This window comes from Helianthus annuus, chromosome 1 (assembly GCF_002127325.2).
Source record: "Helianthus annuus cultivar XRQ/B chromosome 1, HanXRQr2.0-SUNRISE, whole genome shotgun sequence".
Taxonomy (NCBI): Eukaryota; Viridiplantae; Streptophyta; class Magnoliopsida; order Asterales; family Asteraceae; genus Helianthus; species Helianthus annuus.
The window spans coordinates 146,836,676-146,907,336 of record NC_035433.2 but is presented as its reverse complement, the minus strand read 5'-3'; the positions used below and the strand labels follow the sequence as shown (position 1 = coordinate 146,907,336).

Genomic DNA, 70,661 nt, shown 5'->3' with positions numbered 1-70,661 from the left:
GGTCCCTGTAGTTTGCATTTTTTAACGTATTCAGTCCCCAACTTTGCCTATAAGTACATGGATGGTCCCTGTGGTTTGCACTTTGTAACGCATTTAGTCCTTAACTTGGACCTACTGAAACCTTTAGATTTGTTAGCTGGGGACTAAATGCGTTACAAAGTGCAAACCACAGGGACCATCCGTGTACTTTAGAAAGCTAAGGACTAAATCTAAAATTTTGGTTAACCACAGGGACCATTCGTGTACTTTACTTTATTAAAATCTAATTATTTAGACTGCAAGTCGCAATAATCCGATAACCAGATTTATAATTCACATTTAAATGGTCCCTCATATCACTTTATTTGTGGAGCAACTAAATTTTCTCTATTCAGGCAAAGGATGGTTGCGTCTCTTCTATCAGCAGGGGCCAACCCGAATCTCGTAACCGATCCCACATCAGAAAACCCGAGCGGATGCACCCCTGCTGACCTTGCATCGAAGAGCGGTTTCGAAGGTTTAGCCGCTTATCTTGCTGAAAAGGCACTCGTGTCACATTTCGAGGCCATGACTTTAGCTGGGAACGTTAGCGGCTCGTTGCAAAGCACAGTCCCTACAAATGACGATAATGCCCCTATGCTCCCGCTGAATCAAGTGACCGAGGAGGAACAGTATTTGAAGGACACACTGGCGGCTTATCGAACGGCTGCTGATGCCGCAGCCCGTATACAGGCTGCATTTAGGGAACAATCATTTAAACTTAGGTCAAAAGAAGTTGAATATTCTAATACTGAAGATGAAGCACGGTGTATTATAGCGGCTATGAAAATTCAACATGCGTTTAGGAACCATGAAACGAAAAAACTAATGGCGGCTGCTGTACGTATACAATACCGGTTTCGTACTTGGAAAATAAGAAAAGATTTCTTGAATAAACGTCGTCACGCCATTAAAATTCAAGTAAGTTCTCTCTCTCTTTTTTTTTTAACTGTTTTTACATCTCCATTTGATAAACTTGTTTACATGTAAACTAGTGCGCTCCGCAGCGGGTTCGAAACATAGATAAAAATAAGCAAAGCGCGAGAGTTAAAGTTGTTTAATGTTTTAGCTAAGGGGCTAAACATGTCATTATTAAAGTTGAGGGACTAAACATGTCATTATTAAAGTTGAGGGACTAAACATGTCATTATTAAAATTTAGGGGCTAAAATTGTTTATTATTAAAGTTGAGGGGCTAAAGTTGTGTTAGTTTAGGGGCTAAACATGTCATTATCAAAGTAGAGAGGCTAAAGTTGTTTGATGTAGTTAAGGGGCTAAACATGGCATTACCAAAGTTGAGGGGCTAAACATGTCACTATTAAAGTTTAGGGGCTAAAGTTGTATATTGTTAAAGTCGAGGGACTAAAGCTTTTAACAGTTAAGGGGCTAAACATGTCATTACCAAAGTTGAGGGGCTAAACATGCCATTAATAAAGTTGAGGGGCTAAAGTTGTTTATCGTTAAAATCGAGGGGCTAACGCTGTTTTAGTTAATGGGCTAAACATGTCCATACCAAAGTTGAGGGGCTAAACATGTCATTATTAAAAGTGAGAGGCTAAACTTGGTTAATGCCAAAGTTGGGGGGCCAAAATAGGTTGATGGGACAAAATAGCATATTTATCCAAACATTAGAAACTGGTTATTGCGAACTTCAAACGGATTATTCGGTGACATTTTTTGTATTTTCTTTAATTCAGGCGATTTTCCGAGGTCACCAAGTCAGAAGACAATACACCAAGATATTATGGTCTGTGGGAGTGGTTGAAAAAGCGATTCTTCGTTGGCGGTTGAAACGAAAAGGTTTGCGAGGTCTTCAAGTGGATAATAAAAGTGATGAAAAAGACGAAAACCAAGAAGATAATGGCGAAGAAGGGTTTTTTCATGCGAGCCGGAAACAAGCTGAAGAACGTGTAGAGAGATCGGTTGTTCGCGTGCAAGCCATGTTTAGATCAAAACGAGCTCAAGAAGATTATAGTAAAATGAAGCTAGAACATATCCAAGCATCGGTATGTATAATCTATCTTTATTATAAGCATTTGATGACGCTAAATGGGCAGGTTGATGATGGGTGTTTTTTTGATGTCCGATTTGAATTTTCGTAATTATTTTTAGAGTTAATTGCCCGGATGGTCCCTGTGGTTTCACATTTTTTCACGTTTAGTCCCCACCTTTTGAAAATAGCAGGTATGCTCCCTATGGTTTGTTTTTTTGTTACTCAGATAGTCCCCTAAGTAGATGTCAGTTAGTTTGGAAATAGCAGGTATGCTCCCTATGGTTTGTCATTTTGTTACCCGGATAGTCCCCTGAGTAAATGTCAGGGGACTATCCGAGTAACAAAATGACAAACCATAGGGAGCATACTTGCTATTTCCAAAAGGTGAGGACTAAATGTGAAAAACCGTGAAACCACAGGGACCATCCAGGCAATTAACTCTTATTTTTAAATATAGTTTAGAAAAAATATCAGTTTTCAAAGTTGTAAATAAATTACCTATTTGGTACCCGTACCGTATCGATTGTACTTATTTGGTACCCGTACGAGTGCTAAAAAAATAAATAAATAAATAAAGTGGTACCAAAGCAGGTACGATACCAAAATATGTGTACCGTACCAATATATTTGGGTACGGTACCAATATATTTGGTACGGTATTTAGTACCCAATTTTGTTCAAATTCGGTACCGGTACTGCACCGATCCCGCCCCTAGTCTGTTTACTTAACCGGCATAAAAGATAACACACAACCCAAATCGACCCATTTATAGGCAAATGGGTCGAAATTGCCACCGTAGCGATATTGACTAGCATAGACCTCAATGCTTCTGTTACCATTTTGTTTTTTTTTTTATTGTTGCAGCTCGAGTATAATGAGAGCCTTGACCCTGCAACTGACATGGAAAAATAGAATGCGAGGCTGTTTGACCGTGTGTGTTCGTATTTGACTTTTTCTCACATCCTGTAAATGAATATATTATGAAGGTATCTTGTCTATAGTTTTATGAGACAGATTGCTTTCCAGTTAGATGGTAAGTGAGAACTAATGAATAATTATCGACGGTAGTCTCCCTTTGGGTCAAACGCCCGTTTCGGGCTGGTTCTGATGCAAATGAGGAGTTTGACTGCTAGAAGTATCGTATTGTGGTTTTAATCTGTGGCGATATTTTATGAACACGAGGGTTGTTTGGTTTGTTTCGTTTAATTTCTTGTTTAAGAGTAGTTTATGTAACTGAATATCAAACATCCATAATTGGAAGTAGAAATATTTAATGGTTGATCCTCATGAGTTCTGGCTACAAATTGTTTACATTGATGTTTTGAGTTGATGAATGGAAGTTATTGTGTTAAATGTGTTTTAAGATGTGTATTTTGGATGGTTTATGAATATATATTTGTACTAAAAAAAGGTGTATTTTTAAAAATTCTCCACAAGTTTAACTAAATCACCAATGGGGTAGGTGGCCACATTGGCAAATGTAGCCATTAGGAACACCTAGGCGGAGGTATTAGGTTCAAGTTTCACACATGACAGGACTAAAGAAATTTACCTTTAAAAAAAGTTTTAACTAAACCGAATAGGAAGTTATTGTGTTAACATCTATATTTTTTATACTTAGGTGTGTGGCTTCGAAATCGAATATTAGGTGGTTGGGGGAAAGACTTGGTGAACCTTGTGACCCAGGTTCGATTCCTGCTCTCCCCATTATTTTTTGCGGCATCCAGGTGAAGGGCGCATTATTTTCTGCGGCATCTAGGTGAAGGTCACATTATTTTCCGCGGCATCCAGGTGAAGGGCAAATACGGATGGCGCCGGTTCGACTTGGATGAGAGGCGATGTTTTACCGATTATTCCACTTCGTGTCTTCGGGCGGGTGGAGGTCGGGTTTTCGCGCATCTGGGAGAGCCAAGGGGCTGGCGGCGGTCGAGTAGTCGACCTTGGCCACAACGCTCGGTGTCACGGTGGTTGACACGTCCTTCCTTGCCGTTAAAAAGAAAAATCTTATTGTGTTAATGCCTACAAAAGTTAGATTCTTTATACTTGATTTATGTTTAACCCTACAAAAGTGGCTTTTTATCTGAAAGTGCAATTAGTATCATTAGCCATCCCTAAGTGAGTGACACCAAATGGAAGCACTTTAGTCCCATTTTTACACACATATACACATATGTATTCTTGCATGTATGTCAACCATGCAAGAATTAACATTTCAAAATTAATATCATCATTTGGATTAAAGTTATTCACCCATGTAACTCGTTTATTTCATATGGCCACATAGTACCCTTGTGGTCCATTTGATCACACGTTACATTTGTGATCTGATCACATACTACCCTTGTGACCATTTACTTTATCTGATCACATGCTGTTATTGTGATCCATTTATTTATCTGACCACATGCTTGTGACCATTTACTTGATTATTTAACCACGCGGTCATAATCATGAACACATGTAATCTTAATTTATTAATTAATCACAAACACCCATATGATCTCAGTTTATTAATCAACCACGGAATCTCATATGGCTATGATTACATACAAACCATGTGATTGGAATGAAACCATCTTGGTGATCCCGTTATTCACCCTTATGGTCTATGCATCCAACTCGACCACGTACAACCCTTGTAGTATACGGTCCCTATCGCCACTTTTAACATACTATGGTTTTTTAATTTGGAAGTCGTGGTGGTTAGTCTTCAACCGAGAACCACCACGACCGATGTCTATTTTAACTTATAACAATCACATATCACCAAACCAATACTTCCAAAGACCATCGGTATGGCCACTACCACCAGCACAATAACTCTCATCTCTCTCAACTTTACATAAAACACATCACCATACACACACAAACATGTTGTTTGTGACTTTAACATGAGACCCAAGGTTTGTATACATACTATTTTTTTACAAAATGTTGATAAGTTTGGTGGATTTGAAGTTTGATTGATGGCAATGCAGGCGACAACAATTTTTGGTGTTGAAATTTCTATACGGCTCGTATAACATAGTTCGGCTAGATGGCATTTTTGAGCCCTTCACTATCAATAACACCCGTTCATAGACTTTATAAAACATACATAAAACGTTTCGTGGAATGGAAGTTGAACCAGAACATCTTTTAATTATACTTCTAAATGGGATTTTATATGCGTAGGTCAAACCGACAACAAATTGACCATTGAACGTACTCAGAACTGGACCCGGTAAAAAAAACTCGGAATTGGTTTTTTTAATACCCGGGTATTCTATACCCAAAACCGAAACCAACCCTACCCGTAGGGTATGCTTTTTGATCTCAACATCTAGAACCGGAACCGATCATACCTGATAAATACCCGAAACCTAACAAGAACCAGAACCAGAACCGACTATACCCGGCTATACCCGATACATGATTCATATTTATCTTTTAAATTTATGTTAGTGCATCTATTTTAATTTTTATACATTATACAATGCATATTTAATGACAATAGAAAAAAAAAGATGAGAAAATAGAGTAATAAAAACGCAACAGAGTATTAAAAAACCTGAAAATATGGAATAGAAAAACCCGAAAATATGGTATTTTAATACTCAATTTCTTAAGAATCGGAACCGAACCTTATCCAGAACCAGGCTCATAGGGTATGGTTTTTTGATCAAATAACGAGAACCAAATCTAAACCGATTATATCAGTTCCAACCCTTGAAACGAGAAAACCAAAATCAGTTTCATAACCAAACCGGTTATTAAAAATTTAAAATACCCAATATGTCCACCTCTACTTTCATTATCCATCAATCCTTTGTGGTGACTGGTGGGTAAATGGATACTAGTGAAGTATTGGGCCGAGCCCAATTTAAGAGGTCCATTTGCAATTTAGGGTTTTTAAATAGAGACAACGACCCATTTCCTTCTTTCTGTCCACCATAAAAACCCTAATCTCTTTCTCCACCAGCAGCAGCAGCCAAACAGGTATCACTCTCACCATTTTTTCTCAATCTAAAACCCTGGTTCCAGCTTCTGATCTGTACATAAGTTGAGTATTATCAATCGATTTGTATGTGTGTTAATTTGTTTTAATTTTTGGTGAAACTAGTGCGTGAGAAATGGCGAAATCGAAGAACCACACCGCACATAACCAGTCTTACAAGGCTCACAGGAACGGCATCAAGAAGCCAAGGAAGCACCGTCACACTTCCACCAAAGGCGTATGTGTTTTTTCTTTTTTTTATTTGCAATTTTTTCTAATTTGGGTTTTTTTAGTTAGGGTTTTGGTTGCCTGTAATTGGTGGTTATTTTGTGCAATCTTTCTAAATTGAAATAGTTTTCTGAGATTTAGATGAAAAGTTAATTGATTCAACCGATTTAATTAGCGAATTTTAATGATTATTTTCAAGATTTTTTTATAGTGATTTTAGGTTTTGATCTATTATTTGTCAATTTATCTGCTTGTTTTGATATGATAATGTCTGAATTTTGTTTATCTTTGTGTTACGGCGACCTAAGGCGCAAACCAAATGGCTTTGTGTGACATAAGGCTCAGGGTGTACAAAAGTCGCAGGTGAGGCGCGCCTTTTAGCCTAAAATTTGACCTGAGACGCAGGTGAGGCCCGCGCCTTTTGTACATGGGGTGTTTCTGTGCAGCTGAGTGTGGTAAAATAGGCTTTTTATGCTGTACATTTCTGTTTTTTCCTTTTAAATCATATTTAAAGCTTAATTTTAGCTAAAATCAAAGGTAGGGGATGCTAAAAACCTATGGGGTATATAAAATTATTTATATAATCACTTTGCGCCTTGTGTACGAAAAGCTTACCGCTTTTACGCTTTGCGCCTAGGTTTTAGACATCGTCGCTTTTGTGCGCTTCCCGCTTTTTTAAACCAAGGTTATGTTCTCATAATTTGGAGAGTTATTGGATTTTATGACCCCCAACTATCGCTTTGACGCCTGTCACCTCCAACTTAACACTTAGTGTGTCCTGTCACCACGTCGTTAACTAATCACTAACTTTTGATCTTGTTACTATACATGACACCCCCGAAAGTATAGTACCAAGATCAAAAGTTAGTGATCCGTTAACGACGTGGTGACAGAACACACTAAGTGTTAAGTTGAGGGGGACGGGCGTCAAAGTGATAGTTGGGGGTGGCAGCGACAAATAGCCGATAGTTAGGGGTAATAAAATCCAATAACCCTAATATGGAGGATATTTGAGATTGTTTGTCTATTTGTTATTTTGTTATGATATGATGCTGGTGAATGCTATTTTCTGCTTGTTTTAATATTGTAATGGGTGAATTCTGTTATCTGTTTTGTTACAATTTGATAATTTTGAGGTTGTTTTAGATTGTGTATCTGTTTTCAATTCAAGGGTGTATGCAGTTGTGTTTGATGTTATATTTATTAAATTTGTGTTTTTTTTTTTTTGATGCAGATGGACCCCAAGTTCTTGAGGAACCAGAGGTATGCAAGGAAGCACAACAAGCAGACTGGTGATTCTGCTCAAGAGGAATAGATGTTTTAGGGTTTTATTATTGTCTTTGTGTTTGAACTTTATTAATCTGAACTACTATATTTTCATTGTGACTTTTGAATCTTGTTAGATTCTATATTTTGATGTTATGGTTATTATTTCTTTTTTACTATGCTATCGCTTATCAATGATGATACTGCTTGATATCAGTTTATTTTTTTATTAGAGTTAATTACTGTTTTCGTCCCTGTGGTTTGTCAAAAATCACTATTTCAGTCCATTAGTTTAAAAATTGTGATTTTAGTCCCTATGGTTTCACTTTCGTAACCATTTCAGTCCACCTCGTAACCATTTCAGTCCCTGTACTTAACAGAATAATGGATTGAAATGGTTACGAAAGTGAAACCACAGGGACTGAAATGGTTACGAAAGTGAAACGACAAGGACTGAAATCGCAATTTTTAAACTAATGGACTGAAATAGTGATTTTTGACAAACCACAGGGACGAAAACAGTAATTAACTCGTTTATTTTTTTATTAGAGTTAATTACTGTTTTCGTCCATGTGGTTTGTCAAAAATTACTATTTCAGTCTATTAGTTTAAAACATGTGATTTCAGTCCCTGTGGTTTCACTTTTGTAACCATTTCATTCCACCTCGTAACCATTTCAGTCCTTGTACTTAATAGAATAATGGATTGATATGGTTATGAAAGTAAAACCATAGGGACTTAAATGGTTACGAAAGTGAAACCACAGGGACTGAAATGGTTACGAAAGTGAAACAACAGGGACTGAAATTGTAATTTTTTAACTAATGGACTGAAATAGTGATTTTTGACAAAACACAGGGGGGCGAAAACAATAATTAACTCTTTTGATTACTTGATAACATCTAGGGAAATTGGATTTTAATAGTGGCATCTTTTGGTAGTTGGCCTATAATAGTTTCACCTTTCAAAATCTCTGTTGGTAGTTCCGCCTTTAAAAAAACTTCTCATCGCACCTCTGTTAAAAATCATCAAGTTTTTTTTTTTCGAAATTTTCAAACTAATGCATAAGGGCTTTAGATCAGAACGAAGATATAAGTTGATTGATGTAAAACAAACCTCGGAATACGGTTGCATTGGCAGCCGCTCTATCCTCTGCCGTAGTGTGTTTTATGGCAAACGGTAGTGTGGTTGTTTTTTTGGTTGTGATCGACTTATTTTTTTATCTCCCAACAGGGATGCTCGTGACTGAGTTATTGGTATTTATTTTTATTTGTGCAGTAATCTATCAATCAATCATACCCAGTAAAATCCCACAAATAGCACAGCAAAGGCTTCAAAATTCATTTTTCATTTCATTGGATTATTTAAGTTTTATTCTACAGTTTTTGGATTTTATCAATTTGAAGTACATGTAATTTGTTTGTTCTAACATGTTATTTGATACAGAGTTCTATTAAACGATTGGGATAAATTTGTAGTAATATTGGAATGGTCTGGTGGTGGTTCCGGTAAGGTCACCAACTCCCCGAAGATAACAAGGGGTTCACGATGGGTGCAAACGTGGGTGACTTGGTTAAGATTTTGGCGCGGAACATGGGTTGAGTCGATTTATTGATCTGTTGAGAACTTTTTTGGTGATAAGTTGTAAAATATTGATTTTCTAAATATATTTGAATATTTCTCTCTGTATACAACAAGGGTCTGAATATTTGAGCTTGTTCGTTATTCATTTGATGAAGACGACAATGAACCACTTCTTGTGTTTGCTCAGACGATATATATCGGAAGCAAGAAGGCATCTTTTGAATTCAGATAAATCGTTTAGCACCGTTAAATTGTTTTATAGTTCACGTTAAAATGTTTTTTTTTATGAGAATATTATGTTCCATTATTCAGACAATAATTGCATGGAGGGATCTTGAGGATTCAAATGAACTTGCTCTTAGCTTTCAAGAGGCTGCAGGCTGCTCACACATATGGTACCGAATATATAGATCTTTTATATATTTATTTTCCTTTTAAGCACTTTTTTATCCATATCGTTATTGTATTAACTGACATTTTATTTTACGCAGGAACAATCGTTGCAATGTGCAGCGAAATCTACATTTTAGTACTATCTCCGGTAAGCAACTATGATTTTATTTTTATTTTTTATCATTCTTCAGTCTCCGAATTTTAATCTTGCTTCAGTAATTGGTGATGAATTTGCAGCATTTATGATTGCTCATCTTCTAATTTGTTTCAATCCTAGTGTGGATGTAATGTAATGGTGTTTGATGTTTTCTTTAATTAAAATTATGTTTTTGATGCAGATGGATCCCAAGTTCTTGAGAAACCAAAGGATGCAACAAAGAGCAACAAGCAGAGTGGTGAAGTGAATCTGCTAAAGAAGAGTAGGGTGGTGTTTGTTTTTTGGCCAGAAGCACTTCTGGCCACTTATGTCTGCGCCGCGCAGACGCGCGCAGACGTTTGGATGTTGCAGCTTGTTTGTTTTCTCGCAGACCTTTCATTAAAAAAGGTCTGCGAGACCTCTTCACCACGCAGACATGTTTCATCCTCTTCCAACATCTTCCAACCTCTTCTCCTCTTCTCCCTCTGCCACCACCACCTCCACCTCCGACACCACCTCCTCCGCCGCCACCACCTCCTCTGCCACCACCACCTCCTCTGCCACCCATCTCTCTATCTCTCTCTTCAGCAGAATCAACCTCCGACACCCATCATCTCTCTCTCTCTTCAGCAGAATCATCTCTCTCTCTCTTCAACACAAATCAACTCCCAACATGTCAAAACCCACCACAGAATCAAGAGAGAGAGAGGGAGCGGCAGGAGAGAGAGGGAAAGAAGAGAGAGAGATCTGTGATGGCGGTGGTGCTATGGCGGTGGTGGAACCCCCAAATCGAACGAACCCCCAAATCGAACGACGGTGGTGCTATAGCAGATCGAACGAACCCCCAGATCTGTGATGGCAGTGGTGCTACGGCAGATGGTTGTGACGGTGGTGGTTGTGACGGTGGTGAGGCAGATGGTGGTGGTGAGGTGGTGATGCAGAGAGAGAGAGAGAACAAGAGGGGTTAGTGTGTGTAAAATGTGTTTGTGTGTGTTTTGAAGATCTTTTGCAGAATAAACAAAACAAACCCTCTTCTCCTTGCAGACTGCAGACCTTTGGTCCACCTCTTCTTCTGCAGATGCCTGCAGGTGTGGTCCGCGGACTGCAGACCTTTTACCTCTTCAAGAGCAAACACCACCTAGATGTTTTGTGGTTGTAAAATCTTTAGTGTTTTTGAGTTTTTGCTATCTTTACTTCTGTATTTTCATTTTCATGTGACTTTTGAATCTTGTATAGATTCTCTATTTAATGTTATGGTTATTATTGTGTTTACTATGCTATCAATGATAGTATTATTTGGGATCATTGTGTGTGTTTGATGCCATGGGCGCAACTTAAGTAGGGCGGGAGGGGGCGGTCGCCCCCCCCCTCCCCCCCCCCCCCCCCCGAACTTTTCGCTCAGTAGTGGAGAGTATGTAGTTTTCGTATAAAATTTTTTGGGTGTATACGTTTTTAACCCCGCGATTTTAGAGAAATTTTTAGGTCCAATGACTTCTGCCCACCCGGTCGGAAATCTCAAGCTTCGCCACTATTTGATGCATATTGTTTTCTAGCAAAGATAATATAGAGTCAATTATAGATGGTTCATGTAATTTGGGTAAATTACGTATTTATCCCAAAACTTAGTTTTTTTATAGATGTGGTCCCGAATGACATTATTTGCTTTCATCATTCTCAACTTAAGGGTTTTAACTTCTAAGTTAAATCCATGTAAGTTTACCATTTTACCCCTAATGTAAAAAAAAGAGTAAATTGCCATTTTGGTCCCTATGGTTTGGGCAGTTTTGCCATTTTAGTCCAAATCTCAAACTTTTTAAATCTGAGTCCCTGTGGTTTGCATTTTGTTGCCATTTTAGTCCAAAACTCAAAAACTCTCATTTTTTACTGTTCCAACATCCCTTTTTTGTCTTTATCTACAAGGGTAGTTTTGTCCATTTAATTTTCATTAAACCAATTTCTTAATTAAAAAACCCCCATAATAAATACCCCTTATCATTCTCGTTCCCAATTACATCATCTTCAACCCTTTTCTCAGATCATCTTCCCCTCTCCCAAAATCATCGCCGACGATCTGCATTCTTGCCAAGACGATTCCGATGGACGACGATGGGGATGATTTTAGCTGCTGTGTTCGAAAAGAAGGTGTCAATTTTGATCCAGAAGTAAAATACGGTACGTATTTGTTGTTGATAAACTAGATTTCAAAACCCCTGTTTCTAATTGAAAGTTTTTTTCTTATTCCACAGCAAATCATCCCGAGTTATTCACCCTGAAAGTGCACCATGGTGGTGATTTCACTGACGAAGATGATTTTGAATACGGCGGGGGTAAGGTAGACTACGTTGATAGTGTGAATTCTGATATCTTTTCATTGATAGTGATGAATGATATGTTGTTAGCATTTGGTTATTCAGAAGAGGATGTTGTGGTTTACCATTTTAGGGTTCCAGGGGAAGATTTAATTTTAGGTTTAAGGCCTCTAGGCACTGATAGTGATGTATTGAGAATGATTAGCTATGTTGAAAAAAAACACAAAGGGCTAGATGTGTATATTCAACATGTTAGCATGTTTTCAAAAAAGGATGTTGAAAAGGAACCTGAATACGTAGAACTTAGTGATGAGGGATGTTATGAGGGTAGTGATCAGCAGGATGAAGATAGTGAAAGTGAAAGTGAGAGTGTTGATGGTAGTTATGAAGGATCCTGTGAAGGTAGTGCAGGTGAGGGTGAAAAGGTAGAAGGTGTAGAGACTATCAAACGTGTAAAGTCATTTCATAGGAAAAGTGTAAAGGCTAAGAATAGGAAAGATAGAACTGATAAGGTGGGTCAGGATGAGGATGATGAAGATCTAGATTACATCTTTGATACAGATAATGTTGTGGAAGATTATACTATTATAGTGTTGATATGAAAGAATATTATTATGCTGAAGTAGATGCTGACATTAGTGAACAATATGAACAACAAATTGATGTAGATGAGGATGATGAACAAGCAACGAATCCACAACATGATGGTTTGTTGCACCGGTGAAAACGACGACCTGGGTTTTGTGTTGTCCATGAGGTTCTCAGTGAGGTTGAGGCTCCACAAGTGCAAACCACCATTGTCGTTGCTTCGATCTCCTGTGGGTTAGGGTTTTTTTTTGGGTTTGATCTCTGGTTAGGGTCTCGCTTGGGAGGTTGAAGATGATGATGTAATTGGTCTCTGATATGGGGTATTTATATTTGGAGGGTTTTTTAATAAAGAAATTGTTTTAATGAAAATTAAATAGACAAAACTACCCCTGCAAATAAAGACAAAAAAAGGATGTTGGAACAGTAAAAAATGAGAGTTTTTTTTTTGAGGTTTGGACTAAAATTGCATCAAAATGCAAACCACAGGGACCCAGATTTAAAATGTTTGAGATTTGGACTAAAATGGCAAAACTGCCCAAACCACAAGGACCAAAATGACAGTTTACTCAAATTAAAAACACTAACCAACTTGCTCACACATCATCACTTAACCATGTCTCAAATAAAAAAGTAATTTTGTAGATTTCACTTCACATGTGTGTTAGTCATGGCCGGCCGCCCTGAAAATTCTTGTATCCTGTTCAGCTTGAAAAAACGTGCCCACGGTCCTTAACGAAATAAATAATTTAAACTAGTTTTTCATACAACCATGAACCGTTAACAAAAATATAGCATTCGATGAACAACTCAATTAACAAAATACAAAATACAGTATTCGAATGAGTGACATAACGTAAAAAACTAATAAACTAATAGCTAACCAATGATTCGTGAAGCCCTCCTTGCATTCTTGATAGCAAATTGGTGAATCAGCTCTTCACAGTTTAAATCATACCTGAATTCGACATAAAAAAAGAATATGAGCCTGAATTTGACGATCGTTTTTGTATAAATTACCAACAATTTAGTCTTCAACAATCATTTGGGTATTGGGCTCACTAACCTAATCCCAACAGGTTAACTAATCTAAACCATATGATTTTTTTTTTTTTTTTTTTTTTTTTTTTTTTGTAATTGGGCCTATGTTATGTTAGTATTTATTTGGATATACCCTATTAATTTTTTTTACATATATAATATTGGATTTTTTAAAATTACATGCCCTACGAACCCGTCCATCTCCAGGTTCGGCCATGGTGCTTGTAATCACAACTTGCAACTAACCTCAAATCGTGGTTGCAAGTCCTGTGTATCTTTTTCCTCATTCTTTGGTGATGCAACATCATGATCAGATTCTTCTTTTGAATGAATCGTGTCAACAATGGCTTCAATCTCTTCTTTAGCATGACGAAAGATGCTAGGACCTTTAAATGTACTGATTGAGATGCCTACATCAATATCCTCCCCTCTTCCATCCGGACTCCCCCTACTGTCTACTGCCATAAACATCCAGGATAAGCCGGTTATAGGAACTTCGAGACAGTTTTTTGAGTGACAACCTTCCATACATAATAAACTAAAACAAGATGACGTTGTTTCCACTATTTCTTCAAACTCTTTCGTTACTCTTTCAAACACATTCGGACCTTTGACATCACTGGTTGTGGTACTTGCATCAATATTATCACGCAATCCATGGATTTCCTTGTTATGTGTTGGTTGTTTCTCGTTTACGCACCATTCATTGTCTTTATCTTTTCCTTTCTTCTTTCCAACATGATTGATGCTTCCACTCCCTACAAATAGCTTTTGCTATGACTTATGAGAGAGATTATACTGGGTAAGTTCGTTATATGTGTATGTTTTAAAATTCAAAAAAAGAAAAAACTTTAGTCTCAAGTTGATCAATCAACACAACTTGTAAAATACCTTTGTTTTATTTACTTGCTTGAATCATGTTATAGGTTATACTTCTTACCAAGGCTTTTCCACAAACACTTGGTAGGGCACTTGGGCTCCAAAGTGTGAATTTGGCAAACCACTTTAATATAATTTAGATCCATTTTATAAATATAGTAAGAGCTATGCAATAACAAACTTTTATATCTGGGATTGGATTGGTGTTCATGTGATTTGGAAAAAGTTTTATGAATGAATAAGCACTTGTATGACCAATCAACTCAAAACAAAGAGACGATTGCATGTAGATCGATCATCTACCGCCGAATACTTGTGGTTTAGGTCTCTGTTCCATCGATTATTAGTGACGATGAAAACGGTTGAGGATAACGGTTCCATAGATTGTTAAAGACAATTTTTATAGAAGTATTTGTCATGTACAATAGTAACTTTAAGGTTGTTAACCCTTACCTGTTTGAGTGAGAGTCAATCCTTGAAGACTTTTACTCATGTGACCATAAAGTGTGAATAATACTAATTGACACGATGGCCAAATGTTACAACTAGTATCCAACAATGTTATAAAATCGAAGAGGTCACTACATCGGCCATTCTCGTGGTTCACTGATTATATAATAAATAATGTAATTATAATAAAAACATATGAAAAACTTAAACATAAGTAAGAAAAAGGAAAGCTTAAACTATAATAATGTATAAGTTTTGGTTACTATCTTTTTTTACATTGAATAATGGGATGAATATTAATTTTAAAATTACATCGAAATCGAAGATAAATGGGCAACAAGCTGCGTCGTCACCCATTTTTGAATAGTAAAACTAAGACTTTTAAAAACTACATTCATAGATCTCAGAATTATAACAGTACTATGCATTACTATCATAGCCTATTAAATGATATTGCTATGTTAAATACAAATAATCATATTGCTATGTTAAATATAAATATCTATATTACAATAGAATTCTTTAGGATTGCTATGTTAAATACAAATATATATATTACAATATAATTCTTCAGGGCAAAATTGATATTCTACTTAATTTTATGTCACCGACTAGGGGCATTGTTGGTATATATGACATAGTCCACAAAATGGTTATAACTACATTATTACTCGTGTTATTAATAACTAGTAATTATACCCCGCGCTTCGCTGCGGGTTTTATCGATTTTGAGGCCAAGAATGTATCTATGTTTGTAGCAGGAATTAATGTGTGATGAAGAACCTGAATCCAAAAGATTTCGATATATTATTGTGTAATCAATAACATTTTTTACACTTCATTTCATTCGACATAACTATTTCAGATGATAAATTTGCAGTTTGCCTCCATCCAAACACTCCCAACTACTAAACAGTTTGCTTGTCCAAGTCATGTGCAAAGCATAGTGTGAACTTGTATCGCCGAATACGATTTGGAAGAAAGAGAGACCTTCACACCACTTTATTACGGATGGCACCTACATTTGGAGCACAAATCAAAAGACCATATTATTCATGTAATAATATATGTTTTAAATCTTATTTAACATAAATTTGAATATAATTTTTAAAATTTATTTGGACAAATGTTTCACTTCACCTTGGTCTAAACACATTACCTAACCCGTCCATTTTGCTACAACTAAAAAAGACATCAAAGTATTGGTAACAAATGATGTAAGGAAACATGCAAAATTAAGGAGCAAAAATATAATAAAAGAGACACATAATTATTAGTCATACCTGATAGCCACCAATTACATGAATGATGAGAAACATGTTAGCCGTAACAATAAGCCATCTTGGGTAGCTGCAAATTGGAAAAAAAACAATAATAAAAATTAATGACATCTGTGTTTTCTATGAGTAGTAGAAAAATCATACAGAGAGCAGAAGTATGGGATTCCACCCCGTAGGTGTTTTCATCAAGAACACACATATTACATATCTATATAGACGTATACTTTGACTTTGATACATGAAAGCTATTTTGACTTTCTCCTCTGCCTAAATCACATAGGGACATACTAAAATCTGTATTAACATGTTTGCAGCTTTTTGAAACTTATTAAGTTCCACCAAGCGTACCCGCAATCCTCGCGGCCAAATGCAGAACCGTACTATAAAATCCCTTTGAATTTTGGCATTTGATAAACCAAAACAGGGAAAATGAAAGAATTAGCTGAACACAAAACGGGCCGAATAGGTGAAGAATCACCGAAAGCGTAACTTTTTTCACACATCCTCCTCCAAGATCCTGTTATTTTACAAAATTTATATAAATGATTACTGAAACCATAGAGCTCATATGACAAAATATAGATTACAAAATTGAGAAAATATTTTGGAAAAATGTTCCGCCTCAACATGATTTGGCCTAACCTGTATTCGATAATGAGTCGTGTTGACTCATTACGCACTCCGCCCTACCCATGTCTCAACCTATAGTAATTATATGGGTGGATTCATTGTTGTAAAAGTCCCGACTAGGCTCCGAGTACTCCCCGAGTACTCGCTACAAGGTAGGTTGCCGAGGCACGCGTACTCTTCTCCCAGGCCAATTACTCCCCGAGTACTCCCGAATACTCCCGAGTACCTCCCGAGTACTCCCGAATCCGACTAGGGAGCGCCTAGCGACTTTTGCAACCATGGGTGGATTAAACTCATACCTCATTGATATATTTGGATAAAAAAACATACATGTGTTCTGAGGATATCAATAGCTAATCATATAAACAACAAAAGTTGAAGTTTCTGTTGTGTTTACGACATCAACTATTTTAAGATATAGTAAGTTCGCAGCAAAATAATGTTTAAGTGTATCAATACTACAGGTCTAAAGCAATAGTATGACCGTCGAATACTGATTGAAGTATGGTCGATCAAAATTCCAATAATCATCAATAACTACAACATACGATACATACATTAATACCAATCAAATTGATGATAAGATTAGGTTATTAGAACCTAAAAAGGAAAAATAAGTAAAATTTACCAATTCAAACCTCAATCTCTGATACATCCTCATTGAGAGAGTAACAAACACCGGTGTTGCTGCTTCCGGAGTCATGGCAACAGCATCGAGTTTCCGATAGATCGCCAAAATACAAAGCAGGGAGCTGCTGAGATCACCAGAATTATGGTCATAGTTGTAGCGGTCCTGAAAACCCTAAACCACCAGAGCCACGCGACAACTTGAGAGCAACGGATTCTGTTGAAATGTTACTGCATGAGATCGATCTACACCCCGTCATACCACCGCCAGATTACAACCACTGTGGCTCCCTAAACTCATTCGGACCTGTTCTTACCTGCGAGCAATGCAAACGAATAGCGGGTGTGTGCGGATCACATCATTCTTGTGGATTTACCCAATTCGGTTGGCTGATTCCGTCCGTCGATCGTCATACATATTCACCTAGGGTTTTGAGAGGCTTTAACGCAGGCGAGGGAAGTGGTGAAGAAATATCGGACGTCGGATCAAAAAGCAACGGCAGAGATCTGAGAACTATTTTATAAAAAAAAAAACAAAGCTGGCCGGGCCAACCACATATCATTACTATTCCCGCCGACATATAACCTTACGTTTGTATGTATTGAAAATATTTTTAGGTAATTCAAAACTTACAAAACCTAAATAATTGATAAACAAACGAAAAACGATTACAACATTGCAAATTATTAGCGCTGTCGTAATGTGCGAGTTCTCCCTACTGTACATCAATATATCATAATTAGTACGGTATATAAGTTGATATTATACCATTTAACATCTATTATGGGTCCACGGTGTTCAAATATAGAGACTAGAACATATTATTAATAAATGTTTCATTTGTCCTATGTTGTCCAAACAAACAAGTTTTTTCATTTCAAACTTTATAAATCAAAATCCAATAAATGTCTTCAACCAATTTTGGTGCGACATGGCCCAATACGTTAAATCACGATCGACTTGGTTTGCTGTTTGCTCGTTCAACCACCAAGTCCAAAAACCATTTAGTACACCAGTTAGCGGTCCAACTTGAACCATTCAATTCCACCACTCCGATGGATGATTTGGGTTTAACAACCATTACTCCAATGCCATTCAGATAATAGTGCAAATCTCATAGTCAAACGTATTCAAGGATGATGAGTGTGTTTGTAACGCGTGAGGGAAATCTCACATTCTAGTAATACCAAGTACATAAAGAATGCCTCAGCCTTGTATCAGTTGTTATAAAGATGCCTCGTATCAGTTGTTATAAAGAATGCTCCGCCTGAAATACGAGGATCAACTATCTTAAAATTTAAATAACTTGAAACTTTAGGGCTACTTTACATAAATCCCCACAATATTTTTTCATTTATTATTATTACTAGGTTATCACCCGGGAGCTTCCCGGGTAGAAAAAATTAATTTATATTAATCAAATTATCTCATTAAATAAAATAAAAAAACATGTTTTCAAAAGTTAGACATATAATGAATCCATACCGATTATTTTTATATCAATTTAAATTACATAAGTTGCAAGCTGAATCATTAAAAAAATATAACGGATGTGTGTTACAAACTTTTCACGTCGCGCATGCCTTGGGAATTTTGTACCTATTACAAAATATTACGGCCACTACATGTATAATTACAATAGATTTTTGTTGATATTCAACGTCGCCTACTTATGATTTTGCCTTCTTGACAACAACTCTTTAACTAACCTGAAAAACGCTGCTAAAGAAAACCCATTTGAGCAAAGGTAAAAACGGGAAAATCATCAATACACAAGCCCAAACAATAAAGGAGGAAATATCGGATTCAAACAATTAAGGAATATTACCTTCCAATGGTTTATTTGTAGTCAGATCATCTGCGAATTCCTACATTGATCATATCGGCGACAACAAACAATCCCAACCAAAAAGGGTAAAAATTATTAACGTTAAAGGTACATGTTAAACAATAACCAGTAACCAATACTATACTGTAGTATAGTTAAGCAAGATTGGTAATGTTCCAAGTTTTTTTATAATACATGATTGTTAATAATACTTAATATTCATACTTTTACAATAGTGGAGATGATTTTCTATGACTAAATAATGTATCTTATGATAACTTTACCAGCGCGCGAAGTAAAAAGAAGGACAAAAAACGTCAAATTAGATTAATGGTTGCATATAAATCAATTTATCCGGCGACAATAGAGTCAGCTTCTATTTTGTTGATGTCCTCATAAATCATAACCATTTGTTTACACAATTACCCTAATGATAACTTTACCTGCATGTAATAGGTAAAGAAAAAAAAGTGATTAAAACCGTCAAAAATAAATTATCTGTTGTGTACAAATAGATTTAACCTTTAGCAATAGATTCGGCTTTTATTGAGTTTATCTCACAAAACAATAAGCATTGTTTACGCCGTCTTCCTCCATCGAGAATCAAGATATTGACATACGATTTGTGAAGATAAATAAGCCGAGTCCGGCGATTGCATGGGTCCCACAAAGCAAGGAGGACCTGAGGAGTCCACTTGGTATGCTGACATGTCATAAGATATTGGATTTAGAACTTGATTTGAAGTTGTGCCTATGGCTTTCAATTAAAACAACACATTATCAGTCAAATGGTGTAAAAAATATTAGCCTAAATAGACACAACTTCAGTTTATCATAGAAGAAACATAGACCAAATTCATAACTCGCTGGCCATTTTCCTCAACATTCAACCCTAAAGCTTTCAATGCCTGAAATGCCTTTCTAAAGTAGGTGCAAACACTCACTATTTCATGTATTTAATTTAGCCATAAACCTCAATATCCAAACCTAAAGCTCCCAATTCCCCAAGCATCTAATAAACATCATCACATACATAAATAATATTACCACTAAAGATGCAATAACTAACCCCTATGACATATATAGTCAATTATCGGTCTGTACATCCAAATTGATGTGCAGTTCAAGAAACCTATAAATTGAAACTGAGTTACTATGTAGTTTTATTTATTTTTAATATCTTAGGAATACAATTCTAAATTCCATATTCTTCCATTGAGGAACTTTAAGAAGACCCGTTTGATCTGTTTAACAATTACCCAATTTAGGCCACCTATAGAAAACCCATTTCACGAGTACCAATACAAGGAAGGGTAGCCATTACATGGCAACCTCATGGGATGCTTCCTACATTGAATAACCTCTGTTGAATGTGGCAATGATTGAAATACAATAAAGTTGCTTCTTTAATGTTAACTTACAAGTTACAATGTTACCAAAAAAATCCAATATATATTCTGCACAAAAACCAACTCAAGGTGCAGCCTTGTGATATTGCAAGAAAACCAAACTAAGTTATATAAAGTGTTGAACCTACAAGATATTTGAACAAAACTCAAAGTTTAAATATTAAAAAATCACATTCAAACAACCATGTAATGTCAAGTTTCACTATACAGATACGAAAAGCAAAAGCATCAATTAATTTTGTATACCTAGTAAGGTCATGATGAATAGAACTGTGTTTTTCGACGTCACAGAGTGGCAATTTGCTAATCCGCTCTTTAGCCATACAACCTCTCTCCTTCGATTTCTTTAAGCAACATGCAAATATGAATCATATAATCTTAACATTCAAATAATCATAAAAGTGAAATGAAAACTGATTGAGGCACTTAAACAACACCCACTTTACCACAGACAGACCACAACCCACAGTTTTAGCACAGAATGTATCAAGTTATAATGCTATTAAAATAAAAAATTCTTATAAAAGTTGATTTAAACAGGAAAGTCGTAAGATAAAGAAAACAATGTGATTGCCAAGTTGGGAACACATGACAGACTGATTTACAGGGGTGGGTTTTACCAGTCGGCTAAGCCCCATTTTACCGAATATGATTAGTTTGTCCCCAAACAATCTGAACATTTACAACATATTCGTAACCACATAATGCGAAACACTCAATACGGCTAAAATCAACTCTCACCTTTGTAATTATCGGACTCTTCTATGGCGTCGGCACGGACAGAACCCTAGAAACCCAAAACCGTTGCCATTTGGTCTTGATTCCATCTGCTACGATAGTTTCTGCATCACTGTTGCCACCAAGGGTCACCGATTTTCAGGCATACAAAGTAGATCCGTTCATTAGAACCATCGCATTTCTCTCTCTCTCTCTCTTTGTCGTTCTCTCCCTTTTGGATTCCCTCTCTATCTCTCAGCTACTCTCTTTGCAGACGGCTTCAATTTTCAGAGAAGTAAAAAGATAAGATAAGCATCGGCAATGGGAAAAAGGAAATGGCAATGGAAAGAGGAGATGAAGCAAGAAACCCTAAAAGTGATCTCACCGTTTGCTTGTTTGAAGAAATGGATGGGATTCAAAATTTGAATCTTTTGGAAGCCAATTGACCGCTAATTTTACTTCATATAGATTCAATCAAGCTGGGAAGAATGCTTCTTAGCTTTGACCCTTCTTATTTTGGATATATGCATCCCTGGGTTGACACGTAAGATGAAGATAAAGGTGAAGGCTTGTATGATTGACAGCTAGGATCAAAAAGTTTTCCTTTATTATAGTAGAGATTATTATTATTATTATTATTATTATTATTATTATTATTATTATTATTATTATTATTATTATTATTATTACTATTATTACTATTATTATTATTATCAGCAAGCAAGCAGAGTCGAGCACGGAAACTTTTTCACAAAAGAGGGAAAATAAAAGCATTCATTCAAGAACAACATACAACATAGAGAGAGAAAAAAAAGAGGGCTTTTCTGCAACGTCAATGGCGATTTAGGGTTTCTTCGTACTCCAATTTCTCTACTTTATTACATTCCTCTATTCTACCTCCACTTTCATCCTTCTTCCTCTTAATCCTCCTCTCAATTTCACATCACAAAACCCTAATTTCACCCCCAATTTACCACGGCTCGTATTGTTCCGACTTGTTCGAGAATTTGCTGACGTAATTGAGTTGTTATGGGAGCACCGGAGAAGCTAGCTGCTTCTAACACCAGTTCGATGCAGGTTCGGTTGTTTAATTTGTTTTCTTTTAGTTTTGTTGGTTATGTTATTGTGTTGAGGCTGTTGTTGTGTTTTGGAGGTGATTTTGGGTTATTGTTTGTTGATTCTGGGGATTTTTTTGGGTGAATTGAGTTAGTTGTTGTGTAAACTAGTTGAATTTGCATTGGGAGGTAGGTAACTTAGGTTGAGTAAGTATTGATGTTAGTAAGACTACTATGGTATAGTTATAGTTTTCATTGTCGCGATTTGTTCGAGTATTTGCTGACGTAATTGAGTATTATGGGAGCACCGGAGAAGCTGGCCGCTTCAAACAACAGTTCGATGCAGGTTTGGTTGTTTAATTTTGTTGTTGATGCTATTGTTTTGATTTGAAGGTAGTAAGTTGTTGTGTATTGTGGAGATATTTGGGTGAATTGATGTAGTTGTTATGTGAAATTAGTTGAATTTGCATTGGGAAGTAGGTAACTTAGGTTGAGTATTTATTGATGTTAGTAAGACTACTATGGTATAGTTATAGTTTTCATTGTTTCGATTTGTTTGAGTATTTGCTGACGTAATTGAGTAATTATGGGAGCACCGGAGAAGCTATCTGCTTCTAACAACAGTTCGATGCAGCTTCGGTTGTTTAATTTTGTTGTTGATGCTATTGTTTTGATTTGAAGGTATTTTAGGTTTGTTATTTGTTGATGTAAGTTGTTGTTGTGTATTGTGGAGATATTTGGGTGAATTGATGTAGTTGTTATGTGAAATTAGTTGAATTTGCACTGGGAAGTAGGTAACTTATGTTGAGTATTTATTGATTTTAGTAAGACTGTTATGGTATAGTTATAGTTTTCATTGTCGTGATTTGTTCGAGTATTTGCTGACGTAATTAACGTAATTGGTTATGTTATTGCGTTGAAGTTTTTGTTGTGTTTTGGAGGTGATTTTGGGTTATTGTTTGTTGATTGTTAAGATATTTGGGTGAATTGAGTTGGTTGTTATGTGAAATTAGTTGTATCTACATTGGGAAGTAGGTTAATTAGGTTGATTATTGATGTTAGTAAGACTAGTATGGTATGGTTATAGTTTTTGTTGTTGCGATTTGTTTGAGAATTTGCTGACGTAATTGAGTTGTGATGGGAGCACCGGAAAAGTTGGCTGCTTCGAACAGTTCGATGCAGGTTCGGTTGTTTAATTTAGTTGTATATTGATCATTGAGGATTATTTGGGTGAATTGAGTTGGTTGTTATGTGAAATTAGTTGAATTTTTATTGTTAGATTTTGTTACTCTAGTTGAAGAAGATTTTTATGACAATTATGAGCTCAATGACAGTCTTGGTTTTTGAGAAGTTTAAGTACAGATTTTGGAGCATATTAGTAGTAAATTTTATGATAATTGTGTTTGTGCCTTATTGCTTAAGTCACAATATTATTGTTATTTAATTAATACATTATTTGTTTCCGCTCCAAATTTAGTAAACGAAAACATCAATTTGATGATGAGAGGTGTATCCATGATCTAAAGTGTTCCTTAGTATAGGGATATGCGTACACGACTATGAAAATTCTAACAGAAGGTATTTTAAGAAAGAAGAATCATTGTACTGAAACGGATAATATTTGAAAAATACGGATGTTGTTTTGCTTATATTGTTATACCTCTAGTTTTTTTTACTGTTCTTTGTGATCGATAATATTAAATGTATTCCATATGCAATTCATACTGACCGTTGAATATCATAAACGATAGCGTGTCAAGGTATACCGACTCAATGATGATGGAAAGTGGGATGATCAAGGGACAGGCCATGTCACCATTGACTATTTTGAGGTCTTTTTTTAAAGTTCATTTTGTACGTCTGACAAAAAAATTATTTCTGAATTTATCTTACGCAATTTTCTCTCTGTCTATACAATAGAGGTCTGAAGATTTGAGCTTGTTTGTCATTGATGAAGAAGACAATGAAACATTGCTTGTGCACCGTATTTGCTCCGATGATATATATCGGAAGCAAGAAGGTATCTTTTTTTAATTCATTAATGCATTTCAAGTAGTTTTCACAGACATTTTTTTATGAGATTATTACATGTCATATTCAGACACAATAATTTCATGGCGGGATGTTGAGTATTCAAGTGAACTAGCTCTTAGCTTTCAAGAGACCACAGGCTGCTCGTACATATGGTACTAAATAAATCGACCTTTTTTATGTGTTTCTTTCGTTATGAGTATTTTTTTATTCATATGATTATTGTATTAGACTATTAGTTAACATTTTGTTTTACACAGGGATAATATATGCAATGTGCAGCGCAATCTGCATTTTAGCACTATCCGCAGTAAGTATTTATGATTTAATCCTTAAAAGAGTATATTACTTATTTGGTCCCTGAGGTTTAGTCATTTTAACCTTTTCGACCCAAAAATGAATCTTTTGACATATCAGACCCTGAGGTTGCATTTTATAACGGTTTTAGCCCCTAACACTAACTATGTTACTTTTTTCTGTTAAGTGTAAGGATATTTTAGTACTTTTACACCTCAAGGGTTGTTTATGTAAACAGTAAATTATACAAGTAGCTCCTTACATTAAAAAAAACTTTGTAAATTGAAATTTACATAAAGAACCCATGAGGTGTAAAAGGACCAAAATACTCTTACACTAACATAAAAAGTAACGAAGTTAGCGTTAGGTGCCAAAATCGTTACAAAATGCAACCTCAGGGTCTGATATGTCCAAAGATTCTTTTTTGGGCTGAAAGGGTTAAACTGACTAAACCTTAGGGGCCATAATAGTATTCTACCCTTTATAAAATGTATTTTAGATATTAATGTTCAAGATGACATGTGAGTTGATTTGTTTTTGTAGATGAGACATATCATGGAACGAACAATGAGTTACGGGAGTTGCCTGCAGTAGAGTTGTCAACACTTCCTAAAATACTTAAGGTTCAGAGTTGACTTTATGTTTTTATTTATTTATTTATTTATTTTTTGTATGGTGTTGATTGGTTTTTGTGTTGCAGGTTGTGGTTGACAGTAGTGTTACAGATCAGTTATGTGTAACGGAGCTCATACTGCATGAGGTGTGCTATTATTATTAGTTATTACACAAAAACAATATAACAATTGTATTGATAAATTTCCATTACAGTTAATAGTAATCTTTATTTATTTATCAATGACGTGAGCAGCAAAATTTCTTTCCGAAATTGATGGATTTGTTTAGAGTATGTGAAGATTTGGAAAACAAGGAAGGCCTTCACATGATATACAAAATTGTCAAAGGGATCAGTTAATACCCGTTCATTTTCAAGAATTAATTTCACATTTTTCGTTTCTAAAGTTAATGAGTTTCTATTTTTCCTTATTGCAGTTCTACTCAACAGTCCGCAAATCTTTGAGAAAATTTTCGGCGACGATTTAATCATGGATATTATTGGATGTCTTGAATGTAAGTTTCTGTTTTAAATTCCTTATGTCTTTCTTTAGAAAGCTGACTTATGGTCAACTGCTTTTTGTTGGGTCTACAGATGACCTAGAAACACCTCATGTCAATCATAGAAACATCCTCAAAGAACACGTTGTCTTCAAGGAGGTATCGGTTCTTACCTTTAACTTATTGAATGTTCTTTTAGTCTTTTTGTAGTTGAATACGTAACTTCAGTGTTCACTCATGTAGGCCATACCAATTAAAGATAACCTAACTTTGTCAAAGATACATCAGACATACAGAATCGGTTATTTGAAGGTTAGAACTGTAATTTGTGCTCCTAGATTACTAGTGGTTCCAGTGTTAAACTATTTTTATGGAATTTTCATGTATGTTATTTTTAGGATGCTGTGCTGCCTAGGGTTTTGGATGAGGCTACGATTGCAAGCCTTAATTCTATGATTCACTCAAATAATGGAATGGTTAGTATGTAATATCTTAGTATTTATTACTATTTGCTATAGGCTTGATTTTTTTTTTTTTTGTATTTATCCAATATCTATTTATCTATTTATTTTGGTCAGGTTGTCACTTTATTGAAAGATGATCCCACATTTATTAAGGAATTGTTTGCGAAGTTAAAATCTCCTACTACGTCCCCTGATTCCAAAAGAAATTCGGTAAGTTTACGCTTCTTGCTGCTTTTTATTATTGAAGTTCTTCAGAAGTTTTATGTTCATTATTGACTGCTCACATGGTTATTCTGACGTTAAGCCGTATTGATCAATTTTAATGTTAGATCGGATAAACCATAAACGTATACTGCTTCTGATTTTCTGATCATATAGAGGTCCGAAAATCAAGTTTAGATAATCTGTCCACACGAGCATCAATAAAACTATTTTGTCGTAGGGTAATTTTGTATTTACCTGTGTATCATTTTAACCTAATTTTAAGGACTTCTACTCTCATTTCACAATTGTGGGTTTTCCACATCGTCCATTTTTAGTTATTGTGCACCTTGTTTATGTGCTGCGTTTTTATGAATTGTTTTCCCTACAAAAATGACTAAAAACAACCTAACGGTGGGCCCCCTTGTTCTTTTATATATATTATATAGATATAGACTACAGACTGATTATTTGTTGAAGTTTTTAAAAAAAGGTGATGATGTGGAGACGGGTTTTTGATGTTTTTGAAGAATGAGTGTTTTTTAGATGTGGCAGCTAACTAGGCATGTTTTGAGTGTTTTTGGTCTTCCTTATTGTGGATGCTCTAATATGTTTATATGTTTAGGACTGTTTCACAAACTGTTACTTTTTAGGTTTAAGTTTTTTTTTTTTTTTTTTTTTTTTTTTTTTTTTTTTTTTGGGGGGGGGGGGGGTAATTTTAGGGTTTAGGTTTTTTTGGGGGTGGGGATTAGGTTTTTTGTAGCGTCGCACATGTGTAATACCAATGAGGTTTATAGCCAAAAAATGTTTAAAAAAATTGGGTGTCTTTTAAGGGTTTTTTTTTTTTTTTTTGGTGGAGTTTTTTAGTTTTCTCATGATCATCCCCTATATCTTGTTCAAAGTTTAGCTATTAGCCTCGGATAATAACACACATCTCAGTAGTAGTAATGAAAACACGTTAATTGTATTTACGGGAGGACCGAGGACGATATACGAGCAATCGATTGCGATCGCGCACAATCAAGAGACTCGCATCTTTAATGTTACATTCACGACTCTTTTTGTCACTGCTATTTGTGACATATGCTTGTCAATGTGTAGGTATTTTTCTTACAAGAGTTTTGTAGCCTAATCAAGAGCTTGCAAATGGTCCAACAACTCCGATTATTTAGGTATGTATATTGTATATTGATTCCCTTTTTATTAAACGTAGCGAATCCTGTTCTTCTAATAAGGGTTTGAGTTTATATGCGTATAGAGATCTAGTGAATGAAGACCTATATGGTGTCATTACCAATATATTACAAAGTGACGATAAGAAGCTTGTACTAACTGGGTAATCAATTTGTGTACAACTCAATGTTATTATTTATTTATTTAATTTATTGTAAGTGGCACGCGAATTAAATTAATACTTTGGTAGATAAAAAATCTTATGGATGCAGGACAGACATCCTCATGTTTTCTGTGAACCAGGATCCAGCCATGTTACGTTCTTATGTTAGTCGGAAAGAAGGTGTCCCGTTACTCGGCCTTCTGGTATGTGAGACAACATGTATGGTATTTTTAGAGGTCGAAAAAATGGGCCGGGCTAGGTTGTGTTGTGTTGACCTAAAACCATTTTTTGTTTCATTTTTAAGTAGTTATTGATTTTTAAGTTTTATTTTAGAGTAAAATGCCATTTTTATCTCTGAGGTTTGGTCAGTTATGTCCAAAGGTTTGTTTTTCCGCATCTGGATTCAAAAAGTTTGAAATCTTGCCATTTTCATCTGGCTCGTTAACTCCATCCATTTTTCTCAGTTAAGTCGGGTATTTCCGGATTTTTTTTGCTAACTTAAGGGCCAATTTGGTCTTTTTCACTTTATGTATTCTGTCTTTATACATAAAGTGAAAAAGACCGAATTGTGTCTTAAGTTAGCAAAAAAGACGGAAATACCCATGGCTTAACGGAGAAAAATAAATGGAGTTAACGGGCCGATGAAAATGGCAAAAATTCAAACCTTTTTGATCCAGATGCGGAAAAACAAACCTTTGGACGAAAGTTGCGAAGTTGGCCAAACCTCAAGGATGAAAATGGCATTTTACTCTTTAAGTTTTATTTTGAATATTAATTTACTCTTTTAAGTTTTATTTTGAATAAGATGATTTAGGGTGTTTTAGGCAATAAAAAACTATGCAGTTAAAGCGGTCCAAAATCGAATAGCGGTCAAGGTCCGCTATATGATATATAGGTTATAGCGGTGATATAGCGGTAATTTTCATACCATGGATAATTTATGTATTTATATATATATATATATATATATATATATATATAGGTAGAGGATCCTGTAAAAAGTGCTCAAAGTGTGAGAAGTGTAAGAAGTGTATTATAACACTATATATAATACTATATAACACCATATAAACACCGTATAACAATATGTAACAACATATAATACCATATTACACTATGTTACACTATATATCATTATATAACAAATATAACACTATACATCTATCATAGACATGCTATCAGACAACCTATAGTGTTATATTTGTTATATAATGATATATTGTGTTACATAGTGTTATTTGGTATTATATGGTGTTACATATTGTTATACGGTGTTTATATGGTGTTATATAGTATTATATATAGTGTTATAATACACTTCTTACACTTCTCACACTTTAGGCCCTTTTTACACTATCCTTACCCTATATATATATATATATATATATATATATAAATATATCTTTGAAAAATATTAATAGTAATATCAAAATCCATAGTAATATCATTCCATTATCAAAAACCTGTTGCAAATCAAATACGAATAGCAACTCTGAAGTATTTAATTTAAGAATTAACACAATCAAACACCGTTACTGCTATAACCACTATAGGCCACCGCTATAGCACTGCTATAGTACCGCTATAGCGGAACCGCTATAGGCCACCGATATTTGGACCGCTACACACCCTGAGGTCCGCTAACCGCTATAGCACCGCTATTGATTGCTTAAAAAATACACTTTAGGAGTTTAGGTGACTTTCAAGTTTCAACCCGTATGACCTTTTTTCTTGTAGTTTGATTGTTATTTACACGGGAATTTTTTTTACAGGTGAAAGGGATGCTTACAGATTTCGGGAATGATATGCATTGCCAGTTTCTTGAAATAATTCGAAGTCTTCTAGATTCGTTTTCTTCAGCTGGACAGGTGGCAGTTATTACGTACTTCATTTCATTTTATATTCTTTCGACTTCTACGGTTCGACTTACATTGTAATAAATTTGTTGCAGAGAGAAGCGATCGTTGAAATCTTCTACGAGAGGCACTTGGACCAATTAATCAATGTTATAACATCATCTTGCAAGAATATAAACAGAAATCATGGATCTCAAACGAGTGCAAAGCCGGAAATACTGTTGAACATATGCGATCTTTTATGCTTCTGCGTTCTTCACCATCCTTATAGAATAAAGTACTCCAATATTCTCTCTATTTGACCCCTAAATAATGAAATGATCACTTAAATCAGAGTAAATTACATTTTATGCCCTCTAAGTTTGAGCCAAATTGCAGGCGCTGTCCTTTAACTAACGAAATTGCACTGGCTGTTATTTATGTTACTGTTTCTCATCAGACGGCGTCCTTTTGCCCTAACCCAGTTAATTTGTTTGTTAACTCTTGACAAGTGCCACTCACGTAAGGGCATAATGGTCATTGTCACTCATTTTGTTGTTAATATATATTATTATTATTTAATTTTGTTTTAGTTATTGAGAGAAAATAACCGTTATGCCCTCATGTGAGTGGCACGTGTTAAAAGGTAATAGAAATAATTAACTAGGTTAGGGAGAAGTGACACCTCCTGATAAAAAAAAACAGTAACATAAAGGACATCCAGTGTAACTTCGTTAGTTAAAAGACAACGCCTGTAATTTGGGTCAAACTTAAAGGACGTAAAATGCACAATACTCTTAAAATCGCTACTGTTTGGCATGTATATGAATGTAACTTTCTTGTTTGGTTTGCAGGTGCAACTTCTTGCTTAACGGTGTTTTAGATAAAGTTTTATATCTGACTCGAAGAAGGGAAAAATATCTTGTAGTTGCAGCTGTTCGGTTTATTCGAACGTTAATCTCACATAATGTAAGTACATGTTTTCTGCATTTGGAATTCCATCGAAATCGACTTCATGACATAATTATAATTTAATCATATTTTACAGGATGAACATCTTGCGAGTTATATTGCTAAAAACAACGTATTTAGACCGATTATTGATGCTTTTGTCAGTAATGGAAATCGCTATAATTTATTGAACTCTGCAGTTCTTGAGCTTTTTGAGCATATCCGTAAGGTATATTCACTTTCTTATTTTTTATTTTATTATTATGTTCTGAATTATTTATATGTACGGCTGCAAACGAACCGAACGAACATGAAGACCTTGTTGGTGTTCGTTTGTGAAGGGAATATATGTGTTCACGGACTATTCATGAACGGAACACTTACCGAACGGTATTTTATGTTCGTGTTCGTTCGTTAAGGAAATAAACGTGTTCGCGCTCGTTTGTTAATTTTAGGCAACGAACGCAAACGAATGTTCATGAACACAAATGGAAACAAACGAACACAAACAAACGTTCATGAACAGAATACATAATAGATTGATACTTATTAAATATGATATTTGTCGGAATTTCGAAGCATTTAAATAAATTATAAAAACTAAAAACAATAAGGAACTATCGAACACGTTACCGAACGTAAATGAATGAATGTGGCCTTTGTTCATGTTTGTTCATTTAACCAAACGAACAAAATTTCTTGTTTGTGTTCGTTCATTTACGAAACGAACGAACACAAACAAACTTCCCACTGAACAGTTCACGAACTGTTCGCTGAACGTTCGGTTCATTTGCAGCCTTATTTATATGGCATATGGTTGGTAAGAAGTGGTTTAAATGTTTAATAACACAATGAACCTCATACAGGAAAATTTGAAGATACTACTAAAGTATTTAGTTGAAACATTTTGGGATCGGTTGGTCAAATTTGACAGCTTACCGTCCATTCAATCTCTCAAAGTTAGATACGATCAGACCCAAAAAGAAGAAGATTCTAGAAGACGTGTAGAAGAACGTGTTTTGGAGAAAGAAGAGGAGGATTATTTTAACAAGGATAGGTAATCTTGCCATTTTATTTTCTAAATCCATTATCTTTAAAAGCGTATGATTTATGCATAGAAGATAGAACCTCTTAAATTACCTTTTATAAACTAGATTGGGAGTAAAATGCCATTTTCGTTCCTAAGGTTTGGTCAGTTTTGCGACTTTCGTCCAAAGGTTTGTTTTTCGCATCTGGATCCAAAAGGATCCAAAGGTTTGAAATCTTGCCATTATCATCCAGCTCGTTAATTCCATCCATTTTTCTTTGTTAAGTCAGGGGTGTTTTCGTCTTTTCTGTTAACTTAAACGGCAATTCGGTCATTTAATCACTTGTACATTATTTATGCTAAATGCTTGTACATAAAGCAAAAAGACCGAATTGCCCTTTAAGTTAATAAAAAAGACGGAAATACCCCTGACTTAATGGAGAAAAATGGATAGACAGAGTTAACGATCCGGATGAAAATAGCAGGATTTCACACCTTTTGGATCCAGATGCGGAAAAACAAACCTTTGGAGGAAAGTCGCAAAACCGGCCAAACCTCAGGGACGAAAATGGCATTTTACTCTTAGATTATTATTGAAATAATCTAGTTTAAAATCATATTTGACATCAATCATTCATATTCATAAGTAAAACGATGGACAAACGACCCGTTTTGATTTATACACAATTACCCCTTTTGACTCAAAGCTATACTGACCTATTTATTTGGCTGAATTTCGGTACGTCGACAGTGACGAAGAAGATTCGGCGTCCGCATCAACACCTCGTACCACACAGATACGCGCTAAACCCGTTTCATCGAGTGGAACCGATGCCAGCTCTCCGTCATTAAGGTATTTAGTTTAATAATTATTAATTAATAGCCTTTAGTTTGACATTATTAGTTTATCTCGGTTAAAATTTGTTTCTATGCTCAAGGGTTGGTGGTGGGCTAGTTGATTACGAAGACGACGACGATGATGAAGACTACAAACCACCACCGAAAAAAGAGTCGGAAAAACTCGAAGAAGACGAAAAAAGTCTAGAATTTAGATTAAAAAGAAAACTTATGGCCGCAAAAGAAGATCCCAACTTGGTTAAAAAACATCGTCTAGTAGGGAAAAACCCTAAATCAAAAGAAAGTTTATTTGCTACATTATGCTCAACTTTAAGTCATGCGGCATTACCGTCTAAAAAACCGACAAGCAGTACACCCGCCATTGATGAAACGACGGGTCATGAAAAGAATGGGGTGGTTAGCCCATCTGAGAATAGTAACCACACAAGTAAAATTCCGGAAGAAAAAGGAGTTACGGGCACTTAGAAGCCAATCTGATGGCCCGACCCGTAGATGTAAGAAACTACGTGGCTCAAGAAGCTCTATGCTGCCACCTGGACAACTTTTATGAGAAACAGTTTCTTAACAAGAATCCGGGTTGGTTACTTATTCTTGATGCTTTTAGCGCATTTGTACAAACCCTCTGTATAAGTTAAAGTTAACTCACAAATTTTGCCTTGATTTTATGGACTCTCTTTAGCTATCTGAACTGTTTTTGTGTTGAGTTTGTGTGTAAAAGGAAGAATGGTGGGTCAAAATGGCAGAATCCTCCCTTTTTGGGAGAGTATATGTTGTACATTGAAGTTCTAAAAGAAAAACTGAGAAAATTCTACTAAGATTTGATTCAGTTATACAAGCCAAAACACTTCTTTTGACCATGAATCTTTGGTGTTTATGTGCATTTGTTGTTTTAAATTGATGATGATAAACCTACTTTGTAGAATTAGTTTTGTTGCAAACGAATCGAGTTTCATTTGTTCTTGAACTCGTTTTGATTTATTAAGAAACTGGAGTACACAAATGAGTTTGAGATATAAATTTAATGCGTTTTGAGTTTATGAAGTCTTGATTCCAACTCTTACGATGTTTGGCTACGTTTGTGTTTCAAGTATTTTTGGGTTGTGTTTTGAGCTGGTGTCAAGTCTTTTGAGTTTACAAGTCTTGATTCAAGCTCTTATGGTGTTTCAAGTCTTTTGCATCAAGCCTTTGACATAAGGCATGTTACACTAAGCAATCAAGACAAAGGTCGATTAGTGCATGTACTCCCTGTCTTTCGGCTATCAACGCCACATGATGCATGATTAACCATTCCCTCTTTTAGCATCTTTTAACGTTATTTTCACGAAATTAGTAAAATAATTTTAAAATTAGTGCACTTTCACTTTTGTCCCCCGAGTGTCGACACATATATACATTATATGCGCGAGCTGAATATGTACGAGCTGAATATGTAGAATAGAAGATCCTTAATTAAAATCGATATTTAAAAAAAAATTATTTGAAGCTCATGTATAGAGAATTAGAGATCGCCCTATATATATATATATATATATATAGAGTGCGGTTAACATACATTACGCGTTATCGTACTTCACGTACGCGACGCTGTAAACCGTCGGATTAGGCAATAATCACGCATGGGACACAAAATAACGCATGGGATCAGATTTTTGGTGATAATCACGCATGAGAAGTGATAATCACGCATGGAAGTATAATCACGCACGTTGAAATGGTCAAAAAAATAATTACGCACGTTATATATCTGGTCGCGTACGTTAATGTAGGTTAAGGCGTTTTGTACATTATACTTTCTCTCTCTCTCTCTCTCTCTATATATATATATATATATATATATATATATATATAGGATAATGCTAGATAAAAAACCCTAAAATTCTTAGAAAACTTTGGAAACCCAAATGGGAAGCCATTTTTACCCAACCTCCCGACATTTTTTTTTTTTGAAAAAAATTACACATGTAATATACATGTTTTAGAGTGTTTTGGGCCAAAAAAAACAAAAAAGCGCCGAAGGGATTTTTTTAAAAAAAATAAACAAATTTCAGCTCCTAACACGTGTTAAGCAAAAAAAACAGAATTTCGCTGAAAATTGCTGAAACTTGTTTTTTTTTTTAAAAAATATCCCTTCGGCGCTTTTTTGATTTTTTTGGCCCAAAAGTCTTAAAAACATGTATATTACATGTGTTATTTTTTTCAAAAAAAAAAAAATGTCGGGAGCTTGGGTTTTCTCGGGTTTTTTATATATATAGGGTTTTCTATCTAGCCCTACCCTATATATATATATATATATATATAGGGAGCCGCTAAAATAGAAACCACCTCCAGTTGTAAGAACCGCGAGAACCACTCTTAACCAATCAAATTATGCCAACTAAAAGGGTATTTTGGTCTTTTACCCCAAATGTCAAATCCCACCTCTCTCTCCATTTAATGCAACCATCTCTCTCCTCCTTTTTATATCTGTCTCTCTCTTCTTTCTTCAATTCTTCAAAATAGAAGAGCTTCTTCATCTCCTCATCTGAAGTAACCCACCACCGTTCACCACCTGCAACCCCTCCCCCTCCGTCAACCACACTTCCGGCACTACCAACCATCGTTCACCACCAACCAACTGTCACAAAACCACCACCACACCTCCGGGACGACCAACCACTGTTCACTGCCACCCCGTTCACCACCAACCACCGCCCAATCCTGGATATGAGAAAGATGACGGCGGCGGTGGGATGCCGGCGGCAGGGATGCCATTGAAGGGTGTTTCTCTCTCTAGTAAGATATGCTCTCTCTCTCACCGAGGATTCAGCTCCGGCAGACCTCCAGTATGTTTTGGGGGTTTTCATTGCACCAAGACCCTCATCTAAAACACTTAAACTTGATTATGATTTAGAAAAAAAAGTGGCCGTCACCCGAATTGGGTGTTTAAAATCTTGCTTCATAACATTGTTCTAAATGGGATTTTTTTTAAATGCAGGTTACTTTAGCACATACAATTGGACATGTGGCAGCTACTATAAGTATGTCAAAAGTTGTCGTGTCATTTACACACATTATCAAAAGTGGTGAACCTGCATTTAGTGCATTTGTTTCAAGGTTTTTTCTTGGTGAAACGTTCCCGACTGGGGTTTATTCGTCACTTTTGCCAATCATTAGAGGTTGTGCACTCTCTGCTTTAACTGAGCTCAACTTCAATATGACGAGTTAGCAATTTATATTAAAGCATACATAAGACTATGGGGTATGGGGCTTGGGTTGGGGGAAAACGCTCAAGCCACCACCCTGGGTGGGCTTGGGTTGGGGTGTGGCCCTTGGGGCTTAGGGTTTGAAGCCGGGTGTGGGGCGGACTTGAGATCCGATGTGGCGGCCTCCTATTCGTTGTCCACCGCCATGTCATAGTGGGTTTGAATTTTAGGTTTTTTTTATATAAATGTTGTGTGAATTTTTTAAATTTTTTGTAATTTTTTTAATAACCTGCAAACCCAAGCAGTGCACCCACGCCCCGCCATACCCCACGAACACGTCACTAGGCGGTGGGGGGTTCGAATTCCACGTGTCAACTCATGCCCCCAACCCAAGCCCCATCATACCCCATGGTCTAAATGTATGCTTAATTCCTTGATTTGAAATTGATTTGAAATTTCTATTAAAGTATACATAAATGCACGCTTAATTCCTTTTTTTTGTGAATGGGTTTGGAACATTCAGATTCAGATGGTAAGTTATCGTCTGTGCTTCCTGTAAGACAACGACTCATATATAGGGGTGCAGAGATGTTTTGTGCTGGAATGGTCAATTGCGATTCATATATAGGGGGGCAGGTTTCAGGCCAGACTCAAGTATGGTTCGAGTTTTTGTTCGGGTCAGCCGTGGGGCGAGTTTCGGGTCAGTGGGTGCAGGTTTGGTTCAACCCGATTCGGAAGCTTCAGGTCGGCGGCTCAGTCAAACCGGGTCAGATTCAGAGTTGTTCGAGTCAAGCTTCGGCTCGGTCTCGGTTCGGGTCTTGCAATTTGTTAGCTAGTTATTATTACATAAGTTTAGATTTTATTTAGTTAACGTGCACCGAGCTTGAACCGATACTTTAGTGGCTTGTTACGTTTGGCATTTTGATAGATATTTTATATATTGTGTTTATATTGTTGAAAATTGTTGAGTTTTGAAAAGATAACGACAACTTGAGTTGTCGGCTTATTCCAAAATAGAGGAAACTCTGTCCGTTTTCTGTAAAAACGTAAAACGTAAATAGTAAATAGTTTAACACAAAACACAATACGTAAAAACGTAAAAAGTTTTACGTAAAATGTAAAACATAAAAAGTTTTACGTAAAATGTAAAACGTAAAAAGTTTAACGTAAACTTTTAAACGTAAAATGTAAACTTTTTAACATACTCTTCTCTGGAATTTGATTAGAAATTTGTTATGTTTTGACATTTTGACGAAAACTATGTATATTGATAATTGTGATTGGTTTATTGTTGTATTAAAAAAAAATCGACACTTAGTTGTCGGGATTGTCCAAAAACAGAGGAAACTCTGCCCCGATTTTCGAAAAATCTGTTACACGTAAACTTAAAACGTAAAACGTAGAAATTTTAACGTAAAACGTAAAACTATAAAATTTTTACGTAAAACGTAAACTTTTATCTAAAAACTTTTTAATGTAAAACGTAAACTTAAATCGTAAAACGTAAACTTTTTAACGTAAAACATAAAACGTAAACGTTTTAACGTAAAACGTAAAACGTAAACGTTTTAACGTAAAACGTAAACGTTTTACGTTTTACGTAAAACGTAAACTTTTTGACATAAAACGTAAAACGTAAACCGTAAACTTTTTAAAGTAAAACGTACAATCTAACCTTTTTAACGTAAAACGTAAAACGAAAACTTTTATGTAAAAACTTATTAACGTAAAACGTAAAAAAAAAATTGATGTACCTTGTAGAACGTAAAACGTAAACTTTAAACGTAAAACGTAAAAATGTAAACTTCAATGTAAAACGTAAAACGACGCGCGACAACGGGGCGTAAAAAATGGTTCTTTAAAAACCAGTTGATAAAACGGCGCGTAAATAAGGGGCGTGAATACGGGGCGTAAAAATGGCTCGTTAAACGTAAAAACGTGAAGCGTAAAAAGTGTTACGTAAATTTTTTCGTAAGTTTTACGTAAAACGTAAAAACTTTTTCGTAAGTTTTACGTAAACTTTTTCGTAAGTTTTTCGTAAATTTTTTTCGTAAATTTTTTTCGTAAGATTTACGTAAACTTTTTCGTAAGTTTTTCGTAAAACGTAAAAAGTTTTACGTTAAACGTAAAACGTAAAAAGTTTAACGTAAAACGTGAAAATTTTAACGTAAAACGTAAAAAGTTTTACGTAAAACGTAAAAAGTTTAAACTTTTAACGTAAAACGTAAAAAGTTTAAACTTTTAACGTAAAACGTAAAAAGTTTTACGTAAAACGTAAAAAGTTTAACGTAAAACGTAAGTGATTTTAGGAACCAACAAAAGTTTAAATTTTTAACGCAAAACATAAAAAGTGTACAAAAAGAGGCGCGTTAAAAAAAGTGAAAAAACGGCGCGTTTAAAACGGCGTGTAAAAAAACGACGCATTAAAAAACGTGGAGAAACGGCCCGTTTTAAAAAAACGACGCTTGAAAAAACGGCACGTAAAAACGCGTAAAAAAAACGGCGCGTTAAAAACTTCGGAAAAACGGCGCGTTAAAAAACTTCAAAAAAACGGCGCATTAAAAAACTTCGGAAAACGGCGCGTTAAAACGGCGTGTAAAAAATTTGGCGCGTAAAAAACGTGGAAAAACGGCGCGTTAAAAAACTTCAGAAAAACGGCGCGTAAAAAACGTGTAAAAAACCGCGCGTTAAAAAAACGCCGATTGAGAAAAACGACGACTTAAAAAAATGGCGCGTTAAAACGGCGCGTAAAAAACGACGCGTAAAAAAGGCATTAAAAAACGGCGCGTTAAAAAAAACGCCGATTGAGAAAAACGACGCCTTTAAAAAACGGCGCGTGAAAAACGGCGCGTGAAAAACGGGGCGTAAAAAACGGCGCGTAAAAAACGGCCTTAAAAAACGGCGCGTTAAAAAACGGCGTTAAAAAACGGCGCGTTGAAAAATCGATGCGTTAAAAACGGCGCGTTTAAAAAAACGCCGATTGAGAACGGCGCGTTAAAAAATGGCGCGTTAAAAACGGCGCGTTAAAAAACGGCGTTAAAAACGGCGCGTTAAAAACGGCGCATTAAAAAACGGCGCGTTAAAATACGGCGCGTTAAAAACGGCGCGTTAGAAACGGCGCGTGAAAAACGGCGCGTAAAAATCGGCGTTAAAAAACAGCGTTAAAACGGCGTGTTACGCTTGAAAAACGACGCGTAAAAAAAACGGCGCGTTAAAAAACCGCGTTAAAAATGGCGCGTCAAAAAAACGTAAAAAGTTTAACGTAAAACTTAAATTGTAAAAAGTATAAAAATCTTTTAAAAAAAATCTGAATTTAAAAATGTTTTTAATAAAGAAATTATGTTTAAAAAATAAAAGTAATAAAAAGTAATTAATGAATAGGACAAAAAAGGTAATTTAAAATTAATATATATAAAAAGACAAAATAGAGTTATTTTACTTAAATACCCTTTTGGATTATAATATTAAAGACATAATAAGACAAAAAGCTTTTAATATTAATTACTTTTAATCACATCCATCCATTTAGTTGATCTAAGGGCCATAAAGTGGTTCTCATGGTTTTTACAACTAGAGGTGGTTTTCATTTTAGCGATCCCCTATATATATATATATATATATATATATATATATATATATATATATATATATATATATATATATATATATATATATATATATATCCCATTAGTGGAGAGTTCAAATGAGAAGAAATTTTTTGTAAGAATAAAAAAGAAGAAATTCCAACCAATAAGAATGCTTCATTTTCATTAATTTAATTTTTGCATTTAATATTAGTGTAAGTGTATATTGGTAAACTTAGATGGATCATTAATTGGTAGTCTTCCTTTTTAATAGCCAACTACATTAAATTTGTAACTTATTTTAAAAAAAAAAACATATTTTTCAAAAAAAGAAAAACTATATATAATTTAAAGTGTAGCATAAATTACGAGATGTGTAGGACGAATTACGAGATGTGTAGGATAAATTTCAATATGTGTAGGATAAATTTCAAAACGTGTAGGATAAATTTTGATGTGTGTAAGCAAAAACTTAAGTGTGGAGGATGATAGTGTTTATGAATAATTAATTAGTCAAAGATAATAATAAATGAGTTGAGAGAAAAACTATTTAATGTTTTACATTTTTACCCTTTGTTCTTTTTCTTCTTAATTTAATTTTTCTTCTCAAATGAACCTTCCCCTATCCCATTAATGATACAACCAATGCAAATGAGCAAAAAGAGCATGGTCTTTTTAATGAGGTATAAATTTCTACGAAAGTGATTATTTTCGGTATTCTCTCACAATACCTCTCTATTGGGGAAAAATGTATTACAAATAAGCGCTGTAGGCTTCAATGTTGCATTATATCGTTAACCCCATTTTTTAATTTAACAAGGTCCAAAAACAACTTATAGACACTATTAATATATCAAAATGCAAGAATGTATGAACGCTAACAAAAAGTTTACCATAAAAGTTGTTGGAATACACTTATGGTGGTTGTATTAGTGTGTTCAATTCACATTCCAGTAGCAAAGTGAAATATAAGCAGCATTGTGATTGTGGCCACCTTTCCCACTATATTTGCTCTATCTAGAAACGTCTCTGAGAATTCACGTACTCTGTTCGAGTTTGAAAAAATGTGTCATTCCGGAATATTTTACTATTATTTAAAAAATCAAATTAGTTTTGTGATCAATAAACCTAATGCCAAGTGCACTAAATTCTAAACCATAAAAAATGATTTGCAAATGGCCTATATTGGAATTAGTATGTGTTTACTATTTAAAAAAATAACATATATATATCGGATTTTTTTAAAAATCGCGTGCCCCTCGAAATCGCGGGCCTTGTGCGGAGGTCCTCCCCACACACCATCAAAGCCGCCACTGGCTCTATCAGTTCAGGCATAAAAAGCAACCAGTTACATTTTATCGATGACACACGATAAAAATGTGATACATATGATACGATAGTACAGTTGCGTACAATGGATATCAAAACAAGCACTTTATTGAATAAGGAAAGAGACACTAGGTAAAGGTAAAGCGGTAATAAGCGGCCACGCATGGTGTCGCGTAACATCTGGCTATATGCATTAACTAATTACTCAGACGACTATAAAAATATATCACAACTCAAACAATGACTAGTTTTATGGATGTCAAACGCCTTCACTCCATAACTCAATCCGTTACTAGGGGTGCAAACGAGCCGAGCTACTCGAGCTCGGCTCGAAAAAATGCTCGAACGAGCCGAGCTTAAACGAGCTCGAGCCTAAAAACAAGCTCGTTTAGTAAACGGGCCCGAGCCTGAGCTTCGCTTATCGAGCTCGAGGCGGCTCGCGAGCCTAATCGAGCTTTTTGTTTATATATTTTTTTATTAATATATTAAACATATATTTATATAATAATAATTACCATTTATATAAATATAAAAAAATAACTAAATTATATGTATAATAATAATTATAATTAATATAAATTAATTAATAAATACTACACGAGTCGAGTCCGAGCCGAGCTCGAGCTTGAAAAATTACATTCGAGCCGAGCTCGAGCTCGAGCTTTCATATGTTAAACGAGCTCGAGCTCGAGCCTGGTCGAGCTCGGGCTCGGCTCGGCTCGGCTCGTTTGCACCCCTATCCGTTACCAATTATACCCAAACATGAACAAAAAATATAATTTGACTTTTTTAGTTACTAACTAACATGTTGTTATGTCACATTTGAGCAGATATAGTGACAAATTGTCAAATCTTTACCGGTCATAAGATGAACTACAGTTTTCTAAAGCAGACCATCACTTCGTGCATAAGGTTTTCCACTTTCCACCCATTTTCATACGTACAAACTTTTCTCATAAAATATTTTTTGTATTCTTTTTAGAATTACTTTTCAAAAAGTACCTTTTGTAAGAGTCGTTTTAGATAAGAGCAACCAGATACATATTTAATATTAATTTAAAGAGTTAACTGCCATTTTCGTAGGGCTGACATATCGTGTATACCCGTACACGATTAGATACGACACGATAAAACACGATACACGAAATCCTATACACGAACACGACACGATAACTTATCGTGTCCTTTTTTTAAAACACGAACACGACACGATATACACGAAAATTACCTGTTAATACCTGTTAACATGAACAAAAGCACGAACACGACATGCTATCTGAGAGTTACAGAGGGAGTTTAGGGTTTTATTTTCTTGAATTGAATGAGGAATGAAAATAGAAAGGAATTAAGGAACCCACACGCACATGACTGATGAGTTTTATTTAACTTAATTTCTTATCGTGCACTAACAAATATTAACAGGTAAACAAGTATTTAACCTGTTTATATACGAAAATTGACAGGTAATCTCATGACTACCTGTTTGGTACACGATACCTGTTAACTTCGTGTAGGTTCGTGTCGTGTATTCGTGTATTCATGTAAAATTGCCAGCTGATTTTCGTTCCTGTGCTTTGGTGAAAAATGACACTTCTGTCCAAAAAAATTTTTGCGTCAGTTCGTCCTCAACATTTTTGAAAAGTGCCACTTCAGTCCAAAAAGATAACACCTTGCGCCAGTTTCGTCCTCAACGTTTTTAACGACACGTTATCTTTTGGCACTGAAGTGACGTTTTAAAAATGTTGAGGACGGAACTGACGCAACACTTTTTTTTCAACTGAAGTGACATTTTCCACCAAACCACAGAGATAAAAATAGCAGTTAATAAATAATATTTCTAGACTGAAAATATATAAAACTTGAGCTCTAATTATTTCTTTTATGTAATGTTCAAAAATTATTTAATTGCATGTCTAGTTGGTGAGCATCAATTAGCAACACAAAACCGTGATCAGCCCCTATGTTCATCAACTTCCTTTTATTTGGTTAACAATATTACGTCATAAATTAATAGTTAAAAAAGTTAAACCTTATCCAAATCAAAATTCATGAGGTTATCAAATCTATTCACATTTCTCTTCATAAAAGTCTTCCTGGTCAAAATACTCGTCCCCCTCCTTCTAGAAGTTCCTACATCTATATATACACACATATACATATCTACATACATGTACACATACACTTTATACACACATTACTTTACACACAAAAAACATTAGGGTTTTATAATGTTTTAACCAAAGTGATATGAGTTTTGTCACACTTTTGAGCACAATCTTACTTGTTCAATCATTTTCCATCTTGTTTCTTCATTGGTTCTACTCAGTTTCTTGAACTTGTCTTCTTATTTTGTGTATTAACATTGGAATAATTAGTTAACTTACATATATCAAAGCAAGCTATAAGTTAATTAGAAGCATGACATCAAAGGGTGCTAGTTATAATTTGATTATGGATCATGAGAAGGAGATGAAGAGGAAGATTTCGAACCGAGAATCAGCCAAGAGGTCTAGAATGAGGAGAGATCAACACATGAAGGAGCTCAATGACCAAATGGTTTATTTTGCGAAAAAGAGAGACGAAATGTTATCGAAAATGGAAGGAGTCGCGCAAGAGTACGCCGCGATGGAGATGGAGAACATGGTTTTGAGATCACAGAAACAAGAGTTGGAGAAAAGATTGGAGTATGCAAAGAGGGTTTGTGGATGGTGTGATGGTGATGGTCATGTGTCAATGTTACCAATGGGTGGTTTTCAAGAGCCATGGCTAAGGCCATGGGACCAACATCAGATTTCTAACTCCTTGTATCCCATGTCATCTACTGGAAATTTCCATCTTTGAACTTTTTTAATGAGTATATCATATCCTTGATGCTATATTAGTGTATCTATAAAATAGGATAATGTTTTGACAAATTTTATGCTTGTAAACCTCTTGATGTCAAAATTTTTAATACTTTGATCATTTTCTAAAACAAGTCTGTTACAGTTAATCAATTTATAATTCAACTTAACACGAATCAGCGAAGTTGTTAATTATTAATCAACCAATTAACAAAAAATTAAGGCTCTCACTATCTGCACACCAAGTCAGGCTATCTGCACAATTAGGGTTTGCATACGCTGCGTATTGGTCAATACGCAGCGTATAGGGTTACCTGAATACGCTGCGTATTGGTCAATACGCAGCGTATATAAGTGGTAGGTGGACGACCAGACAGTCAAACCTAGTACCATGTCAAATCAGTCTTACATAGGGTGCGTATTGATCAATACGCATCGTATTGGTAGACTGATTTGACCTGATACGATGTTGTCCAGGGCACGTGAATAAAGTAATACGGTGAGTAGGGATCAATACGCTGCGTATTGACATGCCAGATGAAAGTCTATTTATCCCTCCATTCATATCTGTTACCCATCACCCGACATATACTTTGCTTTCCTTTTCATCTTCTTCTTCAGTAAATTGTTAGTTTTTGGTTCAACCTTGTTAAAATGTCATCATTTTGGAAGGATAATTATTTCGGTAATCGTTATTCTAACGACACATGGGGATCAAATGCTGCCAATGAGGAGGAGGAGGTTGTGTCTGGAGTCCCTGTTAATCAAGAAACACAGTTGCCAGACTTGAACAAGATTCCCACTCCATCTGTTGATGAACCAAATTACCCGGCGCATCAAGTGTGTCCAGATTACGGATACGGGTATGAATCTCCGTACGCGCAACAAAGTGGATACGGTGTTGAGAATGCACCTGTTGATGAACCATATTACCCGTCGCAGCAATCGTATCCGGGTTATGGGGTATACGGGGATGAAGGTGGATACGGAAGTTACAGTGGATACGGTGGTGATGGTGGATACGGGGGTGAAGGTGGTTACAGTGGATATGGGGGCTACGGTGGATACGATAGATATGGGGGTGACGGTGGTTACAATGGATACGGGGGTGAAGGTGGTTACAGTGTATACGATAGATCTAGGGATGAAGTTGGATACGGTGGATACGAAGAACATGGTGGATATGGTTATGAGTCCCGTAACACATCACTTTATGAACCATCTACCCCGGGCAATCCATTTCAAGTAAATGAGGTATCACATTAAAATAATTATTGTTATTATTATTATAATTATAATTGTTATTATTATTATTATTATTATTGTTAAAAATAATATAATTATAATAATTATTGTTATTGTTATTATTGTTAAATACTTTAATTATAATTATAATTGTAATTATTATTATTATTATTATTATTATTATTATTATTATTATTATTATTATTATTATTATTGTTGTTGTTGTTAAAAATATTATAATTATAATTATTATTATTATTAAAAATTGTATTCTTTTTATAATAATAATCTAGTTAGTCTAATTAACAAAATGGTTAGTTTAAACCCAACTTAGTTAGTTAAATCATAGTTATATCCTAACTAGGTTAGCATTTAATACAAGGGACCACTAACTGAGTTAGAGAACTCAGTTAGTCCAGTTAAGTGCCAAAAACAATATAAAGTCCCTGAAGTTTCAAATTTTACGAAAATAGTCCCTGAAGTTTCAAAAAATTGACAAAACAGTCCCTAAAGTTTTGAAAATTGACAAAAATGGTCCCTGAAGTTTCGAAAATTGACAAAAATGGTCCCTGAACTTTCGAAAATTGACAAAAAGGTCCCTGAACTTTCGAAAATTGCAAAAATGGTCCCTGAACTTTCGAAAATTGACAAAAATGGTCCCTGAAGTTTCGAAAATTGACAAAAATGGTTCCTGAACTTTCGAAAATTGACAAAAATGGTCCCTGAAGTTTCAAAAATTGACAAAAATAGTCCCTGAAGTTTCAAAAATTGACACAAATGGTCCCTATACTGTTCAGTTAAGTATGCTAACTGAGTTAGTGTTTAAAGATGAAATCTTTATATGAAAGTTAACCTTGTTAAATCATTCTGTTAAAATAGTTTCAATAATAACCATATTAGTACCTGAAGTATGAGTTTCGATTATATTATTATTATTATTATTATTATTATTATTGTTATTATTATTATTAATGTCTTTTTGACACAAATGGTCCCTGAAGTTTCGATTATATTATTATTAACGTAACTTTTTTTAGCGTTTCATGTCTCTAACTGATTTGAAGAATTGGGTACAAGAAACGGGAAAGGATAATGGTTACGTAATTGTTACCCGCCGATCAAAAAATATTGGCGGTACTACTGGGATGGTATGGCTTGTGTGCGACCGTAGTGGTGAACACCGTAGTAAAGCAACAGTTAGGAAAGCTGGTAGCAAAAAAATCGGCTGCCCATTTTCATTACTCGCCATCCGGGACGTGATGAACGACACGTGGGAGTTAAAAGTGGACTGTGCGAACCATAACCACGAACCTACGACGAGTCTGTTGGGCCACGCTTTTGTGCGAAGATTTACTAAAGCCGAATACAAGCTAGTGGAGCAGCTAACTGCTCAAAACATGGAGCCACGTATCATATTTCAAACCCTAAGAAAGCAGTTCCCCGACAGCCTGCACGTTCAGAAAGACGTGCAAAATGCGGTACAAAAAATTAGAGCGACAATAATGGACGGAAAGAATCCTATTCAGGCACTGGAAAGCCTGCTGCATGACCGCCGATTCATTTACGACACCCGACAAGATCCCAAAACAGATGTCGTAACAGAGATTTTCTTTGTTCATCCTTATTCAATCACTATGTGGTGTGCATTCCCGCACGTGATGTTGATTGACGCGACCTACAAAACAAACCTCTACAACATGCCATTTGTCCAGGTTGTGGGTATGACGTCGTCTGGGAAGTCTTTTTGTATCGCACATGCCGTTATTTGTAAAGAACGAAGGGGTAACTACGTGTGGGTGCTTGAGCGGATCAAGTCAATATTGCATGAATGTATGATGCCGCGTGTGATAGTCACGGATAGGGAGCTTGCCCTAATAAACGCGTGTTCTAAAGTATTCCCGAACGCAAAAAGGCTTCTGTGCCACTTTCACATCCAACAAAATATAACTAGAAAGTGCAAGTCAGGGTTCGATAAAGAAGATTGGGGGAAATTTATGTCGTACTGGCGGACATTGTGCGAATCTTCATCAGAGGCCATGTACAAGTACAACTTGGAGAAAATGTATAACCGACTCGTGGTTGCCAACCGAGAAAGTAAGTGTTCCTTCAACAAACGACTCACCCAATCTATTATATTTCACACACGCTTTTACATTTCATTATTTTATTTTTACAGGTGTCTATGATTACGTCTACGAAAACTGGCTCAAAGACTATAAAGAAATGTTCGTTTATGCGTGGACCGATAAGTGTCGCAACTTTGGTCAGCGCACCACCAACAGAGTTGAGAGCCAGCACGCAAATTTAAAAAGATACATTACGCGCGGGAGTTCATTGGAGCGAATAGCAAGATGCATCATTGATATAGTTGAAACTCAGTACGATGAAATACAAAAAAGTTTCACTGAGAGCATCGAAAAAACGATGAACCACCACAGACACCGAATGTTGGACAACCTACGTGGAAAGGTTTCCCATGAAGCACTTGATTTGCTGGAAAAAGAGCTACTGAGGAAGATGGATGTGTTGCGGAAACTTAACGCATCATGTGGTTGCCATATGTGGCTTAGCAAAGGATTGCCGTGTGCTTGTAGGCTGGAAAACTACACACGTACAGGTAAAAAATATTAAAACCACAAACCTTTTGTTATTTTGTACGATTTAGCTGTTTCTCACACCGTATTAACTTAACTGTGCAGGGCGTATAATACAACTCGACGAGATAGATGTATTCTGGCGTAAGCTTGACTTGCTCCCTTGTAAACTGGTAGACGAGGAGGTCGATATTGTAGCAGAGCTCAATAATGTGCGGCAACATTTAGAGGCGCAGTCCCCCGTTCAGCAAAAGAGTATGCTTTCAAAGATAAAAGCGGTTTTCACCCCGAAATCGTCAACCAAGAAACCACCGATCGTCCAGCAAAACACTCGCGGTCGGCCTACATCAAAGAAAGTACAAGAAAGGCTAGATGAAGCTGCGAGGTTAGACCAAGCTGCGAGATACAGCTCCTGTGGCGAGGACAGCAACGTAATTACCGCTTCCCCCAAGCATAGGTACGATTTACCCCGACACAGCTCATACGTACCGTCAGAGGGCTCTCGTGGAACTGGTTCGTTTGTGAAGTCTGAAAAACCTAAAATGCAACCAAACAGTTCAACAAGTTCTAAAAAGAAGGAGACGAGGGATGATAAGGTTTTTCCATTAATAAAGGGGGACGAGCACTTGTTATGCATTAAGAGGTTTAAGAATCAAATTCCATCAGAGTTTCGCTCTTACATATCGCGTATACAAGATGTGACCCCAGACGGTCATTGTGGGTACAGGTCTGTGGCTGTCGGGTTAGGTTTTACGGAACACGCATGGCCCAATATTCGAAGAGATTTACTACTGGAGATTGACCATAACAAACCGCGTTGGAAGCATGTATTCGAAACATATAACGAAGGAGACTTTAAACGAATACGTAAGAGCATCGAATGGCATTCAGTGAAAGGGTGCGATCAAAGTCACTGGATGGAAATGCCCCAGGTAGGGCTTCTCATAGCGCAAAGGTATAATATTGTCCTCCACGTGCTAAGCATTGAATGGAGCTCTACCATCTTCCCATTAACGGATGCCCCACTAGATCCACGACCTCAAGCGATAACGCTTATACATGTTCACGGGGGACACTTCATACATGCTAAGTTGGAAGGAGACTACCCCATGCCTTTAGTGAACCCGATGTGGTCGGCACATCGATCAATAACTGCGAAACGGTGGGAAGAAATGTATACACCGCGATTAGAGCACTACTACGAGTTAATGCATCCTAAATCAGACCGAGACAAAGACAGAGAACCGAGTTTAAATGTTATCGAAGATTAAGCGGAAACTTGTATTTTTGTAAATTGTAGAAATTTTTTAATTTATAAAGTTTTTATCATTTTTAATTTTTATAATTCAAATAATATCATTTTTAATTCATTTATAATTTATAATTTATAATTTATAATTTATAATTTATAATTCAAATTTTTATAAACATAATTTTTGGATTATTTTTAGTTTCTCTAAATACAAACCAAGAAAAAAAAAAGGGTCTTCTAAGGTGCGTAGGGATCCCTACGCATCGTATGTTATCCAAATGACAATAAAGCCCCTCTTTTGGCTTCCTTTAGCCTCAGAACAAGGGTAAAAAGGTAAAATGAGGCTAAACAAGGCAGCGTATTGATCAATACGCATCGTAGGTTAAAGGCGGACAATTTTCCCCCCAAATTGAAGTTTGAAAATATAAATATGTTAAATTACGATTTTGCCCTTCTTTTAGGGCTATACGAGGCTAAATATAAGGGCAAAAAGGTCATTTTCGGACCTTTATATACGCTTCGTATGGGTCTCTACGATGCGTATATAATTTTCATCATGATGACCTTTATGCCCTTCTACAGATGCTTCGTATAGGCTAAACAGAAGGGTATAAAGGTCATTGTGATGACCTCTTATATACGTATCGTAGAGATCAATACGAAGCGTATATAGAGGTGGACAATGACCTTTTTGCCCTTATACTAAGCCCCGTATAGCACTGATAGAAGGGCGAAACCGTAATTTCAGACTTGGGCATACGATGCGTATTGATCTCTACGATGCGTATAGGTTCTGATATAAATCAGGAAAACCCCTACGCAGCGTATGTTCTTCCCCAAATTACATACAAAACCTCTACGAACCCCTACGAAGGCGACTACGTATTTCCGACCGTATACACGCGAATTCGAAGTATAAACGAGGTTTATACTCAACCTATTTAAGTAATTTTGATTTTTTTGGTATTTTATCCGTAAATTAGGGCTGTATCATAGGTAAATTAGGGTTTACAGTGAATTAGGGGTGTTTGTTTGATTTGTTTGCTTAGGGTTTACAGTGAATTAGGGGTATTTGTTTGATTTGTTTGATTAGGGTTTACAGTGACCATTTTTGTAAATTTATCAAACCTCAGGGACCATTTTTTGTAAACTTCTCAAACCTCAGGGACCAATTTTGTAAACACATCAAACCTCAGGGACCATTTTTGTAAATTTATCATCCGTAAGGCGCGTATGGGCCTAACGAGCAACGACGGACTTAGTTTCGACGCTCGTTAGGCCCGTACGCGCCTTACGGACGACGTCGACTAAATAATAAAAAAAATATTATTTAGTCGACGTCGTCCGTAAGGCGCGTACGGGCCTAACGAGCGTCGAAACTAAGTCCGTCGTTGCCCGTTAGGCCCGTACGCGCCTTACGGACGACGTCGACTAAATAATAAAAAAAATATTATTTAGTCGACGTCGTCCGTAATTATTTAGTCGACGTCGTCTGTAAGGCGCGTACGGGCCTCACGAGCGTCGAAACTAAGCCCGTCGTTAACGACGGGCTTATTAGTTTCGACGCTCGTTAGGCCCGTACGCGCCTTACGGACGACGTCGACTAAATAATATTTTTTTTATTATTTAGTCGATGTCGTCCGTAAGGCGCGTACGGGCCTAACGAGCATCGAAACTAAGTCGGTCGTTGCCCGTTAGGCCCGTACGCGCCTTACGGATGATAAATTTACAAAAATGGTCCCTGAGGTTTGATGTGTTTACAAAATTGGCCCCTGAGGTTTGATGAATTTACAAAAATGGTCCCTGGTGTTTCCAGGATTTACAAAAATGGTCCCTGGTCAATTTCTGAAACACAAGGGACCATTTTATTAAATCCTGGAAACACCAGGGACCATTTTTGTAAATTCATCAAACCTCAGGGACCAATTTTGTAAACACATCAAACCTCAGGGACCATTTTTTTAAACATAAACTTAAATGGTTTTTTTTTATTATTTAGTCGACGTCGTCCGTAAGGCGCGTACGGGCCTAACGAGCGTCGAAACTAAGCCCGTCGTTGCCCGTTAGGCCCGTACGCGCCTTACGGATGACGTCGACTAAATAATAAAAAAAATATTATTTAGTCGACGTCGTCCGTAAGGCGCGTACGGGGCTAACGAGCGTCGAAACTAAGCCCGTCGTTAAAATTTTAACGACGGGCTTAGTTTCGACGCTCGTTAGGCCCGTACGCGCCTTACGGACGACGTCGACTAAATAATAAAAAAATATTATTTAGTCGACGTCGTCCGTAAGGCGCGTACGGGCCTAACGAGCGTCATTATTTAGTCGACGTCGTCCGTAAGGCGCGTACGGGCCTAACGAGCGTCGAAACTAAGTCCATCGTTGCCCGTTAGGCCCGTACGCGCCTTACGGATGATAAATTTACAAAAATGGTCCCTGAGGTTTGATGTGTTTACAAAATTGGTCCCTGAGGTTTGATAAGTTTACAAAAATGGTCCTTGGTGTTTCCAGGATTTACAAAAATGGTCCCTGGTCAATTTCTGAAACACAAGGGACCATTTTATTAAATCCTGGAAACACCAGGGACCATTTTTGTAAATTCATCAAACCTCAGGGACCAATTTTGTAAACACATCAAACCTCAGGGACCATTTTTTAAACATAAACTTAAATTGTTTTTTTTTATTATTTAGTCGACGTCGTCCGTAAGGCGCGTACGGGCCTAACGAGCGTCGAAACTAAGCCCGTCGTTGCCCGTTAGGCCCGTACGCGCCTTAAGGATGACGTCGACTAAATAATAAAAAAAATATTATTTAGTCGACGTCGTCCGTAAGGCGCGTACGGGCCTAACGAGCGGGACGGGCTTAGTTTCGACGCTCGTTAGGCCCGTACGCGCCTTACGGACGACGTCGACTAAATAATAAAAAAAATATTATATAGTGTACGTCGTCCGTAAGGCGCGTACGGGCCTAACGAGCGTCGAAACTAAGTCCGTCGTTGCCCGTTAGGCCCGTACGCGCCTTACGGATGATAAATTTACAAAAATGGTCCCTGAGGTTTGATGTGTTTACAAAATTGTTTCCTGAGGTTTGATGAATTTACAAAAATGGTCCCGGGTGTTTCCAGGATTTAATAAAATGGTCCCTGGTCAATTTCTGAAACACAAGGGACCCTTTTATTAAATCCTGGAAACACCAGGGACCATTTTTGTAAATTCATCAAACCTCAGGGACCAATTTTGTAAACACATCAAACCTCAGGGACCATTTTTTTAAACATAAACTTAAATTGTTTTTTTTTTTAAAAACAGAAAAATATATATTTTTAAACAGAAAATATATATTTTTATGCTTTCACTTGTCTTTATGCTTTCACTTTGTAAACAGAAAATATATATTTTTAAACAGAAAATATATATTTTTAAACAGAAAATATATATTTTTTTAAACTTAAACTTAAATTGTTTTTTTTTTTAAAAACAGAAAAATGGAGGAAATGGATTTCGAAGTAGATATTCCGGAGCAGCCGCAGCGGAAACGGCGGGCGCGTCCACCGCCAGATCCTCTAGAGAATCACCCGTATTTGGAGTTTCCTCTGGAGTCCGAGGCTGCGCTCCGTTGCGAGAAGCTTCGGAAGATGCATATTGGTGAACACTTTGCGGTTTCGTGGAAAACCCTCCGGAAGCTTGAGGTTGAAGATTGGGTGCGGGGGTTTGTTCCCGTTGATTCACCGTGGGATCGTCTGTTTGAGCTATCGTTTACGCCGACCTACAGGGAGATACTAGTCGAGTTTCTGTCGTCGTTCGAGTTTCATCCTCGTCGGCCAAATGAGGTTGTGGACCCCGCGCAGCCCCCTCCCCCGCCCGAGGTTTCTTTTCGCATGGCTGGCCAGGCGCGCGAAATGTCACTTGCACAGTTTGCGGTGCATAGCGGTTTGTATACGGAGGCTGAGATTGCTACGGATCTTTATACGAAGGTACGTTTAACACAAATTTTGTATTGTTATTATTATTATTTTTAATATATAACATTTAAGATTTAATATTAATTTAACGTTTAATAAACATTCGTGTAAACAGGGGCTCGTAATGATTGATAAACCCACGCTATTAGGGTTTTGGGATCTCATCGCGGACATCCGTCATTGGGACCACCACCAATCCAAGGGGAGGAGTACGCTGATTGAGGATCCGCTCTTCAGGTACGTTAGTTATTAAACAGTTTTTTTTAAACAGATTTTTTTAAAAGAAAATTTCTTTTTTTAATTATTTAGTTGATTTTTGTCAATTTTTGAAACATCAGGGACCATTTTTGTAAAAAATAGAAACTTTAGGGAACAAAGTGTAAATATATCAAACCGTCAGCCGTTTTTGTAAAAAATTGAACGACGTCTAAACCGGCAGCCGTTTGGGGCTTGGTTTGCAGCCGTAAACCGGCGTTTAAACGGCTGCAAACACAGCCCCAAAGGGCAGCGATTTCGCAGCCGTTTGGGGCTGCGTTTGCAGCCGTTTAAACGCCCGGTTACGGCTGCAAATGCCGCCGCAGACGGCAGCGAAAACGCAGCCGTTTAAACGCCCGTTTACGACTGCAAACGCAGCCGCAAACGGCAGCGAAATATCTGCCGTTTGCGGCTGCGTTTGCAGCCGTTTAAACGCCCGTTAGGGACCTACGCGACTTACGGTTCGACTTCGACTAAATAATAAAAAAATATAATTTAACGACGACGATCATAGTTTTGACGCTCGTAAGGCGCGTACGGTCCTAACGAGCGTCGAAACTAAGTTCGTCGTTAAAATATATATATTTTTTTTTATTATTTAGTCGAAGTCGAACCGTAAGGCGCGCAGGTCCCTAACGAACGTCGAAACTAAGTTCGTCGTTTTATATTTTAACGACGAACTTAGTTTCGACGCTCGTTACGGACCTACGCGCCTTACGGATCGACTTCGACTAAATAATAAAAAAAGTATAATTTAACGACGATCTTAGTTTTGACGCTCGTAAAGCGCGTAGGTCCGTTCGAGCGTCGAAACTAAGTTCGTCGTTAAAATATATATTTTTTTATTATTTAGTCGAAGTCGAACCGTAAGGCCCGTAGGTCTCTAACGAGCGTCGAAACTAAGTTCCTCGTTTTATATTTTAACGACGAACTTAGTTTCGACGCTCGTTAGGGACCACTTGTGTCAATTTTTGAAACATCGGGGACCATTTTTGTAAAAAATTGAAACTTCAGGGACCAAAGTGTAAATATATCAAAAAAGGGACCATTTGTGTCAATTTTTGAAACTCCAAGGACCGTTTAAACCAAATTTCTTTTTAAACAGGATTTTTTTTTAAACATATATTTTTTTTAATTTTTTAGTCGAAGTCGAACCGTAACCGGCGTTTGAACGACGTCTAAACCGGCAACCGTTTGGGGCTGCGTTTGCAGCCGTAAACCGGCGTTTAAACGGCTGCAAACACAGCCCCAAAGGGCAGCGATTTCGCAGCCGTTTGGGGCTGCGTTTGCAGCCCTTTAAACGCCCGGTTACGGCTGCAAATGCCGCCGCAGACGGCAGCGAAAACGCAGCCGTGTGCGGCTGCGTTTGCAGCCGTTTAAACGCTCGTTTACGACTGCAAACCCAGCCGCAAACGGCAGCGAAATCGCTGCCGTTTGCGGCTGCGTTTGCAGCCGTTTAAATGCCCGTTAGGGACCTACGCGACTTACGGTTTCCATTTAATCGATGTCGTCTGATTATTATTTACTGACTGGTTTCCATTTATGCAGGTATTTGCACAAGATGATTTCCACTTCGATCACTGCTCGAAACAAAAGCCGGGAGTGGTGTACGAGTGGTGACTTATTCTTTTTGTATTGCCTCTTATACAAGAGGCCGTGCGCTCTCGCCTACGGGTTGGCGCAGTATTTCGCCTCCGCGCATCATCGACAGGAGCGCGGAATGCTATTCGGCGGCGCTTACGTGACCAAGATAGCCCATTCGTTGGGCTATCATCCGGAGAACGACCGCGGCCGTGTAGGCCCGGCGGCACAGCCAAAGCGGATGGGGATGAACACAATAAACGGGATGCATATTACCAAAGACTTTCCATGCGGGAAGCGGTTAAAGAATCTGGACGGCACGCAATACCAGCTTAAGGAACTGCCAGAAGAGTTCCCTCTGATTTATCCCCCGCGGGATCCGGAGCCGCCGGAGCCGCATGACCCGGCCGCCGTTCTTCCGCGGCCACCACAGCCGCGTGGACCACCCGGGGCGCCCCAGTTCCCACGCCATGTTATGCCCGGTCCTGACCCGTCACATGAGCGGCTGCTTCGAAACGTTGAGAGAAACAATTATTTGTTAGAGTGGGTGGCTGCGGCGCTGCAGCAGCAGCGACAGCATGACGGGTTACCTCCACTACCCTTCATTGCGGATGCGGACTGGGATCAGCATCAGCGGCAGCAGCAGCAGCATCAGGAGCAGCAGCAGCAGCATCAGGAGCAGCAGCAGTAGTATTTTATCATTTTGTTATGTATGTACAAACTTTGTAATGTATTTTGTTATGTATATATCAAACTTCGGTGTAAACAGTTTCACATATTTTGAAATGTTATATTTTGAAATTCAGGCAGGTTATAAAAAATTCTGGCAGGTTATTTAAAGTGTTTTGTCGTTACGGACTTAGTTTCGACGCTCGTTAGGCCCGTACGCGCCTTACGGACGACGTCGACTAAATAATAAAAAAAATATTATTTAGTCGACGTCGTCCGTAAGGCGCGTACGGGCCTAACGAGCGTCGAAACTAGGTCCGTCGTTGCCCGTTAGGCCCGTACGCGCCTTACGGACGACGTCGACTAAATAATAAAAAAAATATTATTTAGTCGACGTCGTCCGTAAGGCGCGTACGGGCCTAACGAGCGTCGAAACTAAGTCCGTCGTTGCCCGTTAGGCCCGTACGCGCCGTACGGATCACGTCGACTAAATAATAAAAAAAATATTATTTAGTCGACGTCGTCCGTAAGGCGCGTACGGGCCTAACGAGCGTCGAAACTAAGTCCGTCGTTGCCCGTTAGGCCCGTACGCGCCTTACGGATGACGTCGACTAAATAATAAAAAAAATATTATTTAGTCGACGTCGTCCGTAAGGCGCGTACGGGCCTAACGAGCGTCGAAACTAAGCCCGTCGTTAAAATTTTAACGACGGGCTTAGTTTCGACGCTCGTTAGGCCCGTACGCGCCTTACGGACGACGTCGACTAAATAATAAAAAAAATATTATTTAGTCGACGTCGTCCGTAAGGCGCGTACGGGCCTAACGAGCGTCGAAACTAAGTCCGTCGTTGCCCGTTAGGCCCGTACGCGCCTTACGGATCACGTCGACTAAATAATAAAAAAATATTATTTAGTCGACGTCGTCCGTAAGGCGCGTACGGGCCTAACGAGCGTCGAAACTAAGTCCGTCGTTGCCCGTTAGGCCCGTACGCGCCTTACGGATGACGTCGACTAAATAATAAAAAAAATATTATTTAGTCGACGTCGTCCGTAAGGCGCGTACGGGCCTAACGAGCGTCGAAACTAAGCCCGTCGTTAAAATTTTAACGACGGGCTTAGTTTCGACGCTCGTTAGGCCCGTACGCGCCTTACGGACGACGTCGACTAAATAATAAAAAAAATATTATTTAGTCGACGTCGTCCGTAAGGCGCGTACGGGCCTAACGAGCGTCGAAACTAAGCCCGTCGTTGCCCGTTAGGCCCGTACGCGCCTTAAGGATGACGTCGACTAAATAATAAAAAAAATATTATTTAGTCGACGTCGTCCGTAAGGCGCGTACGGGCCTAACGAGCGTCGAAACTAAGTCTGTCTTATATGTAGTAACTGCGTACAGGCCTAACGAGTGTCTCTGGAATATAACAGGTTCTGTGTGAATTTAAAGTTCAGAAGGCTTTATACGCTGCGTATTGACCAATACGCAGCGTATACGAAGTGTCAGTATACGGTGCGTATAGGTCAATACGCAGCGTATTAGATGTTACTACATATAAGAATTAAGTTCCATGTTCTAACAGCTCCGGAACGGAGGATAAACTGGTTAAGGCGTTACGGTTCTAAATGATAGGTCACGAGTTCGATACATGCTAAGGGCCGGTTCTTTAAAGAAGACCCCCTTTTTATATTGATTTTATATATATTTACACTTTGGTCCCTGGTGTTTCATTTTTTATAAAAATGGTCCCTGAAGTTTCATGAAATTACAAAAATGGTCCCTAATGTTTGATAATTTAGATAAATGGTCCCTGATGTTTCCAGGATTTACAATAATGGTCCCTTATGTTTCAGAAATTGACACAAAATGTTTTCAGGTATGAAGTGTCAAATTTTACTAAGTTTATATACGCTGCGTATTGGCCAATACGCAGCGTATAGAAACCTGGCAAAAATTTGACACTTCAAACCTACCAAAATGACCCCAAATGTGCATCAGTTTTGTATATGCTGCGTATTGGTCAATACGCAGCGTATAAAGCCTTCTGAACTTTAAATTCACACAGAACCTGTTATATTCCAGAGACACTCGGCCTGTACGCAGTTACTACATATAAGACGGACTTAGTTTCGACGCTCGTTAGGCCCGTACGCGCCTTACGGACGACGTCGACTAAATAATATTTTTTTTATTATTTAGTCGACGTCACCGTTTAACGACGGGCTTAGTTTCGACGCTCGTTTAGGCCCGTACGCGCCTTACGGAGGACGTCGACTAAATAATAAAAAAAATATTATTTAGTCGACGTCGTCCGTAAGGCGCGTACGGGCCTAACGGGCGTCGAAACTAAGCCCGTCGTTAAAATTTTAACGACGGGCTTAGTTTCGACGCTCGTTAGGCCCGTACGCGACTTACGGACGACGTCGACTAAATAATAAAAAAAATATTATTTAGTCGACGTCGTCCGTAAGGCGCGTACGGGCCTAACGAGCGTCGAAACTAAGTCCGTCGTTGCCCGTTAGGCCCGTACGCGCCTTACGGATGATAAATTTACAAAAATGGTCCCTGAGGTTTGATGTGTTTACAAAATTAGTCCCTGAGGTTTGATGAATTTACAAAAATGGTCCCTGGTGTTTCCAGGATTTACAAAAATGGTCCCTGGTCAATTTCTGAAACACAAGGGACCATTTTATTAAATCCTGGAAACACCAGGGACCATTTTTGTAAATTCATCAAACCTCAGGGACCATTTTTGTAAATTTATCATCTGTAAGGCGCGTACGGGCCTAACGGGCAACGACGGGCTTAGTTTCGACGCTCGTTAGGCCCGTACGCGCCTTACGGACGACGTCGACTAAATAATATTTTTTTTATTATTTAGTCGACGTCGTCCGTAAGGCGCGTACGGGCCTAACGAGCGTCGAAACTAAGTCCGTCGTTGCCCGTTAGGCCCGTACGCGCCTTACGGATGACGTCGACTAAATAATAAAAAAAATATTATTTAGTCGACGTCGTCCGTAAGGCGCGTACGGGCCTAACGAGCGTCGAAACTAAGCCCGTCGTTAAAATTTTAACGACGGGCTTTGTTTCGACGCTCGTTAGGCCCGTACGCGCCTTACGGACGACGTCGACTAAATAATAAAAAAAATATTATTTAGTCGAGGTCGTCCGTAAGGCGCGTACGGGCCTAACGAGCGTCGAAACTAAGTCCGTCGTTGCCCGTTAGGCCCGTACGCGCCTTACGGATGACGTCGACTAAATAATAAAAAAAAATATTATTTAGTCGACGTCGTCCGTAAGGCGCGTACGGGCCTAACGAGCGTCGAAACTAAGCCCGTCGTTAAAATTTTAACGACGGACTTAGTTTCGACGCTCGTTAGGCCCGTACGCGCCTTACGGACGACGTCGACTAAATAATATTTTTTTTATTATTTAGTCGACGTCGTCCATAAGGCGCGTACGGGCCTAACGAGCGTCGAAACTAAGTCCGTCGTTGCCCGTTAGGCCCGTACGCGCCTTACGGATGATAAATTTACAAAAATGGTCCCTGAGGTTTGATGTGTTTACAAAATTGGTCCCTGAGGTTTGATGAATTTACAAAAAGGTCCCTGGTGTTTCCAGGATTTATAAAAATGGTCCCTTGTGTTTCAGAAATTGACCAGGGACCATTTTTGTAAATCCTGGAAACACCAGGGACCATTTTTGTAAATTCATCAAACCTCAGGGACCAATTTTGTAAACACATCAAACCTCAGGGACCATTTTTGTAAATTTATCATCCGTAAGGTGCGTACGGGCCTAACGGGCAACGACGGGCTTAGTTTCGACGCTCGTTAGGCCCGTACGCGACTTACGGACGACGTCGACTAAATAATAAAAAAAATATTATTTAGTCGACGTCGTCCGTAAGGCGCGTACGGGCCTAACGAGCGTCGAAACTAAGTCTGTTTAACGACGGACTTAGTTTCGACGCTCGTTAGGCCCGTACGCGCCTTACGGACGACGTCGACTAAATAATAAAAAAATATAAGAATTAAGTTCCATGTTCTAACGAGTGTCTCTGGAACATAACAGGTTCTGTGTGAATTTAAAGTTCAGAAGGCTTTATACGCTGCGTATTGACCAATACGCATCGTATACAAACTGTCAGTATACGCTGCGTATAGGTCAATACGCAGCGTATTAGTAGTCACTGCATATAAGAATTAAGTTCCATGTTCTAACAGCTCCGGAACGGAGGATAAACTGGTTAAGGCGTTACGGTTCTAAATGAAAGGTCACGAGTTCGATTCATGCTAAGGGCCGGTTCTTTAAAGAAGACCCCCTTTTATTCTGATTTTATATATATTTACACTTTGGTCCCTGGTGTTTCATTTTTTATAAAAATGGTCCCTGAAGTTTCATAAAATTACAAAAATGGTCCCTGAAGTTTCATAAAATTACAAAAATGGTCCCTGATGTTTGATAATTTAGATAAATGGTCCCTGATGTTTCCAGGATTTACAATAATGGTCCCTTATGTTTCTGAAATTGACACAAAATGTTTCCAGGTATGAAGTGTCAAATTTTACCAAGTTTATATACGCTGCGTATTGGTCAATACGCAGCGTTTAGAAACCTGGCAAAAATTTGACACTTCAAACCTACCAAAATGACCCCAAATGTGCATCAATTTTGTATACGCTGCGTATTGGTCAATACGCAGCGTATAGAGACCTTGTTTTCTGTGCAATGATTGGTAATCAGGCACTGAGATCTATGGTTTATCTATGCTGCGTATTGGTCAATACGCAACGTCTAGGGTTTACCTTATAGGCTGCGTATTGACCAATACGCAGCGTAGATAAACCCTAACTTTTGCTAGGGTTTGGTGTGCCAATAGGCACTTTAGTGTGCCAATAGGCACACTCAAAATTAAATAAGATGTTGTTTCGATAGTTTGCTGGGCTAAAAAAATATTTCAGAAACATTTTTAACGAATAACTGTCATGTTTCAAGAATGTCAGGATCTCTAAACTTTTACTTAGACTTGTTTTTTATCCAAAACATTTTTAACGAATAACTGAAATTAATCAAGTGCAGATACTCTATATATTACCACGGTTTAGATGAAAATAAAGTTGAGAGAAGATTGGATTAAAGATAGTTGTAACCAATAAAAACAAACATATTCGATATCATCTCACTCACAACAAAACTATTAATAGGGTTTAAGGAGGGTGGAATGGAGACACACATTATCTCTATTATCACAGGGATAGAGAGGCTATTCCAGCTAAAACCCCTGACTCCAGAAACCTTTTTTTTTACGTGAATGGCATAGCGAAATAACATAAATTGTAGCAAAGAGAATCATAGCAGCAACCATAAAAATAGTATCAATAATGATACTAGTAAACTATTGGTGACATACAATGATGAGTTAACTATAGTAGCTATAGATAAAAGATCAAAGAGAAGAAAAAGTAGCAAAAACCCATGTGAAAGTACCTGCACTCCTCTAAAAAAAGTCTACATGTTAAGGGAAAGACAAATGCTAAGGCAAACAAAAGTATGGGAAAAGATAAGGTCTCGAAACAAATTTAAGATCGATCTATACACTCATTTAAAAGTCCATAATCTTAACACGACGACTCTAGGAACTCCTATTCCTGATCATGTCACTAAAAAGATGCAAGTCTAGCAAATTCTACCTAATCCACTCATCTCATGTCAGTTTAGATTTGCGCTCCTTATCCCTTCCATTTAAATGGTTTCCACGGTTCTTACTAGGGTCGTCATCTATCTCATCTTCACTTGCTCAATCTCAATTTTCCATTCCTTATCTTATATGAGATACTTGCTACCCCCAATTTCTCCGGAAAACTTTCTTTCTTATCCTATCGATCCATTCTTGTGTGGCCACACATCCACTTTAACGTCCTTTGGATGCTACCTCGAGCTTTTGTACTTTTGTGTTCTTAATGGCCTAACAATATGTTTCGTACAACATGGCCCGTTGAACTATAAGCTACAAAATGTGTCACGCTCTGTTAAAAGGGTCGGGCGCAACACGTTTAACTAAACATGTCATTTTCCAAAATATTAACATAAACATATTTGATAAGCAGGCTACACAACATGACTCCAAGGTAAGCAACTTAATGTGAAAAATGTCATGATGTCTTTAGCCCGATTATTGATACAATTAATAAACATAACTAAAAACAATAAAACACGATCAACATGATATAATATAACTAACCAAAACTAACAATTTATATTTAATTTATTATATAACTATGAAACTACATTGTTTGATAAATGGTTCATAAATGTGTTATGTCAGCTTATTAAACTATTTAATACGACAAGTTAAATGTGTTACGCATGTCATAAATGAGTTAAAAAAATTACACCCGTTTATACGTGTTTTTCTTCGGGTCAATCTGTTTATGACCCGAACATGCTTATCCAAACACTAACTCATTTAACTTAGTGTCAAGTCATATCTTGTTAACGTACTATGTCATAAATTGTCAGCCTAGAGATGCGATCGTCTAATTTTTTGTAAATCATTATTTTCACTCGTATAAATGTTAGTTAAACGTGTTATGCAATAGTAATTTTTTGACATAATTATTGTCTTTAGAAACATTAGTTTTTAATAATCCTTTGGTTCTTTTCAGAAGATTCACTGAATATACAATGTATATCCTATTAGTTATCTAATTTTGTTTAACCTTTCTTCCCAAAATTGATTGACAACAAGGCTAATAAATAACTAGTTCATTTCTGGTATTAAACTAAGAGTCTTCTTGGAGATGGCCATGATAAAGATGGATGACATCGATTTTTGGATTTTAATATAACATCATCTTATTCTTACAAATATATAACCAATATTATATTAAGCAAATTTTCATTTGATAGCAATTTACGTATATCTGTTTTGTTTGGATATAACTACTACACGATTTTTGATTTGAACAAAACCTAACTTTCAGTTCTTTTATAATTTAATAATACTAGAAAAAGTATACAAACAAAAAATATAGGGTAAATTACTTTTTGAGTCCCTGTGTTTTAGTGGTTTTAACTAGTTGAGTCCAAAAGCAAAAAGTTAACGACCTGAGTCCCTATAAGCATTTTCTTTAACCATTTGAGTCATTTTGAGTCCAAATTTTAACCTTTTGAGTCCAAATTTTAACCTTTTGAGTCCAATTTTTTGGACTCAAATCGTTATAAAATAAACAAAATTGGGCTCAAAACGTTATAAAATAAATGGCTGGGGACTCAGGGCGTTAAACTTTTTGATTTTGAACTCAAGTGGTTAAAACCATTAAAACACAGGGACTCAAAAAGTAATTTACTCAAAAATATATAAACATGACTTACAAATACTTTTAATATACTTCTGCTTGTGTATGTCTTCTGCTTCTATCTCTACACATTATGGATGTAGCTATACTCCCTAGGGCGTAGCGCTACTCCCACTCAAATTTGATATTTGGGCGTACTGTATGTGAATTTTAAAGATCCAGGAAAGTTGGCTTTAGAGAGGTTGCAACCCTACTCTTCTGTATGGGTGTTCAAAAATATCCGTATCCGAAAATCCGATCCAAAATATCTGATATTCGAATCCGAAATATCCGAAAAATCGGATATCCGAAATTCGGATATCCGAATTTTTCGGATTCGGATAGTGATTTTCAAAATTTTCGGATATTTCGGATATCCGAAATATCCGAAAATTTAATTTTCATTTTTTTCGGATATCCGAAAATATCCGAAGTATCCGAAAATATCCGAAAAATATCCGAAAATATCCGAAAACTTATATTCGGATATCCGAAACTATCCAAACTATCCGTTTCCGAATATTAAAAAAACAATAAAAAATAAAAATTAAATAAAAAGTTGGATTTTCGGATATTCGATTCACTATCCGAAATTTCGGATATCCGAAATTTCGGATACGGATTCGGATAGTGAAATCTGGTATCCGAAAATTTCGGATATCCGGTTTTGAACACCCCTACTCTCCTGGGCGTAGCCTTACTCCTGAAGACGAACAAAAACGGTTCTGGACGGTTTTTGATGTTTTTTTATGAACTTTTGACCAAGGATTCAAGGAACTCATTATTCAACACAAGGAGGTGCCAAGGGATGACCAAGGAAGAAGAATCTTGAGTGACAAAGCCTTTTTTATCATCCTAATCATCTCTTTCACATACAAACAAAAAATATATAAATATCACTTACAAATACTTGTGATAAAATCAATCACTTTAGGTTTTACTTTTGCGAATTACTTTATCTAAACAACTCAATCAAAGAATCAAGTTTACATTATGTTCATGAATCAAGTGGGTCTAAACACTAACCAAAAGCTCTTCGTGGTTCGACACCCTACTTGCCCTAACTAGATTAAGGTATTTAGGAACACAATTCTCTCTATCTTTGATCGGTACATCAACGTCGATTCAAGTACAGGACCGTTTGGCCCTTGGCAGAGTCTAGCACCCCTGACGAGCCAAAAACCAATTATCATAGTTCAAATTCTCTAGAGCTAGGTTCTAATCTACCTATTGGTAAAAACTAATTGACCATCGGTAACCAATTGACGATGATCATCCGTAATTGTGCAATCAACAAGAACTAAGCGATCACTAGTAGGAACTGAGAGATCAAGAATTAACCATTCATTTAGTTCTTGTTGACGACCAAGTATCAATAGCAACTTAGTTACTCCTAACGTTTCCAACTATTGGTATTTATCATCGCACTGACACATTTTTCATAAACATCATGTCATTTCAACATAACTTTGTGATTCACAACCTATAGAAACACCATCTTTGGTCTATTTCAGGTACAATCTTTATAACGTGATTCAAAAAGATGACAACCTATAGAAACACCATCTTTGGTCTATTTCAGGTACAATCTTTATAACGTGATTCAAAAAGATGATCTAGAAAACTACGTACCTACGGTATAACCTACCATTTGAAGGGTAGGACTAGTTGTTCGTAATTCTTACAATTTGAAGTGTATGGATATATCTAAAAATATGTGAGTTTTTTCCTATAGTGGTGTTGGGGGAGAAACTATTTACCATTTTGGTGTTCTCTTAAAACTATTTACCAAAATAGTGTTTTCATTTACTTTTTACACAATCTTTTATTAAAAAAAGGTATACTTCCTCTCAAATTCTCTGTCCCTGTAGCTAAACTAAATCGCCATCTCATTGAATTGACATTTCCAATCTACCGATCTAATCTACTTCGAACGCGAAACACATATTTCACCTCCACGATTGATCGAAACAATAGTTTGTTAAAGCCAATTGAATAGTTTGTATGTTTACGACATGACTATTTAGTATTTAGTATTTACCATCAATTTGTTCACATGGCTATTTTCCTTTTTTTAATCGATGGACATTTTGTTTTCTTTTTACTTCACAACAGTTTGATTTTTCTTTTTTAACAAAATGCCTTTATTTTTTACATTCATATTTTTTTTGACTTTGAATAGAATGCCATAAAGTTTGAAATGTAGCTAAACTTCTAAAAGAATAAATAATGATCATTAAGAGGGTCGATTTTTTGAACATGTTTTCTTTTAATTTGTTTGACATTGAGATCCATAATGACTCGACTTTAATTGACATTTTTATTATCTTTTGTATATGCCATCTTTAATGTTCGATTATCTTTGTTTTGTTTCGTATTTCATTGTTCAAATTTATTTTTTCTTTATTTAAGCCGATTCATAATTTCTCTATTTGACATCGATTGATCATCGATTGAGAAAAAAATAAATACAATAAGTTGTTAAGAAAATAAAATATAGATAAAAAGCACTTAGTTGATGAAAAATAAAAGGCAAATTAGAAAGAAATAATCCAAACTTTCCCAATTTAGCCAATAATAATCCCAAGTCAGTTATTAGCCGATAATAATCCGAACTGGTCAAGTTTTTTTTGTAAAATAGTCCGCCATTAAAAAAGCTTAACTGAGTTAGGTTTTTTTTTTTCGAATTACAAACCGATGAATTAGGGCTTTAATCAGAATGAGGATACGAGTCAATTGATGTAAAACTTACCTCAAAATACTACCCCCAACCCACGAAAACGGTGCTTCAATTCGGGTGTTTAACTTCCAGTTAACAAAATTAAGCCATTTCGAGCACAATTTTGAGGTAAGTTTTACATCGATCGACTCGTATCCTTGTTCTGATCAAAAGCCCTAAAACATCGGTTTGTAATTCGGAAAAAAAATTTAACTCTGTTAAGCTATTTTAACGGCGGACTATTTTACAGAAAAATGGACGAGTTCGGATTATTATCGGCTAATATCTGACTTGAGATTATTATCCGCCAAAGTTAAAAAGGTGGGATTATTTATTTCTAATTTGCCTAAATAAAATATAATATGTTGGTAAGAAAATAAAATAAAGATAAAAAACAGTTGATGTATTGATGGAAAACAATTAAAATAAATATATGATTAATTAAATAAAAAGAATAAAATTTGAACCATGCTTTTTTAAAATTTTTTAATTTAATAAAAAATAGACAATGAAAAGGTTAATAAAAAGTAATGAAAACATTTAATTCAATAAAGATTAAAATGTCATTTTAGTTTTTGAGTTTTGTCTAAATTGTCATTTTAGTCCAAGTAGTTTTTTTTCTCCTCTGGATCCCTGACTTTTCTTTTTTCTTGCCATTCTGATCATATGGCCTAACTTAGTTTAAAAACCAGGTTATAATCAGGGGTATTTTTGGCATTAAATTATTATAAGGTTTATAAATTATGTTGTAAACTACCCATGGCTATCACTACACAATAGTTATGCCAAAAATAGCCCTGGTTATAACCAGATTTTTAGACTGAGTTAGACAGTGTGATCAAAATGACAAGAAAATGGAAAAGTCAGGGACTCAGAGGAGAAAAAAAAAAACTAATTTGACTAAAATTACAATTTGGACCAAACCTCAGAGACTAAAATGACAATTTACTCTTCAATAAAAAATAAGACAATGAAAAAACTAATAAAAAGTAATGAAAACACTATTTTGGTAAATAGTTTTTAAAAAACACCAAAATGGTAAATAGTTTTCCCTTAACTACTATAAGGAAAAAACTCAAAAATATATATTGATTTGTTGTAGTGAAGAAATTAAAGAAAATGATGAATCCTATAATTAGAAATAACCTTGGCAAACACGTTTTGAATGTGTTAAGTTATATTATTAATCTATTTGAATAGTAAAATAGTGTACAAAACAATCAAGAAAACTTCAAGTCACCAACCTTGACAAAAGAAATCTAGATTTTTTTTTTAACAGCGTATAGTTAGTATGTCACTAACCAGGTTAGTAGTTAGTATATTAGCATTATCAAGTTAGTATTTAAATCCTCTTTTTGAACCCAAAACCTCTAAAAAAAACAAATCTTTTCACCTCACCTTAACCACTAGGCCAAGATATCATTCGCAGAAACCTAGAATTACTAAATACAATTCTTATAAACGTGCAAAACCAAAGACTATTTTAGTTGAATAAATAGATATTTAAAAATGGATATCCAGAAAAATCAAAGAATTATTAATTGAATATGAAAACGTAGTTATCCTTTTTGGCTTATATGTCAAAGTTCATGAATTTAGTTCAATCATGTCACTTTCAATATCCCCCGTCACCAAATGTCGAATTTAATCCTTTTATTTTATTTAGTCCTATCAATTTATGCAAATTATTTTTATTAACTATAATAAATTCTTCAAAACGTATATATCAATAGAAGCAGATTTCCGCATAAAACTGGTTCATAGCTATTTTTATTGACATGACCCATCACAATTACCTAATAAGTAATTCTGTAAAAATTCCTTATTTAATAAGTAATTTTGTAAAAATTTTCTCATTATGTGAACTTATTTGGTTGGTTTGTTGTCTAAATAACACACTAAATTTATTTTTTTGATAGTCCCAACCATGGAGTAGGCCTGCTGTCTTGAAATTCTGGTTTAGGACTGTTAACCATGATTAGTGAAATATTAAGTTCGTAGATGAAAGGTTAGAGAAAGATAAACAATTTTCTTGTATTGATTCAGACAACATAACGTAACAAGCCGACAAATAATAAGCTATCCTAACAACACCGAAATAATATACGTCGTGGAAACCTGGTGGTCTCTCCCACACTCTAAAACCAATGTTTGCAAGTGACACCAAACAACATCTCATGTCACTTGGGAATTCCAAACCACATCCCACTTGGAAATTCCAAACAACATCTCTAATAGTCAAACAATAACCCTTTGTTGTTTGACTATACTTGTCTCACTTGCACATGCACAAAGTCAAACAAAAAACCTTTTCGTTTGACAACTTCAAACGAATGGGTCTAACACATTCGTTTGACCGTTCACTAATTATTACATAATCAGCTTAAAATGTAATCTAGTCTATTCGCACAACAGCGGACACAAAACGGCACGAACACTTCTACCACTAATGTGAGAGTCGTGTGCAGTGGCAGATCTACAATTAGGGATAAGTGATAGAGCTAGAAGAAAAATTCAGAGACATCCCAAATTTTTTTACTGTACATTCATGATAATTATCATGTCATTTCATAGATTTCAATTAGAAGTACTATCGAAGATAACACACGTACGGGAGGCTGGTCGAAGGTCCTCATCACATACACAAGGCTACCTGAAGGCGCACATCGCTCTTGAGGTTTCCCAAAGGTCGTATACAACGATTTAAGTCCCCTGAGGATACCCAAACTTCCCTAATAGTATACAAGACTGCCTAAATATCCTATGCTACAATTACATTCACCACGAAGGTTCTTTTATACTTTCTAATTAAGCTACCCAAGTGTCCTCTACTATATTTAAGCTACCATATGGTCAAAGATCTACTTTTAAGCATACCATTAGCCAAACAATTACATCAAACATTTTAACCAAAAGTTTATATATTTTAAACAACATTAATAGGCCTTTTCTAATCACAATCACATCTACTAATGTCTGCCGCTCGTCTTCTTACCACCATGCTACGAGTTGGAACAAGTTAGTGCCTAGGAAAGTGAACGTACATGTGTCTCTACAAGATTTAATTTGAGCAAAAAGAGTATTGATATTTCGTCTACTATGTGTCCGCTTTGTTCTTTATCGGCGGAGACCGGGGAGCACGTGTTTGGGGATTGTAGAGTTACTGCTATAGTTTGGAGTGGCATTGGGAGATGGCTTGATATTTCTTTTCCGGTTTATATAAATCTTCATTCAATTTGTTTTTGGTTGGATTTGAGTTCGTTGAATAAAGTTAAGATGATAACGATTGAAGCTATTATTTTAGCTCATAGAGTATTTGGAGAGCGCGAAATAATATAATTCATGGCCAACAAAAGGGGGATAAAGTCTTGATGCTTGATTCGATTATCTCTATGTCGTCTTTTTTGGCGTTCTAGTTGATATAGTAAACACAAAATTAGTTGGATCGAGTGGATGAAACATATATTCCCTCCTTTTCATGTAATTAGTTTGTTTTTCTCTTCGGGCTAGTGATTTGCTAGCTGGGCGTATGGTTAATAAAGTTTTCATTAAAAAAGATTATCTTCGCAATAATTATCCTACGAATAATTATAATTTAAATGCTACACTTAAATACCTCTACAAAATAAATACCTCTTTACATATTGAAAAAGGTCAAGGATTTAAAAAAAAAAAGTATTAACAACAAAATTACGCCGTATAACCAAAACATAAAACGATAATATGTTAAAAAGACACTGAAACGTATCAATTTGCAATGGTTTTAGTACTGTCAGTCTGTCAGTGCAAAATTACCGGAAAATATCATAAATAACTCAAGTAAAAATCAAAAACTATATATGAATATAGGTATCGGTATCAAATTATTGTTATAAATTATAAAAAAAAACAAAAAAAGCAAAAAAAAAAAAAAATAATAATAAAAAAATTGCAAGGTTCTCTTTCTATATCATTTCCCCACAAAACTTTGTTTCATTAATCTTACCGGACTTTCTTTGTTCACTTATCAATCAATCGAGATAAGAACAATTAACTTATAGTAAACTATGTCTAGCAATACATTTTAAGGGAAAATTACGAACATAGCCATTGATCACCATGACTTTCGAAAATAGCCACCACATGCGTCCTTGGAGCGGCGCATCATGCGCGATATGCGTCCTTCAAGCACGGGATGCGTCTTTGGAGCGAAACCCAATAAAAAATGGACACGTCGCCACGGGATGCGTCCTTCAAGCACATGATGTGTCCTTCAAGCACGAGATGCGTCATTGGAGCGAGACATCATGCACGGGATGAGTCGGGTAAGTTTCTGAAGCGTCTAGCGAGTTGCAAGTTTCCGACGAGTTTGAAAGATCAAGTTGCAGGTTATGAAATGGACATTAAAGTTGGTTGATCAAATTTTATTCAATCAAAGAGTTGGGTTTCTGGAAACAAAAATTTGCAAATTACATATCATTCAAACTTGCCGGAAAACTGCAACTCGCCGGAAACCTCGCCGAACGCTTCAGAAACTTGCCCGACGCATCCCATGCATGATGCCTCGCTCCAAGGATGCATCCCATGGTCACGTGTCCATTTTTTATTGGGTTTCGCTCCAATATATATACATTTGGTAAACTGACGTATCTATAAAAGACTAAGTGACATGTTGCAAGGTTACGAATTAGGCCGGAAGTGCCCGGTAATGCTTAAGAGGAAATTTGCAACTCCTTGCATATGAAGTCTAGTAGTCTGTTTATTTCATTTTGTAAATTTCGATCCGTCTGTGGATCTTTTGATGCAATCGTCTGTATTATATTTTTGAACATTCGGACATTTATATTTGTAATTGATAAGAAATTAATAGGAAATTGAATTATAAATTTTGGAAGCCATCCTCATTTCATCATTCCATACAATAATATACATTCATGTGTAACTGACAAAACGGTTATGGTGGGAGTTATGTATATGAGTATATCTGATTTTATAACACTCCCCCTCAGATATACATTACTATTCATTATACACAAATTAACAACATACGTCAGGATGATGTTAAATCGGTACTTCAGGACCTATGAGATAAACTGATATTGCTGGACCAGTTATGCTGCCTCGTTAAAAATCTTACTAAGAAAACCCAATGGGACAAAACTTAGTCAAGGAAAAGAGTACAACGTGTATAATGCTCCCCCTCAATTTAACTAACGTCTTTCAATCTTCGAAGCCCGATCCTTTGCGATAAATACTCAAAACTGCTTCTAGGTAGTGATTTTGTGAAAAGGTCAGCTAGGTTTTCACTTGACTTGATCTGACGAATATCAATTTCTCCTTCTTTTTGTAGCTCATACGTTGAGAAGAACTTTGGTGAGATGTGCTTTGTTCTATCGCCTTTGATGTAGCCTTCTTTTATTTGAACTATGCAGATAGCGTTGTCTTCATAGATAATCGTCGGGTCCTTCTTGATTTGTTCCAATCTCCATGCTTCTTGTATATGATTGATCATTGATCTCAACCACACGCATTCTCGACCAGCATCATACAATGCTATCAGTTCAACATGATTTGATGATGTTGCTGTAAGTGTTTGCTTAGTCGATTTCCAAGAA

The 70,661-nt window shown here is 36.5% G+C and overlaps 7 protein-coding genes and 1 long non-coding RNA gene across 13 annotated transcripts in view; 7 read left to right on the top strand and 1 right to left on the bottom strand.

The window, feature by feature from the left end:
- LOC110883618 (calmodulin-binding transcription activator 6) overlaps positions 1-3,298 on the top strand; it is an 11,645-nt gene extending 8,347 nt beyond the window's left edge. The window contains exons 11-13 of one of the 2 annotated variants that reach the window (XM_022131343.2): positions 375-939; positions 1,715-2,023; positions 2,876-3,298. In XM_022131343.2, the coding sequence (XP_021987035.1) occupies positions 375-939; positions 1,715-2,023; positions 2,876-2,923 (922 nt within the window). In that variant the 3' untranslated portion in view covers positions 2,924-3,298. Of the gene's footprint in view, positions 1-374; positions 940-1,714; positions 2,116-2,440; positions 2,821-2,875 lie in introns of those variants that run through there. The other variant, XM_035976169.1, reaches the window with a different exon arrangement.
- Positions 3,299-5,853: 2,555 nt separating this feature from the next.
- Positions 5,854-7,660, top strand: LOC110883626 (60S ribosomal protein L29-1). Its single transcript, XM_022131349.2, has 3 exons — positions 5,854-5,989; positions 6,114-6,225; positions 7,450-7,660. The coding sequence occupies exons 2-3, from the start codon at positions 6,124-6,126 to the stop codon at positions 7,528-7,530; spliced, it is 183 nt and encodes a 60-aa protein (XP_021987041.1). The 5' UTR covers positions 5,854-5,989; positions 6,114-6,123; the 3' UTR covers positions 7,531-7,660.
- A 437-nt stretch (positions 7,661-8,097) lies between these two features.
- On the top strand, positions 8,098-10,508 carry LOC110883639. The gene is made up of 3 exons (XM_022131357.2): positions 8,098-9,460; positions 9,557-9,606; positions 9,797-10,508. The coding sequence occupies exons 1-3, from the start codon at positions 9,339-9,341 to the stop codon at positions 10,345-10,347; spliced, it is 723 nt and encodes a 240-aa protein (XP_021987049.1). The 5' UTR covers positions 8,098-9,338; the 3' UTR covers positions 10,348-10,508.
- An 8,414-nt stretch (positions 10,509-18,922) lies between these two features.
- Positions 18,923-21,902, bottom strand: LOC110883703. Of its 4 annotated transcripts, none has more exons than XR_004864302.1 (5): positions 21,375-21,902; positions 20,880-20,977; positions 19,747-19,981; positions 19,225-19,667; positions 18,923-19,115 (listed from the first exon to the last, which is right to left on the bottom strand). It is a non-coding gene; the product is annotated as an uncharacterized LOC110883703 (long non-coding RNA). The 4 variants fall into 4 exon arrangements; XR_004864301.1 differs by lacking the exon at positions 18,923-19,115 and having other exon boundaries at positions 19,527-19,667; positions 21,375-21,628; positions 21,736-21,891; XR_004864300.1 differs by lacking the exon at positions 18,923-19,115 and having other exon boundaries at positions 19,527-19,927; positions 21,375-21,897.
- A 167-nt stretch (positions 21,903-22,069) lies between these two features.
- Positions 22,070-33,360, top strand: LOC110883715 (serine/threonine-protein phosphatase 4 regulatory subunit 3). The gene is made up of 23 exons (XM_022131381.2): positions 22,070-22,427; positions 24,157-24,237; positions 24,326-24,425; positions 24,507-24,591; positions 24,697-24,746; positions 25,277-25,356; positions 25,434-25,493; positions 25,602-25,701; positions 25,784-25,861; positions 25,941-26,005; positions 26,090-26,158; positions 26,245-26,322; positions 26,425-26,520; positions 27,613-27,683; positions 27,770-27,847; positions 27,957-28,050; positions 29,620-29,715; positions 29,799-29,980; positions 30,537-30,651; positions 30,731-30,862; positions 31,500-31,690; positions 32,412-32,513; positions 32,599-33,360. The coding sequence occupies exons 1-23, from the start codon at positions 22,380-22,382 to the stop codon at positions 32,981-32,983; spliced, it is 2,436 nt and encodes an 811-aa protein (XP_021987073.1). The 5' UTR covers positions 22,070-22,379; the 3' UTR covers positions 32,984-33,360.
- Positions 33,361-35,000: 1,640 nt separating this feature from the next.
- LOC110883729 lies at positions 35,001-36,649 on the top strand. 2 transcript variants are annotated; one of them, XR_002560605.1, is made up of 3 exons: positions 35,001-35,290; positions 35,493-35,673; positions 36,224-36,649. XR_002560605.1 is itself a non-coding variant. In XM_022131385.1 (3 exons), the coding sequence occupies exons 1-3, from the start codon at positions 35,248-35,250 to the stop codon at positions 36,565-36,567; spliced, it is 618 nt and encodes a 205-aa protein (XP_021987077.1). In that variant the 5' UTR covers positions 35,001-35,247; the 3' UTR covers positions 36,568-36,649. The 2 variants fall into 2 exon arrangements, 1 of the variants encoding a protein (XP_021987077.1); XM_022131385.1 differs by having other exon boundaries at positions 35,001-35,340.
- Positions 36,650-43,031: 6,382 nt separating this feature from the next.
- On the top strand, positions 43,032-48,566 carry LOC110883525. The gene is made up of 5 exons (XM_022131252.2): positions 43,032-43,310; positions 44,399-44,710; positions 45,739-46,795; positions 46,878-47,318; positions 47,401-48,566. The coding sequence occupies exons 1-5, from the start codon at positions 43,032-43,034 to the stop codon at positions 48,564-48,566; spliced, it is 3,255 nt and encodes a 1,084-aa protein (XP_021986944.2).
- Positions 48,567-49,358: 792 nt separating this feature from the next.
- On the top strand, positions 49,359-55,109 carry LOC118491713. The gene is made up of 4 exons (XM_035989743.1): positions 49,359-49,471; positions 52,030-52,522; positions 52,626-52,747; positions 54,314-55,109. The coding sequence occupies exons 2-4, from the start codon at positions 52,034-52,036 to the stop codon at positions 55,035-55,037; spliced, it is 1,335 nt and encodes a 444-aa protein (XP_035845636.1). The 5' UTR covers positions 49,359-49,471; positions 52,030-52,033; the 3' UTR covers positions 55,038-55,109.
- The last annotated feature ends 15,552 nt before the right edge of the window (positions 55,110-70,661 follow it).

What these genes read in the sequence shown, in the direction of transcription:
- LOC110883626 (XM_022131349.2), top strand. Translation starts at nt 6,124, where the DNA reads ATGGCGAAATCGAAGAACCACACCGCACATAACCAGTCTTACAAGGCT. An exon ending in GTCACACTTCCACCAAAGGC is followed by an intron (nt 6,226 to 7,449) that starts GTATGTGTTTTT and finishes TTTTTGATGCAG; the next exon opens with ATGGACCCCAAGTTCTTGAG.
- LOC110883639 (XM_022131357.2), top strand. Translation starts at nt 9,339, where the DNA reads ATGTTTTTTTTTATGAGAATATTATGTTCCATTATTCAGACAATAATT. An exon ending in GCAGGCTGCTCACACATATG is followed by an intron (nt 9,461 to 9,556) that starts GTACCGAATATA and finishes TATTTTACGCAG; the next exon opens with GAACAATCGTTGCAATGTGC. An exon ending in ACATTTTAGTACTATCTCCG is followed by an intron (nt 9,607 to 9,796) that starts GTAAGCAACTAT and finishes TTTTTGATGCAG; the next exon opens with ATGGATCCCAAGTTCTTGAG.
- LOC110883715 (XM_022131381.2), top strand. Translation starts at nt 22,380, where the DNA reads ATGGGAGCACCGGAGAAGCTAGCTGCTTCTAACACCAGTTCGATGCAG. An exon ending in ACAGGCTGCTCGTACATATG is followed by an intron (nt 24,592 to 24,696) that starts GTACTAAATAAA and finishes TGTTTTACACAG; the next exon opens with GGATAATATATGCAATGTGC. An exon ending in CACCATCCTTATAGAATAAA is followed by an intron (nt 29,981 to 30,536) that starts GTACTCCAATAT and finishes TTTGGTTTGCAG; the next exon opens with GTGCAACTTCTTGCTTAACG.
- LOC110883729 (XM_022131385.1), top strand. Translation starts at nt 35,248, where the DNA reads ATGCCGGCGGCAGGGATGCCATTGAAGGGTGTTTCTCTCTCTAGTAAG. An exon ending in TCAGCTCCGGCAGACCTCCA is followed by an intron (nt 35,341 to 35,492) that starts GTATGTTTTGGG and finishes TTTTAAATGCAG; the next exon opens with GTTACTTTAGCACATACAAT. An exon ending in ACTTTTGCCAATCATTAGAG is followed by an intron (nt 35,674 to 36,223) that starts GTTGTGCACTCT and finishes TGGAACATTCAG; the next exon opens with ATTCAGATGGTAAGTTATCG.
- LOC110883525 (XM_022131252.2), top strand. Translation starts at nt 43,032, where the DNA reads ATGACATCAAAGGGTGCTAGTTATAATTTGATTATGGATCATGAGAAG. An exon ending in CGTGGTTGCCAACCGAGAAA is followed by an intron (nt 46,796 to 46,877) that starts GTAAGTGTTCCT and finishes TTATTTTTACAG; the next exon opens with GTGTCTATGATTACGTCTAC. An exon ending in GGAAAACTACACACGTACAG is followed by an intron (nt 47,319 to 47,400) that starts GTAAAAAATATT and finishes TTAACTGTGCAG; the next exon opens with GGCGTATAATACAACTCGAC.
- LOC118491713 (XM_035989743.1), top strand. Translation starts at nt 52,034, where the DNA reads ATGGAGGAAATGGATTTCGAAGTAGATATTCCGGAGCAGCCGCAGCGG. An exon ending in CTACGGATCTTTATACGAAG is followed by an intron (nt 52,523 to 52,625) that starts GTACGTTTAACA and finishes TCGTGTAAACAG; the next exon opens with GGGCTCGTAATGATTGATAA. An exon ending in ATTGAGGATCCGCTCTTCAG is followed by an intron (nt 52,748 to 54,313) that starts GTACGTTAGTTA and finishes CCATTTATGCAG; the next exon opens with GTATTTGCACAAGATGATTT.